General features: G+C 46.6%; 1 protein-coding gene across 6 annotated transcripts; it reads right to left on the bottom strand.

Annotated features, from left to right (window-relative positions):
- Positions 1–38,594: 38,594 nt before the first annotated feature.
- Positions 38,595–70,135, bottom strand: Nf-YB (nuclear factor Y-box B). Of its 6 annotated transcripts, none has more exons than XM_045745628.2 (5): positions 70,031–70,135; positions 65,107–65,343; positions 60,664–60,756; positions 51,875–51,982; positions 38,595–40,254 (listed from the first exon to the last, which is right to left on the bottom strand). In XM_045745628.2, exons 2-5 carry the CDS (start codon positions 65,308–65,310, stop codon positions 40,090–40,092), a joined length of 570 nt encoding a protein of 189 aa, XP_045601584.1. In that variant the 5' UTR covers positions 65,311–65,343; positions 70,031–70,135; the 3' UTR covers positions 38,595–40,089. The 6 variants fall into 6 exon arrangements, with proteins under 6 accessions (XP_045601584.1, XP_069181566.1, XP_045601586.1 ...); XM_069325465.1 differs by having other exon boundaries at positions 60,664–60,753; positions 70,031–70,125; XM_045745630.2 differs by having other exon boundaries at positions 60,664–60,753; positions 69,833–70,064.
- Positions 70,136–72,089: the final 1,954 nt, after the last annotated feature.

Raw genomic sequence — 72,089 nt, 5'->3', positions numbered from 1 at the left:
TTACGTTGTGCTAGGTTAGGTTGTGCTAGGCTAGATTGTGCTAGGTTAGGTTGTGCTAGGCTAGATTGTGCTAGGTTAGGTTGTGCTAGGTTACGTTGTGCTAGGCTAGATTGTGCTAGGCTAGATTGTGCTAGGTTAGGTTGTGCTAGGTTAGGTTGTGCTAGGCTAGATTGTGCTAGGTTAGGTTGTGCTAGGTTAGGTTGTGCTAGGCTAGATTGTGCTAGGCTAGATTGTGCTAGGCTAGATTGTGCTAGGCTAGATTGTGCTAGGTTAGGTTGTGCTAGGTTACGTTGTGCTAGGTTAGGTTGTGCTAGGTTAGGTTGTGCTAGGCTAGATTGTGCTAGGCTAGATTGTGCTAGGCTAGATTGTGCTTGGCTAGATTGTGCTAGGTTAGGTTGTGCTAGGTTAGGTTGTGCTAGGCTAGATTGTGCTAGGTTAGGTTGTGCTAGGTTAGGTTGTGCTAGGCTAGATTGTGCTAGGTTAGGTTGTGCTAGGTTAGGTTGTGCTAGGTTAGGTTGTGCTAGGCTAGATTGTGCTAGGCTAGATTGTGCTAGGCTAGATTGTGCTAGGCTAGATTGTGCTAGGTTAGGTTGTGCTAGGTTACGTTGTGCTAGGTTAGGTTGTGCTAGGTTAGGTTGTGCTAGGCTAGATTGTGCTAGGCTAGATTGTGCTAGGCTAGATTGTGCTAGGCTAGATTGTGCTAGGCTAGATTGTGCTAGGCTAGATTGTGCTAGGTTAGGTTGTGCTAGGTTACGTTGTGCTAGGTTAGGTTGTGCTAGGTTAGGTTGTGCTAGGTTAGGTTGTGCTAGGCTAGATTGTGCTAGGCTAGATTGTGCTTGGCTAGATTGTGCTAGGTTACGTTGTGCTAGGTTAGGTTGTGCTAGGTTAGATTGTGCTAGGTTAGGTTGTGCTAGGTTAGGTTGTGCTAGGCTAGATTGTGCTAGGTTAAGTTATACTAGGCTGGGTTGTGCTAAGCTAGGTTATGCTAGGAACGGTCAGAACAGGTTAGGTTAGGTTAGAATGGATTAAGTTGATTAACACAGCGATGACATAGACGGCTGACACTTCCCTGGGGTCATAGGTGGCTGACACTTCCCTGGGGTCATAGGTGGCTGACACTTCCCTGGGGTCATAGGTGGCTGATACTTCCCTGAGGTCATAGGTGGCTGACACTTCCCTGGGGTCATAGGTGGCTGACACTTCCCTGGGGTCATAGGTGGCTGACACTTCCCTGGGGTCATAGGTGGCTGATACTTCCCTGGGGTCATAGGTGGCTGACACTTCCCTGGGGTCATAGGTGGCTGACACTTCCCTGGGGTCATAGGTGGCTGACACTTCCCTGGGGTCATAGGTGGCTGACACTTCCCTGGGGTCATAGACGGCTGACACTTCCCTGGGGTCATAGACGGCTGACACTTCCCTGGGGTCATAGACGGCTGACACTTCCCTGGGGTCATAGATGGCTGACACTTTCCTGGGGTCATAGACGGCTGACACTTCCTTGGGGTCATAGGTGGCTGACACTTCCCTGGGGTCATAGACGGCTGACACTTCCCTGGGGTCATAGATGGCTGACACTTTCCTGGGGTCATAGACGGCTGACACTTCCTTGGGGTCATAGGTGGCTGACACTTCCCTGAGGTCATAGGTGGCTGACACTTCCCTGGGGTCATAGACGGCTGACACTTCCCTGGGGTCATAGACGGCTGACACTTCCCTGGGGTCATAGACGGCTGACACTTCCCTGGGGTCATAGACGGCTGACACTTCCCTGGGGTCATAGATGGCTGACACTTTCCTGGGGTCATAGACGGCTGACACTTCCTTGGGGTCATAGATGGCTGACACTTCCCTGGGGTCATAGATGGCTGACACTTTCCTGGGGTCATAGATGGCTGACACTTTCCTGGGGTCATAGACCTACTCTATATAACCACGTAACACAAGTCTAGCAACACAGCAACACTAAATACCCACACACGGGGTCTCGACCCGGGGACTAACTTCAGACACTCCCGCCCCGCCAAACTTTCCCCCGCAATGTTTGGTTTGGGGAATAGTTATAAAAATAACTTTCTTCCATATAACAGAACTTTGAGCAAAGTAAAAAGAAAGTAATTTTAGATGCGGCTGTGTTGAGGTGTTGTGCCAGTGGTGTGTGTTGGAGATATTTGGGGCGTGTGTGTGTGTGTGTGTGGGTGTGTGTGTGTGTGTGTGGGTGTGTGTGTGTGTGTGTGTGTGTGTGTGTGTGTGTGTGTGTGTGTGTGTGTGTGTGTGTGTGTGTGTGTGTGTGTGTGTGTGTGTGTGTGTGTGTGGGTGTGTGGGTGTGTGTGTGTGTGTGTGTGTGTATGTGTGTGTGTGTGTGTGTGTGTGTGTGTGTTTACTAGTTGTGTTTTACGGGGGTTGAGCTTTGCTCTTTCGGCCCGCCTCTCAACTGTCAATCAACTGTTTACTAACTACTTTTTTTTTTTCCCCCACACCACACACACACCCTAGGAAGCAGCCCGTGACAGCTGACTAACTCCCAGGTACCTATTTACTGCTAGGTAACAGGGGCACTTAGGGTGAAAGAAACTTTGCCCATTTGTTTCTGCCTCGTGCGGGAATCGAACCCGCGCCACAGAATTACGAGTCCTGCGCGCTATCCACCAGGCTACGAGGCCCCCACGTGTGTGTGTGTGTGTGTGTGTGTGTGTGTGTGTGTGTGTGTGTGTGTGTGTGTGTGTGTGTGTGTGTGTGTGTGTGTGTGTGTGTGTGTGTGTGTGTGTGTGTGTGTGTGTGTGTGTGTGTGTGTGTCTGTGGGTGTGTGTTTACTATTTGTGTCGGCGGAATCGAGCTATTAGCTCTTGGACCCCGCTTTTCTAACCAATCTATTTTTCCTGTATTATATCTACTACATATAGTTCTCCCTACGACACACAGACACCCGCAGGAAGCATCCTATTTACTGCTAGGTGAAATTTTCATGAGTTGAAATTTTTCATGAGTTGGCTGCCAACCGATGATCCCAGGTTCACTCCTCGGGTGGGTTGATTATGTATCCTTTCACCTGATGCTACTATTCACCAGGCAGGTAACAGGGTTTGGGTTGTAGGTGTGTGGCGTTGAGCTGGGGGGGGGGGGGAAGGCAGTGATAGTAAATACACGTTGTCTCTCCTGATGACGGAAAGATAATAAAGATTATATTCACTCTTAGACGTCAGGATCTGATTTTCCCCTCATTGTGTACTGCTTTGTTGACGTTGTCTTTGTCTCTCTCCCCTCACTCTCTCCCCATCATTCTCTCTCCCTCACTCTCTTTCCCTCATTCTCTCTCCCCCTCATTCTCTCTCCTTCACTCTCTCACCCTCATTCTCTCCCCCTCATTCTCTCCCCTCACCCCCCCCCTCCAATATACAAACAGCAGTAGATGACAGTGAGGTCAGGTTCAGGAGACAGGACACACTCCTGTTTACTCCTGAGAAGGTTACTGTCTCAGGAGTAAACAGCAAGACAGTAAGTGTGTTAAAGCATTTCAAGTGTTTCCCAACACCCGCGATGGAGGCCAAGGGTGAGAAGTGCCAGAGGTGACACACTCGTGACACACTTGTCACTCTGGGGCAGGTGGAGACCAACACTCGGAGGGATTACTTGTAAGAAAATCAAAAGAAACAGACTGAATGCCCACCGTTGTTTCAGGAGGCTGTGAGGCACTGTCACCCACCATGGTTTCAGGAGGCTGTAGAGCCACTGTCACCCACCGTGGCTTCAGGAGGCTGTGAGGCACTGTCCCCCACCGTGGCTTCAGGAGGCTGTGAGGCACTGTCACCCACCGTGGCTTCAGGAGGCTGTGAGGCACTGTCACCCACCGTGGCTTCAGGAGGCTGTGAGGCACTGTCCCCCACCGTGGCTTCAGGAGGCTGTGAGGCACTGTCACCCACCGTGGCTTCAGGAGGCTGTGAGCCACTGTCACCCACCGTGGCTTCAGGAGGCTGTGAGCCACTGTCACCCACCATGGCTTCAGGAGGCTGTAGAGCCACTGTCACCCACCGTGGCTTCAGGAGGCTGTGAGCCACTGTCACCCACCGTGGCTTCAGGAGGCTGTGAGCCACTGTCACCCACCATGGCTTCAGGAGGCTGTAGAGCCACTGTCACCCACCGTGGCTTCAGGAGGCTGTGAGGCACTGTCACCCACCGTGGCTTCAGGAGGCTGTGAGCCACTGTCACCCACCATGGCTTCAGGAGGCTGTGAGGCACTGTCACCCATCATGGCTGCAGGAGGCCACTGTCACCCACCATGACTGCAGGAGGCCACTGTCACCCACCATGGCTGCAGGAGGCCACTGTCACCCACCATGGCTGCAGGAGGCCACTGTCACCCACCATGGCTGCAGGAGGCTGTGAGGCACTGTCACCCACCATGGCTGCAGGAGGCCACTGTCACCCACCATGGCTGCAGGAGGCCACTGTCACCCACCATGGCTGCAGGAGGCTGTGAGCCACTGTCACCCACCATGGCTGCAGGAGGCCACTGTCACCCACCATGGCTGCAGGAGGCTGTGAGGCACTGTCACCCACCATGGCTGCAGGAGGCCACTGTCACCCACCATGGCTGCAGGAGGCCACTGTCACCCACCATGGCTGCAGGAGGAGGCTCACACCCACCAACTAAAACTTTAAGTAAAACTTGAAACTGGAAACCTCCAAGGTTGCTGGAAAAGGCGAACGTGGCCTCAATGTTTTAGAAGGCGGAGAGACCGGAGGCACTAAATTACCGAGCAGTGACCGAGAGGATAAACTATGGTAACTAAATGGCAACCTGGATTAAAAGGAGAAAATGTGCCTGACAGACTCCAGTGAGATCTATAAAAAGGTTTCAGAAATAAGACAGGAAAATGAAGGCTGGGAAAGCTGTTTTCCAGGATTGCTACAACACATTTGCTGCTGTTGTTCATGAGAGTGTAGACGACGAAGACGCCAGCTGGGGTAACAGGGATCACACTCATCTGGGTCAGGGTGAGTGTAAGACTGGAAACAGAGAATCAACGTTTAAATACAATGTTTCAAGTTGGAGGATGTTAACAAGTGGAGTTCCCCAAGGGTCGGTCTTGGTACCACTACTCATCCTGAATGATGCACCTGAGGCAGTTAACTCGTAAATATGAATATTTGCAGACGACGCAAAGCTGAGGCAACATGTACACACCAAGGACTGCTGAACCTTACACGATGATGCTGATAAACTCCAGGAGTGATAAACAAATGGTTGCTAGACCTCAATACCAACAAGTGTAAGGTAATAAAAATGGGAGAGTGAGAAAGCAGACCAGCAGGTATCTACATCATCTGGGGAAGGTAACTACAGTAGTTGGATAGACAAAAATATGTTTGCGTGGCTATAGTTCCAACACTGTCACCAGAGGCACACATGAACATGGTAACATCAGCAGCATACGAGATGCCAACAGACACTTCAACGTCGTTTAGCAACCTAAACCAGAAACCCATACCTTGAGAAGATTAAAACCAAACATGAAAATGTACAGATGTTTGCAACAGGAGAACCGTCTAGTGTAAAGATATGTCCTGTCACCGCTAGATAGTAAAGTATTTCTTATCATGTATGCAAATTAGCTGTGAAATAGTGTAATGTCCTCTCTGAACACTTCTCACTTATAAATGGGGTCAAACAAGGTGCTGTTCTTAGTCCACTTTTCTTTACTGTGTTGATCTATTGTTGAAAAAGTTAACAGCCAGTTGAGCCGGCTGACAAACAGACTGTTCTGACAATGTTTCCTGTTATGTTGATAATCTAGTTCTTCTCCCGCCCACCTATGAGGCCATGGGAAGCTTTGACAATTATAGATATAGTGCACAATACAACCTAACGTTCAATACTGCCAAGTGTGCTGTGGTTGCTACTAACTCTCAGGACTCATTTTATATAGGTCCCCAAGCTTAAATTACTAACTACTGATTCCAGTAATATATTTTGAAGAGCGACTGGGATATATTATATTCTCAGAGGGCCCAATTGTTAGGTTTTCACACCTGGCCTCATGTCCACACACACACCTGGCCTCATGTCCACACCCACACCTGGCCTCATGTCCACACCCACACCTGGCCTCATGTCCACACCCACACCTGGCCTCATGTCCACACCCACACCTGGCCTCATGTCCACACCCCACACCTGGCCTCATGTCCACACCCACACCTGGCCTCATGTCCACACACACACCTGGCCCCATGTCCACACACACACACCTGGCCTCATGTCCACACCCCACACCTGGCCTCATGTCCACACCCACACCTGGCCTCATGTCCACACCCCACACACCTGGTCTCATGTCCAAACCCACACCTGGCCTCATGTCCACCCCCACACCTGGCCTCATGTCCACACCCACACCTGGCCTCATGTCCACACACACACCTGGCCCCATGTCCACACACACACCTGGCCTCATGTCCACACCCCACACCTGGCCTCATGTCCACACCCACACCTGGCCCCATGTCCACACACACACACCTGGCCTCATGTCCACACCCCACACCTGGCCTCATGTCCACACCCACACCTGGCCCCATGTCCACACACACACACCTGGCCTCATGTCCACACCCCACACCTGGCCTCATGTCCACACCCACACCTGGCCCCATGTCCACACCCACACCTGGCCTCATGTCCACACACACACCTGGCCCCATGTCCACACACACACACCTGGCCTCATGTCCACACCCCACACCTGGCCTCATGTCCACACCCACACCTGGCCCCATGTCCACACACACACACCTGGCCTCATGTCCACACCCCACACCTGGCCTCATGTCCACACCCACACCTGGCCTCATGTCCACACCCCACACCTGGCCTCATGTCCACACCCCACACCTGGCCTCATGTCCACACCCCACACCTGGCCTCATGTCCACACCCACACCTGGCCTCATGTCCACACCCACACCTGGCCTCATGTCCATACCCAACACCTGGCCTCATGTCCACTCACCCACACCTGGCCTTATGTCCACACCCACACCTGACCTCATGTCCACACCCACACCTGGCCTCATGTCCACACCCCACACCTGGCCTCATGTCCACACCCCACACCTGGCCTCATGTCCACACCCACACATGGCCTCATGTCCACACCCCACACCTGGCCTCATGTCCACACCCCACACCTGGCCTCATGTCCACACCCACACATGGCCTCATGTCCACACCCACACCTGGCCTCATGTCCACACCCCACACACCTGGTCTCATGTCCACACCCACACCTGGCCTCATGTCCACCCCCACACCTGGCCTCATGTCCACTCCCACACCTGGCCTCATGTCCACACCCACACCTGGCCTCATGTCCACCCCCACACCTGGCCTCATGTCCACACCCACACCTGGCCTCTTGTCCACACCCACACCTGGCCTCATGTCCACACCCAAACCTGGCCTCATGTCCACACACCCACACCTGGCCTCATGTCCACACACCCACACCTGGCCTCATGTCCACACACCCACACCTGGCTTCATGTCCACCCCCACACCTGGCCTCATGTCCACACACACACACCTGGCCCCATGTCCACACACACACACACCTGGCCCCATGTCCACACACACACACCTGGCCCCATGTCCACACACACACCTGGCCCCATGTCCACACACACACACCTGGCCCCATGTCCACACACACACACCTGGCCCCATGTCCACACACACACACCTGGCCTCATGTCCACACACCCCACACCTGGCCCCATGTCCACACACCCCACACCTGGCCCCATGTCCACACACACACACCTGGCCTCATGTCCACACACACACACCTGGCCCTATGTCCACACACACACACACATGGCCCTATGTCCACACACACACACACCTGGCCCTATGTCCACACACACACACACCTGGCCCTATGTCCACACACACACACACACCTGGCCTCATGTCCACTTGTCCTGGAGTGAGATGGATGCTATATGAGGTGGGGGGGTGATATTGAGCCGGGATAGTCCAAGAATATGTTGCTGTAGTATGCTGAGGGTGAGCAAATATGTTGTTGTAGTATGCTGAGGGTGGGCAAATATGTTGTTGTAGTATGCTGAGGGTGAGCAAATATGTTGCTGTAGTATGCTGAGGGTGAGCAAATATGTTGCTGTAGTATGCTGAGAGTGAGCAAATATGTTGCTGTAGTATGCTGAGGGTGAGCAAATATGTTGCTGTAGTATGCTGAGAGTGAGCAAATATGCTGCTGTAGTATGCTGAGGATGAGCAAATATGTTGTTGTAGTATGCTGAGGATGAGCAAATATGTTGCTGTAGTATGCTGAGGGTGAGCAAATATGTTGCTGTAGTATGCTGAGGATGAGCAAATATGTTGCTGTAGTATGCTGAGAGTGAGCAAATATGTTGTTGTAGTATGCTGAGGATGAGCAAATATGTTGTTGTAGTATGCTGAGGGTGAGCAAATATGTTGTTGTAGTATGCTGAGGGTGAGCAAATATGCTGTTGTAGTATGCTGAGGGTGAGCAAATATGTTGCTGTAGGAACAAATCCACAAGGGCTGTGACGTGGATTCGAACCTGCGTAATATGCTGAGGGTGAGACAATATACACCATTTATAATGTGATTAGTTTACAGTAGTGCTTCTGCTATTTGTCTCATCATCCTAAATTTTGTGATATATATTCTCTTGATATCATCTTTCTAATTATTCACACTCTTTATACCTAAGATGTCATTTTGATATCGACTGATATACGTCTGTTTAGTCCAGCCAACACTCAAATGATTTAAGTTGATATAAATTAAGTTTGTGATTCTGGTAATGACATTGTCCACAACTTTGGTCATTGTGACTCTTATATAATGAATGTTCTCTACTCTTTATGTAAACTTTCCCAATTATAGATTTATAACTATTTATGCATAAAGTTTTTGATTGATTATAATGAAGTTAGGCTAATGACAGTAGATCTCTCAATCTCAGAGGATAGAAGAAATAGAAGGAATATGATCACATCATACAAGATACTGAGGCGAATAGACAATATGGACATGGACAGCCTCTTTAAATTCAGCTAAAGTAGGACAAGAGGACAAATGGAACTTAGAAACACAAATGAGTTTCATTTCGAGTCTTAATCAATTTAAAAAAAAAAAAAACTTGTACCCTTGTACTGGTGGCCAATAATTGTTATGCAGTGAAAGAAGAAGTTGTAGGAGCCGCCTCCACCCACAACGTTGACGCTAGATACGACAAGGAATTATAACATTTAGATAACTAAATTATAACGCAACAGATACAACGAGAGTTGAAGGCGGGGTCATGGAGCTAGACCTCACTTCCTGGTAGTCACTGATAGGTGAGTACACACACACACACACACACACGAGCTACGAGGAGAGGTTAGAAGCATTAAATATGCCAAAACTAGAAGACAGAAGAAAAAGAGGTGATATGATCACTACGTACAAAATAGTAACAGGAATTGATAAAATCGACAGGGAAGACTTCCTGAGACCTGGAATTTCAAGAACAAGAGGTCATAGATTTAAACTAACTAAACACAGATGCCGAAGAAATATAAGAAAATTCACCTTCGCAAATAGAGTGGTAGACGGTTGGAACAAGTTAAGTGAGAAGGTGGTGGAGGCCAAGACCGTCAGTAGTTTCAAAGCGTTATATGACAAAGAGTGCTGGGAAGACGGGACACCACGAGCGTAGCTCTCATCCTGTAACTACACTTAGGTAATTACACTTAGGTAATTACACACACACACACACACACACACAGTGATGTGGTGTGATGTGGTGGAGGCTGACTCCATTCACAGTTTCAAATGTAGATATGATAGAGCCCAATAGGCTCAGGAATCTGTACACCAGTTGATTGACGGTTGAGAGGCGGGACCAAAGAGCCAGAGCTCAACCCCCGCAAGCACAATTAGGTGAGTACAATTAGGTGAGTACACACACACACACACACACACACACACACACACACACACACACACACACACACACACACACACACACACACACACACACACACACACACACTGATTACCATGATTAGCAGAAACAGTTGATTGACAGTTGAGAGTCGGGCCGAAAGAGCAGAGCTCAACCCCCGCAAACACAACTAGGTGAATACAATTAATAGAGAGAAGTTGTGCAGGATGGAAGAAGATTACCAGGACAAGCGCCAGGGATAGGATGCAGTAAGGCTGCTAGACTTCAACCACAGCAATTGCAAGGTTATGAGCGTCAGTGGCCACACACACGCTAGAAACAACCGCCACACGAGCGGTAAACAAGTGAACCATTGAAGACCACGTTGGTACACCGCTGCCCAACCGCAGCTGCAGATGAAGAAACAGCGAGAGACGCTGACATATATGTAACATGTCTTACATATATAAGGGTAATGTCATACTACCCTTATATCATATGTAACTCGAAAGGCTGGGTCCAGGAGCTGACGCTTGACAATGTTAGCACATGTAAGTGAGTACACGCTCGTGAGTGTAATTTTATTAATGCCTATTAGAGACTATGTAATGGCCTCGTTATCCTAAACCACCCAACACCGCACAGTCTTTCTGGTAATGGTCTCTAAATGACTCTCATCCCTCTCTCTCTCTCTCTCTCTCTCTCTCTCTCTCTCTCTCTCTCTCTCTCTCTCTCTCTCTCTCTCTCTCTCTCTCTCTCTCTCTCTCTCTCTCTCTCTCTCTCTCTCTCTCTCTCTCTCGCTCTCTCTCTCTCTCTCTCTCTCTCTCTCTCTCTCTCTCTCTCTCTCTCTCTCTCTCTCTCTCTCTCTCTCTCTCTCTCTCTCTCTCTCTCTCTCTCATAGGGCTTCGCGGTCGAGTGGGCAGCGCTCAAGGGCCGTAGTCATTAGGGACCCGGGTTCGATTCCCGGTCGGGGCAGAAACACACACATACACTCAAGGTGCAACAACAGGAGAGAGCCAAGGGCTGGGAGCTAGAGCCTCATATCAGTCACACTGATGTGAGGGATCTCTTTACCCTCTGAATAAATGAAAGGAGAGTTAGGAGGCCGTGAGTGCGGCCAGACACCGACGAAGAGGTGGCAGTAGAAGCCAACCCCATCCACACACTTACAACAAGATGTAACATGAATAAGTTCGATCAAAAGTCTTTATAATGGTGGGCGGCGGGAGAGGCGAGGACCAAGAGCTGAAGCTGGAGCCAGCCGGAATATGAGGACGGGTTGACGCGAACACTTACCATGCAGCCTGTGGCCCCAATCGCTTCCATTCCCAGCTTCCAGGAATATTACGAACGAGTAATACACGGCATTCCTCCAGGCGCTCTGAGGCGAGGTAAATTATGATATTCAAATTAGAATTCCTATTTCTGTTTCTAACGAATCTCTTCAAATGAACAAAGAAATCACATTAACATAGTATCATAATATCAAAATCACATAAATCAATATTATGTAACACTGAGGCTCCTGCTTATTTTATCATTGATACGTTACTTTGTGCATTTTAAGAGACGTGGTGTCTGCCGTCCATGTGTGAAGCCTGGCCGTCCTAGAGGAAGCCTCAGGATCCCTAGAGGATTCAGTTAAGTCTCAGGTTGCATTGCAATCCAACTCCACCAAACCCAAAAAAATCATATTCCACCAAAAAACAAAAATCCAATCTGCCTAAGAAAAAATACGTCTGGCAAAAAACAAATTCCAAATCCTACTTCAATAAATTTTCCAAATCGCTCAACACTAAATCTAAATCCACCGACAAATAGAAAGTCTGCCAACAAAAAAACTTCAAGTCTGTCAACATAAAATTCCAAATCCACAAACAAAAAATTCAAGTCTAACTGATTAGTCTTCTAATACATATAGGAAAGCAACTTATGTGCACATACATAGTTACTTGCACACCGAGTGAATGGTGAATTTTCCGTCAACCCTGAATTCTGAAATTCAATATATCACTCCATTACACACTCCATATGTGAAATGGAGTGATATATTGGCCGAAAAAGGGCTTATAATATTTTACTCAAGAAAGGTCTTGCAGCGAAATTTGTATACAAAAATATAGATGAGGCTATATTAGGTGTCAAGCTGGAATAGGCTACAGAAAATTTATATTTAGATCTCATAACATAGTTCAGTCATAAATGTTTTTAGTGAGATTCATTTTTGTGATTTAGAAGTGTCCTATATGATTCGTTATCTAAGTCCCTGGAGGAGGTTCTGGGAGTTGTTCTACTCCCTCAAGCCCGACCCAGAGAGTGGCTTGACTTATAAGAACTTGATCAATCAGGCTGTGTACCGGTCCAAGCAAAGTCAGCGCTCTACGCCGCCTAACTTCCCTAGTGTGGTCATAGGTGGCTAGACTGCCCATTGTGGGCGGCAAGTGTGACCATTGTGGGTTGCAAGTGTGACCATTGTGGGCGGCAAGTGTGACCACTGTGGGCGGCAAGTGTGACCACTGTGGGCGGCAAGTGTGCCCACTGTGGGCGGCAAGTGTGACCATTGTGGGCGGCAAGTGTGACCACTGTGGGCGGCAAGTATGACCACTGTGGGCGGCAAGTGTGACCACTGTGGGCGGCAAGTGTGACCACTGTGGGCGGCAAGTGTGACCACTGTGGGCGGCAAGTATGACCACTGTGGGCGGCAAGTATGACCACTGTGGGCGGCAAGTATGGCCACTGTGGGCGGCAAGTATGACCACTGTGGGCGGCAAGGGAGCCAACAATGCACACATTGCAGGCTTTCACACAACTGCAAATGGAGCCGCATTGTGTAGTGTTAATATTACTCTATAAAAAGCTGCCTCAGATTTATTATTGCGAGTCCGTACATGGCGCGAGGGTCGCCACACAAAGCTATTTCCTCTTTGTTTGGTGAAATGTTAATCATGGAACTACTCTTGTATGGCCACGTATATTTATCTGGCCCTGGTGGTTCTGGCCCTGTATGATGATGTGGCCCTGGTGGTTCTGGCCCTGCATGATGATGTGGCCCTGGTGGTTCTGGCCCTGCATGATGATGTTGTAACAAACTAGGCTGTTGTAAGAATTATCCAGAGTGGTTTATCGACAAAAGAGAATGGGAAGCTGAGCCGCATGGTGACCTGACCCCCAGGGGGATTCGCGGTGGAAATAACCGACGCGTTGTTCATAGCTGCGTATAATGAATCATCCTATAGTATTCAGTAAATTAGAGAAAATTAGCCTTTATTCATTTTGCATTAAAATTGTATTGTATAATAGTACTGGATACAATATCAAGAGTATTCTAATTATTGAGTTTAAGTCACCATCAGTGACGTCACGAATCGGATCTAACTTTTAAGGCGGAGTGACCGGCGGTCATAGGTCAGCAGGGTTGACATGTCTAATATTTCTCAAAGTTTTAATAACCATTTTTGTGATCGGGAACAGCTCTGCCGTTAGATGTTTGTAATTTAATTCAGTAAAATAATTCAACCAGTCTGGATCAATTAAGTACAACAGAGGTTAATTGTTATAACTTAAACCTTGCTAGTAACTGGGTAGGACTTTGACGGACTAGGCGGAAGGATACAATACTCTGTCTGGGGTAGTCCAGACAAGGAAAAAATCAGTGTGAATACGGGAGCAGCTGGGAGAGGTCAAACATCTTACCTCTCCCCAAGACATCTAGCTGGTCGCCCAAGGTATAGTTGCTATGGTTATGTATAGAAATAGTCTTCTCATTTGCCATTCAGGTCAAGTAGGGAGTGTTAAAGTGATAGGGAGTGAACACATTTAGATTTTGTTTTAGTTTTCTTTTAATAAATTAAATTTGTTATTAATTTGCATTTTATTGTTTCCATTTGGTTATGTGTAAACTTGTCCTGGTCACGTGGTCCACACGAGGCAGAGTTGCATTGGGCGCCGATTCTAACATCGAATCGGAATTATCATTACCGTGTAATTTATTCCACACTCAAGGTCATCGTTTATAGTGGGGATCAAGCCCCTAGGTTGATTAATTAGCGTGATCGATCCAGACCTCGATCATTGCTCTTGTATTACTGGTCTGGTGGTGGCAGCAGAGGTGACTCTAGGGTTTTGTTCAGAGCTTAGGTCACGTCATACTGGGTGTAGAATCCTAAGTCGGTCAATCGTCTTAGGACCACGTGGCGTGGAGTTGGCTTTGGTAAAAGTTTTGGAGTCCCTTGGTTTAGAAATAAAAGTAAGAATACGGGTAGAGGGAGTAGAAGGAAGAGAAGTAAAGAGAGAGGAACCGAACCCGAGTTACAATGGTGCACAGCGGTGGTTTCAACAATTTTGTTTGAAATTGTTGAAAGGCTCACGCGTCTAGCCGTTCGAACACGTGCGCGGATGCTAAGGAGACAGCCGCGGGCCAGGATTAGCAGTGCGCCCCACAAGTGCGTTTGAGTGGGGATTGGCGAATCTTGGGTCATGCGGGCTGATATGATTAAGGTTAGTTAGTAAGATTAGGCTATTAAAATTAGATTTATTGAAAAGGAGACCGCTCCGAGTTGATTGGACTGGGTACCATACTCGACCCATTGCAATTAATTCAGAGGTGTTGGGAGCCGCCATACTCTCAACAGCAGTTCCTTGAGGGCTGTCGGGGGCGGATATATCTGTGGGACGCCAGTAGATAGTCCGAGGGCGTTATTAGACGACCCAAAACGCTAGGAAAAACGTAATCCGTGAAGGGCGTTGCGGCCTCCGAGGGACGGACTAGTAACCTACCTAGCAGCGATTCAACAACTAAGTGATCGCACACTTAGTGGAGGTTGAGTCGTCCCTAGTCATAATTGTTGCTGAAAGCTGCGTGTCGCTCTGTTGGAACCTAGATGGTGTGGCCTCTAGGCTAGGTGTGGTACGGCGAGCCGGTAGGAGCAATTATAAGATTAAGTCGAGTGCATTTTTTTTAATTAAGTATACTTAAATTTATAAAGTAATTTCCGTTTATTTGCGTTGTTCTAGATTAATTTTTTTTCCCCTAAATTCAATCCCCGGTTAAAATTTTTCCCAAGTGTAGCGTTTTCTTGCATATTAGGCTAAGTGCGTACGTTAAGTTTTGTTATTCCCTGTTCTATTAGTCTAAGTCAGAGGCGTTGTTAATCCTCTGGACTTAGGGCTATTGGTCGGTCACTATAGTAAGTGAAGGAGTTTAAGGGATAGTAAAGTTGCGTGTAAATGTTATTTGTCTGTGGAATATTTCTAAGTATTTTGGGATAAGTTTTCGGCTAAGTCGATGTCGGAAACTCGTTAACTGTAATTAATTTGTATTCATGGGTCACGTGTACGATCTGGGCGTCATTAGGATTCTCCAGTCGATGCGAGTGATAGCTTATAGTTTTTACCAGTAAGACGGTAGAATTGTGTTTGTAGACTTAGAACTCTGTTTTCAGTAGAAACGTAGGTGGAAAATTTTTCTAAGTCCAGCTTGGGCTAGAATCTGACTTTTTGGCGGAAATTCTAATTTTCATGTTTCGTGTATATTCTGGGGTCAGTATTACTCTCTAGTGCGCGCAAGGGACGTAATTCTGTCCGTAAGCATTAAACAGTGATAATTACATTTTTGCCGAATTTAGTTATTTTTCGAGAAAATCGTGTTGTAATTTTGTCAGAGTCCATTTGAGGTGAAAATCTCGGATTTTGACGAAAATTCGAATTAGTGAGTGTTGAAACCGCCCGAAGTGTCAGTATTGTTCTGTATACAACGTCAGTAGTAAATAATAACGTATTTATATCTGGGAACGAGAAACCCAAATTTTTGTGAATTAAACGAGTTTTGTGATATTTGGGGTGATAGAAATTTTTCCCTCGGAGTCAGGAAAATTGGCAGAGTCCAGCAATTGAGTAAAAACGCAGTTTTTGATAAAAATTCAATTTTTAGTAAGCATTTATAGGTCCTGGGTGTCTATATTAATCGCTAGAGCGGTTTATTAACGTAAGACTAGTTATTTTCCTTCAGAACAAAAAATTTTGATTTTTCAGCGTTTAAGCGAAAAAGCGCGGGACTTAGTTTTTTTCAGCGCAGCTGGTCCCGCTCCATCAGTCATCAGTGGCCACGCTGCTCACTTCAAGCGCGTTTAGTATTCAAGTACAGTAAATATTCTTTATTAATCCATCACGAGTGCTACGCGTTAGTTGCGTTATCATTTAAATTGTTTTATATAAATTAGATTCTTTAATTTTTTTTAACGTAAAGGACTTAGGTTTCTGCAATAGAACTGCGGGATATTTCACGGTCAGACACGAGTGCGGGGCAGACACTCATTCATTGGATTCACTTCAGCGATTCTCTCGATAAATCGTTGTATTTCCTATTTTGGGAATCTAGTAGTTTTCTCTTAGAATAGAGTTGTTTTTTTTTTTTTTGTGTAAGATCACGGTTGTAGTGAGTCCGGGTCGAGGGTGTACTAAAGGGTAGTTTAGAAGAGACGTGGCACACCAGGAATCACAGAAAATGTTTAACCCAGATAATGACCAGTCAGTGGGGACCAGTGGGAGTGGAAGTGGAAGTGTAGAGGACAGCACCTCTTCCGACACCACTGGGGACCACCTAGGTACACCTCATCCGTCACTACAACAACACCAACCCCATCCTCAATTCCCATACCAACCCCATCCTCAGTTCCCATACCAACCCTTCCCCCAACCCCAGGCCACTCCATACCCATTCCAACCCCAGGCCACCCCATACCCATACCAACCCCAGGCCACCCCATACCCATACCAACCCCAGGCCACCCCATACCCATACCCATTCCAACCCCAGGCCACCCCATACCCATACCCATTCCAACCCCAGGCCACCCCATACCCATACCCATACCCATTCCAGCCCCAATCCACACCCCAGCCTGAGGTCACCCACACCATACCTCAACCCCAACCTCCATCCACACCCCAACCCGAGGCCACCCACACCATACCTCAACCCCAACCTCCATCCACACCCCAACCCCAGGCCACCCACACCATACCTCAACCCCAACCCCAGGCCGCCACAGCCTTAGACAGACAGATGCGCACGGAGACATCGGGCACTCAGTTGTCGCCATACGTAGAGGCGTTAAGTAAAGGCGAGGGAGCCAAGCCGAGGAACTGTGGCGCGGGTTCATCAGGCGGGAAGCAGCCCTCGGCTGCAAGTTCGAGCCACCCTGCGCGGGGTACCAACAGAGATCCGCGGAGGTGTTACTCCTGCTGGAAGCGCGGGCATATACAGAGGGATTGCGAAGTCACTCCTACGAAGGCATGAAAGCAGGCTCCTAGTGATGGCAGGCCTACTTTTGAGGTGAAAGTGGAAGGTGTGAGATTGACAGCTTTTGTTGATACAGGAAGCCAGGCAACAGTAATTAAAAAGTCAGCCTTCAGCAATTTCAAGTATACACGTCTTCAACGTTGCGCAAAGACATTAACAGCAGTCAATGGGGAAAAGATTGAGATCGTAGGTCAAGGTACAGTTAACTTTGAGATTGATGGGGAATTGCAGCCTCACACATGTACGATCGTAGAGAACCTTGATTTTCCTGGTCACATCTTAATGGGAACTGATTTTCTGTCGCGATTTGATTATTCCTTGTCTGCTCAAAAAGGGGCTAGGAACTGCAGGTTGCAGTTGGGACAGACTTCCTACCCAGTGGAGATGATCGACCATCCCCCAGTTGTAGCTTCAATTAAGAGGAAGCTGAAATATAATGCGCACTATCCAAAATTGATTTTTAAGTCTCTTCCAGACACAGTTAAGAGGTCATGCGCCTTGCATGCATTGACCAAACAGAGTTGCCCACCACATTCTGTTAAATTTATTAAAGTAGCCGTGGGACGTCACATACAACCAGGTACCACCCTTCAGGTGGCTGGGAGATGTGATAGTTTATTAATTCCTCATCACTTAGTTGTAGTGCTCGATAAAGGTGCACTCATTCCAGTTGTCAATCTTTCACATAAGACTTTTCGCTTCAGGGCAGGTGATAGGGTATCTCAGGGAACCATGGTGGAGGACACAGAAATCTTTCACCATGAGTCAGCTGAGACGCCAGCCGTCACTGCACAATGTAGTGCACTGAATATGTTGAACACTAAAACACCATCCAAAGGACAATACGAGACGAGAAATGTTGCACAGAATGTAGAGGAAGTAGAAAAATTAATATCAGCACTTGATTTGCAACATGTTGCACAGGCGGATAGGAAGGCACTGAGAGGAGTTTTACGAAAATTCCCGAAATTGTTTGCGACAGAGGATGACCAGATTGGTCTCCTTGATAAGATCGAGCACACCATTCCAACTGGTGAGCATTTGCCTGTGTACACAAGACAGTGGAGGTTGCCGGAACAGGCAAAGAACATTATCAGGGAGGAGTGCCAGAAAATGTTGAGACAGGGCGTGATAGAGCCTAGTACGTCACCGTGGCTCTCTCCTGTTGTGCTAGTTCGGAAACCGGACGGTAGTTATCGTTTCTGTGTTGACTACCGGAAGGTGAACGAACTAACTAAGGGTGATGTGTATCCGTTGCCCCGAATACAGGAGATCATAGATCAATTTGGTGCTGCTAAGTATTTCTCAACTCTTGACGCAAAATCGGCGTATTGGGCGATTCCGGTGGCAGAACAGGATAGGGAAAAAACAGCATTCTCGGATGGTAGGCACACTTATCAATTCCGTAGGATGCCGTTTGGTTTGAAGACAGCGCCTTCGTCGTTTCAGAGGGCCATCAACTTCATCCTTAGTCCGGTACTGGGTAGGCATTCTTTAGCGTACCTGGATGATGTTGTGATATATTCCAGGACGTTTGAGGAACACCTACAGGACTTGACTGAGACTTTGAAGTTGTTAGATCAGGCAGGTTTCAGGCTGAATGTTCAGAAGTGCACCCTGGCGGCTCAGAAATTCAAATTTCTGGGGTTCCAGGTGTGCCCAGACGGTATCCGACCTGACCCAGATTCTTGCCGCGCCATTGCTGACATGCCTACTCCAAGGACAGCAAAGGACGTGCGTAGGTTTTTGGGGGCGGCCGGATATTTTCGTCGTCATATTGAAGGTTTCGCTGGCATTTCAGCACCCCTGACTGATCTGACAAAGAAAAATGCGAAGTTTGTGTGGAAATCTGAACATGATGAGGCCTACCGCAAACTGAAAGACCAACTAATCACGACACCGGTATTGGCTATTCCTGATTTTGAGAAAGAGTGGGAAGTGCACACTGACGCCAGCGGTATTGCTATTGGCGGGTGCTTAATTCAGCGAGACGCAGATAACTTACCCCATCCAGTAGCCTATTTCAGTAGGAAGGTCAAAGGACCTGAAGTTCGTTATTCAGCTACGGATCGGGAGGCACTGGCAGTAGTAGAATCAGTTAGGTATTTCGAGCCTTACCTATTTCAGCGGCATTTTGTAATCTACACAGACCATCGAGCGTTAACACACATATTTAAAAAGCGAACGAAATGCCCACGAATGTCACGCTGGTCTCACGAACTTTCGGCCCACTCGTTCCAGATCTTGTACAAGCCTGGTCCAGCACATGTTGTGCCAGATACGCTAAGTAGAAATATAGCGGCAGTACAGATTAATGAAAACATTGAAACCATTCCATCAGATAAAATGAGAGAATACCAGATGAACGAGCCGAGATGGAAAGAGATTATTGAGTATTTAGAGGGAGGAAAATACCCGAAAAAGAAAAAGAATTTACCTATACATGATTTTGAGATGAAACAGGGCGTCCTGTATTATGTTAATAGCCAGAATGATAGGGCAGTATTTCAGCTAGTTATTCCGGACGCGTTGCGGTCATCAGCGTTAAAGCTTGCGCATGCTTCAAAAATTGCAGGGCATCCGGGGATCTTTAAAACGCACTTAAAAGCAAAGTCTCTATTTTATTTTCCAGGATTACTTTCTGAGGTAATCAATTTCGTGAAGTCGTGCCCTCGTTGCCAGAGGAGGAAAGGTACCCTTAAGGTACAAGCCCCACTTCAGGAATTTCCTGAAATTCGTGAACCGTTAGATCGTGTGGGGGCCGATCTGATTGATTTACACCACAGTCATGCGGGTAACAGATACGTGTTGGTGCTAGTTGACCATCTGTCTAGATACACTACACTAGTTGCATTACCTCAGAAGGATTCTCGTACGGTTGCAGATGCGTTCTTGCGTAGGTTCGTTACTGTATTCGGACCTCCTAAAGTTTTAGTCTCTGACCGGGGTCAAGAATTCAATGGGAATATATTTAGAGAAGTTTGTAAGATTTTAGAGACAACTTCGGCTTTTACAACGGCCTACCACCCACAAGCAAACGGAATGACGGAACGGACTAATCGTTCAGTCAAGGATATGCTTGCAATCCTTGCTGAACATGATGCAAACACCTGGGATGAACACCTACCCTATGTTCAGTTCGCCTTGAATACTGCCATCCACCAATCAATTAACACCCAACCACTTCATTTGTTTACTGGTAATTCATGCAATTTCCCCTCAGGTCTGCTTAACAGACATAATGTTGCATACGGGGAGGACTATCCTTCAGAGGTCCTTGGAAAAATGAGAAATGCATGGAATATTGCAGCTGAAGCGTCCAAGAAGGCACGGACTCGGTATGCTCATTTTTATGACAAGAAAGTGCGCCCTCTTGAGTTGAAGGAAGGAAGCCTCGTATTGAGAGTGAATGAGGCTGCGCCCGCCAATCAGAGCAGGAAACTAGCTCCGAGGTGGCGAGGACCATATAGAGTAATTAAAAGGGCGGGGCCGGTTAATCTTGTTATAAAAGGAGTGTTCGAGGACCAGGTGGAAAGGACAATTCACGTAAATAAATTGAAACATTATCATGCTAGAGAGGAATTAGAACTGCCTTCAGCGGGTCTAGTTCCTGACTCAGCAGTGCTGACTCATGGCTTCACCGACGAGTCAGAAGATGAGGATGACCCTCTGTCATCGCTCATCAGTAGTCAGGTGCAGTCTCGCCACCCTATGGTGACGAGATCTCGCGCTATACAGTAAAGTAACTTCCTTGGTTAGTATAATTTAGTGTTCATTAGATTTTCCTGTAAAGGCAATGAGATGTACTATGTCTATACTTGACTCAGGTAGCAACTTTTACCGTGCTCTGGGGTTCCACCTCCACCAAACCCAGAGTATATCTATGCTTCCGCTGTGTTGTGTCTGTCTGTTCCCAGGTCTGATTGGTACACCGACCCAGTTGTTCCAGCCACACGTGAACCCTTGTCTGTAAAGACCGAGGGGGGAGGCACGTTACACAAAGCCCTCCCCCCACTAGACCCAGTAACCCATACATCAGTTACTTTGGGGATGAGTGACTATCCAAGAGTCACCCGGCCGACGCCTCACGTCACTAACGAGGTTGTCAGGGCCAGCGAGCTGTCCACATTATAGCAGTCACCGGAGGTGCCATACAACGCCGGGGTAGCTGTCTCGAGATCACCACTACCCACCTGCTGCGTCATCAAGACTGCAGTCATTCCAGCAGTGTTGGAGGAGAGGTCAAGAAATGGAAAGCACGTAGCAGTACTCAAGAGTTTCGCCGGAAGATTAATGATTACGTCATCTGAAGTAACAAGAAAGCAGAAGTAAGGCGGTCACAGGTGGAAGGCACGGTTTCCCTACAGAGTACCGGGACTCGCCAATAGAAGGTCGCAAAATTGTCTCCTTTGGCCTAAAGTCGGCGGTACGAGGGTATGCACAGTTGGTGTTTACGGCCTAGTAACCTGGTGACATCAAGAAACGCCTGAGATGACGTGAGCAATGATGGAAGACGAGATTCACCTGTTCTGCAAACAAGCAACCCGCCTCTACGACCTTCTAACATCACTCCTGCTAAGAGACACCGTTGGTACATCCAGTTCTGCTCTGCTGTGGTCATCTGCGACAAGTTTAACATCAAGACTACCGTGTGAACTGTGATTGATACGAAGGCGTGTGGACTGTCGAGAGCAAGATTAATGGCCGAAGTAACAGTATTCTACAGCTGTCACTTGGCACTCCGCTCTACTACACTCTGTCGTCATTCAAGAGTACCGGATGGGAGTACAAGAGGACCAGGTATTGATGTCTACACATGAGAAGAAGCAAGATCGACACCGTCATCGTCAGCGACTACATTCAGCATCCAGCAGCATCGATTTTTTTTTTCGATTACTCAATATGAACAATTGATACAAACAACAAAGTGGCTCTGAACATCTGTGTAAAGAACATCTGGACACTTGTTTAAATGTTGAAAAACAGATTTAGAATCAATACTTTATAAATGTTGAAAAACAGATTTAAAATAATAATTCTGGTATAATATATGAATTTTACTCTATAAATTGGTCAGTAATCAAAATCGAAGCCCCTGTGTAATTGTCTCAGCCCAGAACAAACGGTTATGGAAAATTATGTTGTGCTATTTTTTTTTCAGAATGTTTGAACACAGGAGAGGCGGACCAATATAAACATTGACACTTCTAGTGAGTGAGAACACTTGGCTGTACAGTCAGCTGAAACCTGTGATATAGTATAGGATTTTTTTTTATATTTTTAGATACATGTAATAAACGTTAGGTGTGTTCCTTGATGGGGAGTGGTTAGTACACGGATGTGTACCTGATAGTTCCGTAGTACGCTCCCGGATGACTGAAAGTTCAGTCTGATGATATAACTTTAATGTTTGTTTGAGCACGGTGTGGCCGGCTCTAGAGGACACATGGACTTGGCTAGTGAAGAGCCAAGAGAGTTTAATAGCTAGTTTTGATGGTAGAGTAGGGACATGTTATTTAGCTATGTCAGTAAGGATAGGATGTATGTTTCCTGATATTAGAGGATTGCTGTCAGTTGACAGCTGAGAAATTTATGAAATATGAACATGTTCATTATGATGTTGGACTATTATTTGTCAAATTCTATTAGTTAGGTTAGCTTTTGTTTGTGGCATGAGTTGAATTGTGGGTTTGGATACTAAACCTCGTGAATTTTAACAAATTAACAAGGTTTACTAAGTGCTTGTGCGGGGGGGTTGTAACAAACTAGGCTGTTGTAAGAATTATCCAGAGTGGTTTATCGACAAAAGAGAATGGGAAGCTGAGCCGCATGGTGACCTGACCCCCAGGGGGATTCGCGGTGGAAATAACCGACGCGTTGTTCATAGCTGCGTATAATGAATCATCCTATAGTATTCAGTAAATTAGAGAAAATTAGCCTTTATTCATTTTGCATTAAAATTGTATTGTATAATAGTACTGGATACAATATCAAGAGTATTCTAATTATTGAGTTTAAGTCACCATCAGTGACGTCACGAATCGGATCTAACTTTTAAGGCGGAGTGACCGGCGGTCATAGGTCAGCAGGGTTGACATGTCTAATATTTCTCAAAGTTTTAATAACCATTTTTGTGATCGGGAACAGCTCTGCCGTTAGATGTTTGTAATTTAATTCAGTAAAATAATTCAACCAGTCTGGATCAATTAAGTACAACAGAGGTTAATTGTTATAACTTAAACCTTGCTAGTAACTGGGTAGGACTTTGACGGACTAGGCGGAAGGATACAATACTCTGTCTGGGGTAGTCCAGACAAGGAAAAAATCAGTGTGAATACGGGAGCAGCTGGGAGAGGTCAAACATCTTACCTCTCCCCAAGACATCTAGCTGGTCGCCCAAGGTACAGTTGCTATGGTTATGTATAGAAATAGTCTTCTCATTTGCCATTCAGGTCAAGTAGGGAGTGTTAAAGTGATAGGGAGTGAACACATTTAGATTTTGTTTTAGTTTTCTTTTAATAAATTAAATTTGTTATTAATTTGCATTTTATTGTTTCCATTTGGTTATGTGTAAACTTGTCCTGGTCACGTGGTCCACACGAGGCAGAGTTGCATTGGGCGCCGATTCTAACATCGAATCGGAATTATCATTACCGTGTAATTTATTCCACACTCAAGGTCATCGTTTATAGTGGGGATCAAGCCCCTAGGTTGATTAATTAGCGTGATCGATCCAGACCTCGATCATTGCTCTTGTATTACTGGTCTGGTGGTGGCAGCAGAGGTGACTCTAGGGTTTTGTTCAGAGCTTAGGTCACGTCATACTGGGTGTAGAATCCTAAGTCGGTCAATCGTCTTAGGACCACGTGGCGTGGAGTTGGCTTTGGTAAAAGTTTTGGAGTCCCTTGGTTTAGAAATAAAAGTAAGAATACGGGTAGAGGGAGTAGAAGGAAGAGAAGTAAAGAGAGAGGAACCGAACCCGTGTTACAATGTGGCCCTGGTGGTTCTGGTCCTGCATGATGATGTGGCCCTGGTGGTTCTGGTCCTGCATGATGATGTGGCCCTGGTGGTTCTGGCCCTGCATGATGATGTGGCCCTGGTGGTTCTGGCCCTGCATGATGATGTGGCCCTGGTGGTTCTGGCCCTGCATGATGATGTGGCCCTGGTGGTTCTGGCCCTGCATGATGATGTGGTTCTGGCCGTGCATGATGATGTGGCCCTGGTGGTTCTGGCCGTGCATGATGATGTGGCCCTGGTGGTTCTGACCCTGCATGATGATGTGGCCCTGGTGGTTCTGGCCCTGCATGATGATGTGGCCCTGGTGGTTCTGGCCCTGCATGATGATGTGGCCCTGGTGGTTCTGGCCCTGCATGATGATGTGGCCCTGGTGGTTCTGGCCCTGCATGATGATGTGGCCCTGGTGGTTCTGACCCTGCATGATGATGTGGCCCTGGTGGTTCTGGCCCTGCATGATGATGTGGCCCTGGTGGTTCTGGCCGTGCATGATGATGTGGCCCTGGTGGTTCTGGCCCTGTATGATGATGTGGTTCTGGCCGTGCATGATGATGTGGCCCTGGTGGTTCTGGCCCTGCATGATGATGTGGCCCTGGTGGTTCTGGCCCTGCATGATGATGTGGCCCTGGTGGTTCTGGCCCTGCATGATGATGTGGCCCTGGTGGTTCTGGCCCTGCATGATGATGTGGCCCTGGTGGTTCTGGCCCTGCATGATGATGTGGCCCTGGTGGTTCTGGCCCTGCATGATAATGTGGCCCTGGTGGTTCTGGCCCTGCATGATGATGTGGCCCTGGTGGTTCTGGCCCTGCATGATGATGTGGTTCTGGCCCTGCATGATGATGTGGCCCCTGGTGGTTCTGGCCCTGCATGATGATGTGGCCCTGGTGGTTCTGGCCCTGGTGGTTCTGGCCCTACATGATGATGTGGCCCTGGTGGTTCTGGCCCTGTATGATGATGTGGCCCTGGTGGTTCTGGCCCTGCATGATGATGTGGTTCTGGCCCGGCATGATGATGTGGCCCCTGGTGGTTCTGGCCCTGCATGATGATGTGGCCCTGGTGGTTCTGGCCCTGCATGATGATGTGGCCCTGGTGGTTCTGGGCCCTGCATGATGATGTGGCCCTGGTGGTTCTGGCCCTGCATGATGATGTGGCCCCTGGTGGTTCTGGCCCTGCATGATGATGTGGCCCTGGTGGTTCTGGCCCTGCATGATGATGTGGCCCCTGGTGGTTCTGGCCCTGCATGATGATGTGGCCCTGGTGGTTTTGGCCCTGCATGATGATGTGGCCCCTGGTGGTTCTGGCCCTGCATGATGATGTGGCCCTGGTGGTTCTGGCCCTGCATGATGATGTGGCCCTGGTGGTTCTGGCCCTGCATGATGATGTGGCCCTGGTGGTTCTGGCCCTGCATGATGATGTGGCCCTGGTGGTTCTGGCCCTGCATGATGATGTGGCCCTGGTGGTTCTGGCCCTGCATGATGATGTGGCCCCTGGTGGTTCTGGCCCTGCATGATGATGTGGCCCTGGTGGTTCTGGCCCTGCATGATGATGTGGCCCTGGTGGTTCTGGGCCCTGCATGATGATGTGGTCATGGTGGTTCTGGCCGTGCATGATGATGTGGCCCTGGTGGTTCTGGCCCTGCATGATGATGTGGCCCCTGGTGGTTCTGGCCCTGCATGATGATGTGGCCCTGGTGGTTCTGGGCCCTGCATGATGATGTGGTCATGGTGGTTCTGGCCGTGCATGATGATGTGGCCCTGGTGGTTCTGGCCCTGCATGATGATGTGGCCCTGGTGGTTCTGGGCCCTGCATGATGATGTGGTCATGGTGGTTCTGGCCCTGCATGATGATGTGGTCATGGTGGTTCTGGCCCTGCATGATGATGTGGCCCTGGTGGTTCTGGCCCTGCATGATGATGTGGTCATGGTGGTTCTGGCCCTGCATGATGATGTGGCCCTGGTGGTTCTGGCCCTGTATGATGATGTGGCCCTGGTGGTTCTGGCCCTGCATGATGATGTGGTCATGGTGGTTCTGGCCCTGCATGATGATGTGGTCATGGTGGTTCTGGCCCTGCATGATGATGTGGCCCTGGTGGTTCTGGCCCTGCATGATGATGTGGTCATGGTGGTTCTGGCCCTGCATGATGATGTGGCCCTGGTGGTTCTGGCCCTGCATGATGATGTGGTCATGGTTTGTTCATGGTATGTTCATGGTATGTTCCCGTGGCGCAGTGGTAAAACACTAGCGCATCGCAAGCGATTTGGCCTGGGTCCGTATCCTGACCGGGAAGGATGACTGGCCGCCAATCCTGTTGCCTCTGTTCACCCACCAGTCAATGGGTACCTGGTTGTTAAACGATTTGGTGAGTCGTATTCCAGGGAAAAACAGGATTAAGGACTTGCCCGAAATGCTACGCGTGTTGGCGGCTGTACGAGAATGCAAGAACTCTTGTATATATAAATAACAGTCTCCGTGGTGTAGTGGCACCATTTGGTCACCACTTGGTCCGGGAGACATCTCCCGTCACGCAGGGTGCAGTTGCGCCTCCACAGATCTCCAGTATCATCTTTTGATACTGGTAATGGCTCGAAAGGGCCACCACTTACGGGCTATTCATGCCCGTGCCACCTCTTGGGTGGCTTAATCTTCATCAATCATCAATCTGGTGTAGTGGTAAGACACTCGCCTGGCGTTCCGCGAGCGCTATGTCATGGGTTCGTATCCTGGCCGGGGAGGATTTACTGGGCGCAATTCCTTAACTGTAGCCTCTGTTTAACACAACAGTAAAATGTGTACTTGGATGAAAAAACGATTCTTCGCGGCAGGGGATCGTATTCCAGGGACCGTAGGATTAAGGACTTGCCCGAAACGCTACGCGTACTAGTGGCTGTACAAGAATGTAACAACTCTTGTATATATCTCAAACACTTGAAGTCATCCCACTCTCAGGGCCTCGACACTGCCGGCACACTTTCCTAATGTTCACTAGGAATGCAGACGAGGAGTCACAATAACGTGGCTGAAGTATGTTGACCAGACCACACACTAGAAGGTGAAGGGACGACGACGTTCCGGTCCGTCCTGGACCATTCTCAAGTTGATTGTCGACTTGAGAATGGTCCAGGACGGACCGAAACGTCGTCGTCCCTTCACCTTCTAGTGTGTGGTCTGGTCAACATAGTTCAGTAGGAATGCCTGACGGCAGTGTAGACATCAAACAACAGTGTAACCAAGTGGTTTGTGGCAACACTTGGGCCACTTGTCCCTTGGGGTCACAGGGAAGTCAACAGATTGTACATTTTCTGGCTGGTTCTTCGGGTGGGGAGTTGGTGCATCTTAGCTGCCCGAAACGCTTTGCGTAATAGTGGCTTTAGGCATTGTATGTACTAGCTCTTATCTATAAAGCCAACAAACTTTGTAAAATCTCTTTATGTATGTACCTTTGCCTAAATAAAAATTATTATTATTATTATTATTATTATAGTTGGCTCCTGGTGTACCCTCAGGGCTTTTTTTTTTTTTAATTTTGCCCCGAGGGGCGAGTTTATTGGGCAGCGTTACTCATCCTGTGAGTGGACACACCGCCATAGTGACAGTATTGGGCAGCGTTACTCATCCTGTAAGTGGACACACCACCATAGTGACAGTATTGGGCAGCGCCACTCATCCTGTGAGTGGACACACCGCCATAGTGACAGTATTGGGCAGCGTTACTCATCCTGTGAGTGGACACACCGTCATAGTGACAGTATTGGGCAGCGTTACTCATCCTGTGAGTGGACACACCGTCATAGTGACAGTATTGGGCAGCGCCACTCGTCCTGTGAGTGGACACACCGCCATAGTGACAGTATTGGGCAGCGACACTCATCCTGTGAGTGAACACACTGCCATAGTGACAGTATTGGGCAGCGTCACTCATCCTGTGAGTGGACACACCGCCATAGTAACAGTATTGGACAGCGCCACTCATCCTGTGAGTGGACACACCGCCATAGTGACAGTATTGGGCAGCGTCACTCATCCTGTGAGTGGACACACCGCCATAGTGACAGTATTGAACAGCGTCACTCATCCTGTGAGTGGATACACCGCCATAGTGACAGTATTGGGCAGCGTCACTCATCCTGTGAGTGGACAGAATGACTTCTTCCCTGATTGGTTAGTACTCTCATCGCTCTCTTGATCTCAGCGACTATCACAAGATTTTCTGTCCCATATTTAGTAAGTCTTTGTAGCGCTGCTTTAGAGTCAGTGCAGACCACTGCACTGTTAGTGATTCGTTCAAGGATCCTTAACGCCATAACAATGGCAGTTAGCTCCTCTTGTGTTGAAGAGGCATAGTTCTCAATACGGGCTTTTCCTTCATTTCCGCGTTGTGAGGCATTGTTCCTAATTACAGTGTATTATAATAATAATAATAATAATAATAATAATAATATTTTATTTGGGAAAAGTACATATATAGATGTAGTTACAAACATACTGTTGGATTTATAGATAGATCTATCATGCTGCACCAACCCTGCCATTGACAGGGTTAGATGACCCATCAGTGTAGATTTGATCTAACTCATTTCCGGCTGCTTTATAGATTTCCTCGAGATACTTGTGCCTCATTTCTTGAGCTCTCATGTTGGACTTTTTCATTGCCATTTCATTGATGATAATCCTGCATGAGTCATCCTCCCAGGGAGGTAACCTCTCTACAGGCAGGAGCTCACGGGCTTGCTCAGGCAGGTGAAGCTCTTCGAGGTAGCAGACTGATCTGTGATGCCATTTTTTGCTTCTCCTGTTTCCCCCTGAAAGTAGCACAGAACTCGGTTTTTTCTTGGCAATATCATTGTAATGGGGATCTCTGGCTATCTTAATTGCAAGCTTAACATTCAGTTCTTGAATTCGGCTTTTAACACTGGGAAGGGACAACTCCTCTCGTTGATTAGATAGTTTGGCAGTTCTTGGAACTCCAAGAATGATTGTCATGGCTTCATTTTGTATGCTTTCAAGTTTTTTCATATCGCTTTGGGAATAAGTGCACAGATCTGGCATAGTCTATGACGGAGCCCACATACGCTGTGTACGTCATTTTAAGCACAGCAATAGAGGCTCCATGCCCATTCCAGGTCATTGCTTTCAGTGCCCTGAGTCGACTTTTGCATGTTCCTGTGAGTTGGTTGAGCTCCTCTTTCTTCCCCTTGTTATAGCCGACAGTTACGCCAAGGCACCGATAGTGGTCAATCAATTCAAGTGTTTCACCATTAAGTTGTAGTTCTTCATTTTCTCCCCTCTTGTGACGAGAGTTTGCTTTTGTCTTGTTCGTGGAGAGTGAAACCGAGCTCAACACATTGTCATCCAGGGAATTCAATGGACTGTTTAATTTCTCCCACGGTTGGAGCTTATATTAGAACATAGATGTATACCTCACTTGTCTTCCTTCCGGAAATTCAATATTTGCAATGGCGTTCATAAGTATGTCGGGCTTAAGACCCCTCCTTAGGGGGGGGGGTCCCCGAGTTCCACTCACTGTTCTTGAGACTGTTCCGTTGAAGCAGACCTTGGCTTTTCTCCCTGTGAGGTAGTCTTCAATCCATTCCATGAGTCTCCCCATGGCACCCATGCATGCAAGCTCGTCCAGGAGCGCAATCCCCTGTGCTTTGTCGAAGGCTCCTTTAATGTCAACAAATACAAAATACTTAGCTGTGTCATTAGCCAAATAATAAATTATACAATTTGCTGTGCTCCGTCCTTTAACAAATCCATTGACCCCCCTCCCCTAACCTGCCTATTTTGTGCAAAAAGTTGGTTTAGGCTGATCCTTTCAAGCATCTTGCAAGTGCATGACACGAGACTGATAGGTCTGTAATTACCAGGGTCATTGAGCGTCGGTATGGGAACAATTATTGCGTGTTTCCATTGTGTGGGCAACACTCCACTTAGGAATGACTTGTTAAACAGGTGGAGTAGTGGATTCCCAGTCACTTCACACAGTGCATTGAGTATGTCGTAGGTGACGTCATCTTCACCAGGTGCTGTACTTTTACCCTTTTTCATAACGCCTCTTACTTCCTGGGCTGTGATTGGTTGGCCATACTTGTCATCGCTAGGCTCTGCTCTTGTTATCCTAATTCTTCTGTCATTATGTCGCAGGAGCTGTTCCCTACTTACTTCTGCAGGAAGGGCGGAGGATGATGCTGCATCACTCCACTTGTGTATTAGTTCCTCAGCCTTACCCTGGGAGTCTTTGTGAGCCACAGGCCGGGCTCTGCCCCCCTTAGCTAAACTTTTGCCCACACTTGTCTTGCAGATGTTTCTCTTCCAATAGAGCTAGTGAATTCCAGCCATTATCTTTCCCGCTCATTAATCTTCTCTTCCCTGGCTACTTGACACACAGTTTTAAACAGTTCTTGGTTGCTGTCAGTGGGATGTCTCCGGGATGTCTCCGGTACTCTATTGTTACGGCCCTCTTGGGTCGCAACTGGGCTCTTTCTCTGATGTCAATAGAGTTTGGGTATCCGGCCCCAAGTTAGTAGTGGCTTTCAAGGGGTGTGTTCCGTAACGCAAGTAAATTAAAGGGGAAGGGAGACAAAGGCAAAAACTTAAATATATAATTATCACCGTCACCATAAATAATATATATTTTATCACACGGGGGAGGTATAAACACTATTACGTACAATATGGTCTTCCTCTGAAGACGCGGAGTGTTCCACGGTGCTCAACGATGCTTAGCCCTTGGTCCTCTTGTGGCCTCACGATGAATCCTTCGATGCTCTCGAGTCTACCCTGGCCACAGGCCAGCCAAATCACAGCTCCACTGGGGGCACCGTCGTGGAGGCCATCAACCACAAATCCAGCCTGTAGCTGGCAGGTTCCAATCAGTTCCGCTGGTTAGGCCACTCCACGACCGATACTAGGGTTGCGAGCCCTAGGCAGGAGCCTCGTGTGACTTCACAGGTCACTCTCCTCACCACAACACCCCAGTGGTTAGTCTTCTCCACTAGTCAGCCCCGGGTACGACAATCCCTGGATCTGCCACCTCACAGGCAGGCTAACACAACAGTGTTCATCCGGGGGTGGAATGACTCACAGTTTCAGCGGCAAATGCGTGGAGGTTCTACGGCTACCTTGGGTAGACTGATCCAACTTCCATTACAGCAGTCCCAGGTCGACTCTGTAATCGGACACGTCATCAGTAATAGGGACACTCTAGGGCACCTCACTTACAGGCTTAGACACAAACGCCCACCTATCCACTCCATAGATGGCGTTGCTGTCTAAGCTCCACCTCACCAGAGGTCAGCAGCGGCTGTGTTATGAGCTGATCAGGACGGGAAACTAGCCCTTGTGGCCAGTATATCTCGTCCTCACTAGATGGCACCGTCCATTTGGAGGGGGTTTCGGGAGCTGACCCACAGATGGCGCGTTCGTCACTGCTCCGTGCTTGGACGCTGGGCTCGGGTCCGTAACATCTACTCATGCTCCTTACATTTGCATTGAGCATCTTTATGTAATCGTTCTCATACCATTTTATTTTATTTTTCTGAAGGTTCAAGTTTCTACCAGGTTACTGCGCCCAGTCGTACGGTGCGGAACTCTGAGGCAGCTCTCAATTTGGTGATTAAGGTCATCAACAAACGTATCAATGACTTCTGGGATTTGGTATTCCGTAAATCAGTCATTCATCTTGTTTATGAAGTGCGGCCTTATATCCACTCCGAGTGATAACCTTTTTTCTTTTATTTGTAGCTTTCCTTCTCTTGCTCACGTCGACGATGGTAATCAGTGCCCAGTGGCCACTACATAAACTGTGTACAATGTGTGTACTGGCGTCCGTGTCCTGTGCATTCAGCAGGAGAGCATAGTCCAATCTTCCTCCTCTGAGGTGAGTTGGCTGTTCATCACCCAGGACTCTAAGGTTTTCATTTTCCCTGACATAGGACAGGGAAATTAAATAAATTTTCATTCCCTGAAAATTGAATGAATGAAAAATCCCATTGTCATAGGGCTGATGACAGTGGGCATCAAAGTGTGGGTGTCTGGCATTAAGATCACCGACCAGCAGGGTAGGTTCTTCGTTAGTAAATTCATGTAGTATGTCAAGGTCAAGTTTACTCTTTGACACATATAGTTGATTATATGTAGGACATTATTGTTTAAGTGAAGGGTTACCCCCTCCCCCCCCCAGTGATTCATACTCATCTCCCATGTGGAGATCATCAATCATCTGTGCAGGTATGTTGTTGCTGACATAGGTAATAAGACCCCGTTTTCTGTCCCCAGAGGGCAGGGAGAACTTGTGATAAACACCTGGTTCTCTGTTATCTCTCTCTGCTTTCTGGTGTTCTGTTATTTCGGAAGTTCCTCCACGCCCTTTTGTTCAGTTCTTTTGCTTCCATACATGCCCTATTATACCATGGATTCTTCTTTTGCTTCTCGGATTTTTCCCTTTGGGCCGGGATGAACCTGTTTACTGCCTCCTGACACTTTTGGGTGACAGTCCATCATGTCTTGTACAGACTTAGCTCTGAGGTCTGTGTCCCATGGTATTTCCCTTATGAAACTTTTCATCTCATAATTCCCCTTTCGGTATGCCAGCCTTTTGTTTCCTAGTTCTTTTTTTGGGAGATAAATCCTAGCTCTACTAGGTACTCGAAGATCAATACACTGTGGTCACTCATTCCCAAGGGTGCTTCCAAATTAACTTCCCTTATGTCCCACTCATTTAGGGTAAATATCAGATCAAGCATGGCTGGTTTATCTTCCCCTCTCATTCTTGTCGGTCCCTTGATGTGTTGGCTTAGAAAGTTTCTTGTTGCCACGTCCAGCAGCTTTGCTCTCCATGTATCTGGTCCTCCATGCGGGTCTCTGTTTTCCCAGTCTATCTTTCCCTGGTTGAAGTCTGCCATGATTAGTAGTCCAGATCCATTCCTGCTAGCAACAGAAGCTGCTCTGTTATTTTAACTCCTGCTGGTGTTACTGTGTGTATTGGTGCCAGTGGTCAGTGGTGTTGTATTTATTAGTGTTGTGTTCATTAGTGATGTTGTGTTCACTGGTGGTGTTGCATTCACTGGTGTTGTGTGCACTGGTGGTGTTGTGTGCACTGGTGGTGGTATGTTCTCTGGTGTTGATGTGTTCACTGGGGCAACGGTGGCACTGAGTCTGCTGTTATGTGCTGTGGCTCGTGTTGCATCCTCATGCACCAAGTTGCAACCTGCTAGACTCTCCTGGGACACACTCTGGCTCTGCAGAAAGCAGAGTATGGCCTCCTGGTTCCTCCGAATTGCAAATAGGGCATTTATTTATTTATTTATATACAAGAAGGTACATTTGGGGTTAAGAGTACATAGTAATGATGATGGTATTACATTCTTATAAAGCCAATAGCATTCTCAAGTTTATTTTGCTCGATCATTAATTCTTGAATGAGTGGGTGATTTTTTTATCACGCGGGTAATCATTGCTCCCATATCGGGCAGCATTGTGTTGTCTTGACCCAGTGAAGAGTTGGTTGGGAAGGAAGGGGGAGTCGCCTGGGAGGCAGGAGGGGGGGGGGTCCGCCCCTCAGGGCATGGTGGGCATCAGGATTCCTGCTCTTCCGGAGGGCACTGGAACACTTTGCATTTTTGGCCATTTGAGTAAGAGTTTTGGAGAAGACATGTTTTTGCTTCGACTTAATTTGAGTGGCCAGTGTCCACTGTGTGGGGTGGGGACTCCTGCTTGCTTCCCTGGGGTACTTCCCAGTGTCCACTGTGTGGGGTGGGGACTCCTGCTTGCTTCCCTGGGGTACTTCCCAGTGTCCACTGTGTGGGGTGGGGACTCCTGCTTGCTTCCCTGGGGTACTTCCCAGTGTCCACTGTGTGGGGTGGGGACTCCTGCTTGCTTCCCTGGGGTACTTCCCAGTGTCCACTGTGTGGGGTGGGGACTCCTGCTTGCTTCCCTGGGGTACTTCCCAGTGTCCACTGTGTGGGGTGGGGACTCCTGCTTGCTTCCCTGGGGTACTTCCCAGTGTCCACTGTGTGGGGTGGGGACTCCTGCTTGCTTCCCTGGGGTACTTCCCAGTGTCCACTGTGTGGGGTGGGGACTCCTGCTTGCTTCCCTGGGGTACTTCCCAGTGTCCACTGTGTGGGGTGGGGACTCCTGCTTGCTTCCCTGGGGTACTTCCCAGTGTCCACTGTGTGGGGTGGGGACTCCTGCTTGCTTCCCTGGGGTACTTCCCAGTGTCCACTGTGTGGGGTGGGGACTCCTGCTTGCTTCCCTGGGGTACTTCCCAGTGTCCACTGTGTGGGGTGGGGACTCCTGCTTGCTTCCCTGGGGTACTTCCCAGTGTCCACTGTGTGGGGTGGGGACTCCTGCTTGCTTCCCTGGGGTACTTCCCAGTGTCCACTGTGTGGGGTGGGGACTCCTGCTTGCTTCCCTGGGGTACTTCCCAGTGTCCACTGTGTGGGGTGGGGACTCCTGCTTGCTTCCCTGGGGTACTTCCCAGTGTCCACTGTGTGGGGTGGGGACTCCTGCTTGCTTCCCTGGGGTACTTCCCAGTGTCCACTGTGTGGGGTGGGGACTCCTGCTTGCTTCCCTGGGGTACTTCCCAGTGTCCACTGTGTGGGGTGGGGACTCCTGCTTGCTTCCCTGGGGTACTTCCCAGTGTCCACTGTGTGGGGTGGGGACTCCTGCTTGCTTCCCTGGGGTACTTCCCAGTGTCCACTGTGTGGGGTGGGGACTCCTGCTTGCTTCCCTGGGGTACTTCCCAGTGTCCACTGTGTGGGGTGGGGACTCCTGCTTGCTTCCCTGGGGTACTTCCCAGTGTCCACTGTGTGGGGTGGGGACTCCTGCTTGCTTCCCTGGGGTACTTCCCAGTGTCCACTGTGTGGGGTGGGGACTCCTGCTTGCTTCCCTGGGGTACTTCCCAGTGTCCACTGTGTGGGGTGGGGACTCCTGCTTGCTTCCCTGGGGTACTTCCCAGTGTCCACTGTGTGGGGTGGGGACTCCTGCTTGCTTCCCTGGGGTACTTCCCAGTGTCCACTGTGTGGGGTGGGGACTCCTGCTTGCTTCCCTGGGGTACTTCCCAGTGTCCACTGTGTGGGGTGGGGACTCCTGCTTGCTTCCCTGGGGTACTTCCCAGTGTCCACTGTGTGGGGTGGGGACTCCTGCTTGCTTCCCTGGGGTACTTCCCAGTGTCCACTGTGTGGGGTGGGGACTCCTGCTTGCTTCCCTGGGGTACTTCCCAGTGTCCACTGTGTGGGGTGGGGACTCCTGCTTGCTTCCCTGGGGTACTTCCCAGTGTCCACTGTGTGGGGTGGGGACTCCTGCTTGCTTCCCTGGGGTACTTCCCAGTGTCCACTGTGTGGGGTGGGGACTCCTGCTTGCTTCCCTGGGGTACTTCCCAGTGTCCACTGTGTGGGGTGGGGACTCCTGCTTGCTTCCCTGGGGTACTTCCCAGTGTCCACTGTGTGGGGTGGGGACTCCTGCTTGCTTCCCTGGGGTACTTCCCAGTGTCCACTGTGTGGGGTGGGGACTCCTGCTTGCTTCCCTGGGGTACTTCCCAGTGTCCACTGTGTGGGGTGGGGACTCCTGCTTGCTTCCCTGGGGTACTTCCCAGTGTCCACTGTGTGGGGTGGGGACTCCTGCTTGCTTCCCTGGGGTACTTCCCAGTGTCCACTGTGTGGGGTGGGGACTCCTGCTTGCTTCCCTGGGGTACTTCCCAGTGTCCACTGTGTGGGGTGGGGACTCCTGCTTGCTTCCCTGGGGTACTTCCCAGTGTCCACTGTGTGGGGTGGGGACTCCTGCTTGCTTCCCTGGGGTACTTCCCAGTGTCCACTGTGTGGGGTGGGGACTCCTGCTTGCTTCCCTGGGGTACTTCCCAGTGTCCACTGTGTGGGGTGGGGACTCCTGCTTGCTTCCCTGGGGTACTTCCCAGTGTCCACTGTGTGGGGTGGGGACTCCTGCTTGCTTCCCTGGGGTACTTCCCAGTGTCCACTGTGTGGGGTGGGGACTCCTGCTTGCTTCCCTGGGGTACTTCCCAGTGTCCACTGTGTGGGGTGGGGACTCCTGCTTGCTTCCCTGGGGTACTTCCCAGTGTCCACTGTGTGGGGTGGGGACTCCTGCTTGCTTCCCTGGGGTACTTCCCAGTGTCCACTGTGTGGGGTGGGGACTCCTGCTTGCTTCCCTGGGGTACTTCCCAGGCTCCCAAACATTTGTTTATTGGGTGTTGTTATTTGCCCAATTTGCCACAAGGAGCACTCGTCTTCACTGACAGGTGACATTGATATAACAGTAAAGTTTTGCGATTTAGCCTTCAGCGGAACGCCGTAGTACAAGACAATGACATCGTCCCCTAAATCAACAATAACCAAAGTAAAATTTGTAATACAAGTTATTGCCTTAGTTTATAGCTAATTAGAGATACCCGGTAGTTCCCATGTTAGTCTGTCACTTCCCCTCACCCTCCAACCTCAAATAGACAAACAATTCCATTCTTACAGCTCAACCACTTGGGCTGGACGGTAGAGCGGCGGTCTCGCTTTATGCAGGTCGCCGTTCAATTCCCTCCGTCCAAGTGGTTGGGCACCATTCCTTCCCCCCCCCCCCCCGTCTCATCCCAAAATCCTTATCCAGACCCCTTCTGTGCTATATAGTCGTAATGGTTTGGTGCTTTCCCCTGATAGTTCCCTTCCCCTTGGGGCTTTCCCCCTGATAGTTCCCTTCCCCTTGGGGCTTTCCCCCTGATAGTTCCCTTCCCTTCCATTCTTGCAGGAAAGTTACAGCCCCACTCATGTGCCAGGTAAGTCCACTACGGGCTCACCGTAGCCCGTGCTACTTGCCCCGCTCATGTGCCAGGTAAGTCCACTACGGGCTCACCATAGCCCATGCTAATTGGAACTTTTTTTTTTCAGAGTAGCCGAATCTAAGACAAACCACCATTCTTGTATTTATTTAAATACCCGGCAGCACCTGGGTCTCTTCACATCTCCCCCTTCTCATAAATTTTATTATTAACACTTTGGTGGTCTGGACACTCCATGCATTATCGTCTGTAATGATTCTGGACTCAGACCTCCAGGCAAAAAAAAAAAAAAAAAAAATTTAAGTCATTTTACATTTACGTAATTTGTTGAGGCATAACTATAAATTTGGTGTCAAAACGTTTACAAATGAATTCTCTAGTCTAGACAATAGATGCAAAAACAAGGTGTATTTATTTATAATAGTTTATTTTTTATTTATATATACAAGAGTTCTTACATTCTTGTAAAGCCACACGTTCACCAGTTGATCAACAGTTGAGAGGCAGGACCAAAGAGCCAGAGCTCAACCCCCACAAGCACAAGTAAGTGGGTACAACTAGGTGAGTACACGCATGCATAGTGTTTCGGGCAAGTCCTTAATCCAAAGTTCCCCGGAATACAACCCGCCAAATCATTTAACAACCAGGTACCCATTCACTGCTGGGTGAACAGAGGCTACAGTTAAGGATTAGCGCCCAGCAAATCCTCCCTGGCCAGGATACAAACTCAGGCAAAAGTGCTCGCAAAGCACCGGGGGAGTGTTTTACCACTTCCCCATGGGGAATGCGACATAACAGAGTATGCACAATAGCTTGAGGGGGGAGGGAAGGAAACTATCAAGGGAAACTGCCAAGCCATTAAACTATATAGCACTTGGAAGGGGTCAGGAAAAAGATTTGGGATGGGACGGGGAAGGAGGATAGTACCCAACCACTTGGACAGTCGAGTATTGAACGCTGACCTGCATAGAGCAAGATCATCACTACCGTCCAACCAAAGTGGCTAGGAATTGCACCACATATTTCACATGCCTTACTCCATGAAAATCCCATGGGATGGCTGAGGGACAATCTCTATAATTGCTATATTTCTTAAGCATTTAACTTATACCTACCCTGACCAGCCTCTGTCAGTTCTGTACCGCCAGATCATTCCCCCTTGCAAAGTTGGACAAGGCTGGCCCCAAACACCTGGACCTGGATTCATAAAGCAATTGCACAAGTACACACTTACGAACCTGTACATCTTTTCTCAATCTTTGGCAGCTTTGTTTGCATTTATTAAACAGTTAACGAGCAGCGAATGATCCCAGTCAAATAATATTATAAACAGCCTCCTTGTGCTTCTGAGCTCATAAAACGTTTAGTAAATGTAAACAAAGCCGCCAAAGATTGAGAAAGATGTACAGGTTCATAAGTACTTGCATGGCTGCTTCATAAATCCAGATCCTGGCCTCTTAACTTTGGAGAGACACATTCTCTTTTTCTTATCACATAGATGAGGACAAATGCATAATTTCTCAAGTTCAAAGGATCGTAATCTTTTTATTTGGCAATAACTTATAGCTCGCCCCCATCTTGATACAATCAACATGCACAATTACAAGTGGTGATGAGAGGATGCAGCATCAGAAGCAGTTTTTTTTATTTCATTTATAATGAACAATAATTATTAATAAAAAGAAATATCCAAAACATACAACATAAGTAACCAGTAAGCTGCCATGATCTTAGCCATATTAAACTAATTTAATTTTTCTCAAACAATGGACTTAGGACTTCATTCATGAACATAAATCAGTAAAATTGTAAATAAAAAATTTAGGGCTTGATTTACAAATTTTTAACTGCTAGTTTAGCATTTTGTTCCACATTTCTGAAATCGAATTTCAAGATCATTAACGAGTCACATGCAACCTCCCACACGTTCACCGAGCCAATGTTTAATGGATCACTGTAAACAGATCGGCCTCAAAAATTCAGAAAGATTACTGTATTTCTATAAAGATACAGTCTATAGAAAAAGGGATGGTCGATGAATGTGTGAAAAGCCCAAGAGAAAGTAGAAGTAACAGAAACAAAAATAATGTCAGCTTTCGGGTTAATTATAAAACACGTGGCGATGACTTCTCAAGCCGCCGTCCACTACTATACAAAATACAATCAAAATACAATCCCACAACAGTGCACAGCCCTACCATTACATCCTTGACAACTCTGTTAATACAATAAATAAAATCTTTAAACCCTGCAAGATCAAGTCATAAAAGCTTGTTTGATGGTTGCAAATGCACAGCATTAGCTTTCTATCACAATATATACAAAAAAAGAAAAATAATTTGCATGCATAAATTTTTTATTTTTATAACACAACCTTAATTTATGATACAATCAAAATGAATTGATAATACAATCAAAGATGATAAATACGACTCGCCACCACTTCACCAAAATACCAACATACACTTGAACATTGCCGAACCTTCATATTAATATCCGATTCAACTCCCAGTACAGTACAATATTCAACAAATATCACCCAGCAGATGCATACTCATCTTACAAAATTTGGAAAGGGTTTTTGGCTATGTTCAAAAGCCAAAGTAAGTACAGAAAAGTCCCTGAGATTTTAATTAAAAATTTTAAGGAACAATCATGTACAGGTTTTCAAAACTAGCACACCATAAAAAAATGAGCACTCAACTTTTCTCTACAAATATGTAATCCATATTCATGTTTCAAGTGTGTTCCATAACAAGGCTTTAAAAGCCTTTTCATATTCACAAGATACAAGCTTTAACAAAATAATGCCATTTTATCAGAATCTACATCAAGGATAGATTTTATCCTTCCAAATATTATTCTTGTCTATTCACGTGAATACTTTCCATAGCATTTCCAAACACGTTCACTCACTCACAGGCATACATTCACATGTGCGTACACACACACATGCGCGCGCGCACACACACACACTCTCTCTCTCTCTCTCTCTCTCTCTCTCTCTAAAAAAATATATTTTAGCCTAAGGTAAACTGCTGAGTAACTTGACCCGCAGGACCATACGTGCAAACAATCTCCGACTGATTGACATGATCTGTTGTGAAAGTCGCCATGTTGTTTGTAAAATCTACTTCATATGCTCCATCCAATGTTCCTTCCATGGGTTTGTCTCCTTTAGTTGACTGTAGGAAAAGAAAATTAACCATCAGTGTTAAGCAATATTTCAAGGGTAAAAAATCAGCGTTGAATGTAATAAAATGCCAATATCTGATCGAGCCCCAGTGGCTCTCTAAAGCTACTATCGCTACTTAAAGCTACAGTACTTATAGTGTACCATCTATAAGGTTGCATCAATTGCAGAGGAATTCAATGGCCTCCCCACCCCCATAAACACACACACTAATACAGCAGTGATGCTAATGTATATATTTAGGCCACCACTGAGGGATGGCACCCAGGAAGCCAGAGCAAGACGAAACAAAACACTGCTGGTTTCATATTAGACCGCAGCCTCGAGACCCACCGAAAGAACTCTTCCAACTATGTAAACAAATGGTCGAAATCTCTCGAAACTAGCACAATGCTCGTTTACCCCACCTCCCTCACTCGTATGGATAAAGAGGGGAGGCAGCTCCTGTTCAGCTCACTCCTCCACCCTCAGTTCCATGATAGGTGTAACCAACCCGCCCAACAACCTGGAGGGAGGGTTTCAGGGAGCCACCGGGGCTCACACAGAAATTGAAGTTTCCTTATACCTTCATTAGACATTGAAGTTTGAAGACCTTCGACACTGGCTTTCTGGGTGAAGTCCCTTGGACTCCATGAAGCTAACCACCCACAGAGAAGGAAAACAAACTGGAATATACCAGGGGAGGAGGGAGCACAACAGGAGCTATGATAAACCTTGGAACTAGGGGACCAAGGCGAGAGAATCGATCCACAAGGCATCCGTTGACATAGACTTGGAGCTTCACGGACAACTCCTGGGTTCACAAGAACAAAATCATCAAAACTTCCAAAGTCCCCAAACGATTCAAACTAAAAAAAATTTTTTACTTTAAACCCATTAAAATTGATCGCCACCACAAGGGGGCCTAGAGTTCAATCCTCCACAAATTCACTGGTCAATTCTGGAGCAGATAATCATCTCTATGAACTAACAAGCCTGGAAGGGAGGGAGGGAGACAGAGAGCCACTGGAAATCCAACAGAAAGAGGCCTTTCATTACATTCAACACTGGGTTTCTGGGAAATCCTCCATGGTGGCTCCCTGTAGCTAAATAACAACAGAGAAAGACGAGGAACTTGCCAGTAAGAAGTGGTGACAGGCACTAATTCTAAAGAGTCCATCAGCTGGGAAACATGGCCATGGGCAACACAGGACCAACAAGGACCAGGAACACTAAATACATTGCTGCCGTGACCTTATTAGACTGCCAAACCCCTCCCCCTTCCCCCCCCAAGCTCCAATATTCACCCAAGACATTATAACAGACCATCATGAGAGCAGTGTATTTGCAAACATCATGGGCCTGAGAGTAGACCATATGCTGGCTAACTTCATAACACTGCAGACAAGCTGTAAAATACAAGCCTTGGAACTGGGGACTAAGGAGACAGGATCTAACCACAAAGCATCCCTCGAAGCACAGCCAGTGGCATGCAGGTAGTGCAGAACAAACTCAACAACAACAGACACAACAAATGGCACACCCTGACCCCAGCCAAATCAACCAGTCAATAACTATCAGACCCTTCTGGAGGCTCACTGACTCGTTCTTCACCAGAAAAAGAAAGAGATAGCTGCAAACAAATAAAATATCCATCAGGGCCAAAGAAGGAGAACCCTGGCATCTGGAGAAGAGCCTGAATCTCCCCAATCAAATTACTGAAGACAAGAGCCAACAAAAAGTCTTAAAAAAAAGGTATCCCAAGCTGAAGGAATAGACATGAACCTAAGGGAGGAGAGAAAGTCTAGCACTCTGTCAAGATATTGATAAAGAAACAACCAAGAAAAAAAGACAATACCACACAAACTGAAACCAAAGAATAACAAGAGCCAGAAATAGGCAAAACGGGGGTTGTCAATTCATACTGTTGTCTAGAAGACAAAATGCCAGTGGGACACCAATAACTCGGCTACCTGTACTCAATCAAATCCATAATAGACCTGCATCAGACATGAAGGACAAGGAGAAGGCCAAATCAGTGAGGTAAATTTACGGACTGATCTGCTGAAAAAGGTGGAATCACAAGAAAATGTCTAGCTTTGGACACCCGGGCCAAGAGCCAAAAAACCCAGACTGAGCTTGCCGTCAAGGAGCCGAAAGAATTACCTTCCCCGAGAACAAATCCAGTCTGGAAAAAAAGAGCCCAGAGCAACATCTGAACCAGGAAAAAAAAAGAGGTAAATGTACTCCAACCAGTCGGCGAGAAAGGCCAAAATGTTTTCCCCTAAAGAAGTAGTCAGCTACATAGACAAGCTAACTTGGTGAAAATACAGGATCCAGATGCAAGCAAGAGTAAAACCTGGAAGCAGTAAGCATGATGCCCTACCACAAACCTTTCCATTAACTTAACCCTGGATGTATTGGGATGTGCCAGTATGCATCCTTGAGGTCCAGGGACATGATCCAAGCCACCAACTGGAGAACCAGATGAATTTGGGCTAAAGTGGTTATGCAGAAGGTTGGCCAGGGAATGTAGCTGTTCAAACCTGAACAGATCCAGGATGATCCAAATTGTTCCTGGTCCCAAAGAGGGACTGGACGGACTGTCCGGTATCTCTTTGGGACTATGAACAATCAGGACATCCAACAAAGGGATGAGGTCAGCTCGACCATGCTCAAGTTCTACCACATCATTCTACCCAATGCAGCATCAGTGATGAAACGTGACCTGCCAGTCCCGACCCCAAAAGAGGGGGCAAAAAAAACCAACTCCACCACAGACAGAGATATAACTTGAAATACCCATGAATCAAGTGACCAGGAGTCAGCAATGTGAGCAAGATGACACTCTACTGCATCATCAAAGGAACAAACTGTGAAAGGGCCACTAGAGGAACTGTACCATCTTTCTGCAAAGTAAAAAAAAAAAAACAGCATTGAATGTAATGAAATGCCATTTTCTGGTTGAGTCCCGGACGCTCCCCAGAACGTACCAGACTGATACGTATGCATTAGGCCCTGGCATCTGTCAATTAGATTGGAGTTCTATGCCTACCGGGGACCACACCCAGAACCTGGCCCCCCCCCCTCAGAGAGGCACGACGAACAATGACCAATTACCCTAGACGATTGTAGTTGGCAAGGCCACATTTTATATCATTTTTACAACTGCAACACGCAGAGGAACCATACCCAGAGGTCAGGGGTCATAACAAAAGTCTCCAACCGAGCCATAGCCCGAAGCAACAGCGGAACCGGAGGGAAAGAGGTAAAGGTATCCCCACCTCGACTAGTCCTGCCGAAAGACATCAACCCCAACAGCCTCACAGTCGGAAATGGGCACCACATATATCGGGAGATGCCTCTACCACGCCAAAGCAATGAGGTCCACCTTCGAGCGCCCGTACGTCCAGCAGAGCCAACTGAACGAGTCGGTGTCGACCGTTCATTCCATGGAAAGGGGAATGAACCGGGACAGGCCATCCCCCAGGATGTTGGACACCCCCTGAATGTGAACCGCCAGGAGAGCCAAACCCTGAGAACTCAGCAGACGAGTCACCCCAAGCGACCAGCCCCAAAGAGCCAAGGACCACTTCGAACCTGCGCAGGAGAGGCCTGCCCTGCGAACCCCGAAGGAGGAGGAGCTACCCAACGCCACCGCAGACTAAAGGAAACGACCCGAAACGCCCACAAATCGTGGGACCAGGTGTGAGCAAACAGTGCAAGCCTCCCCCTCACCACCCCGTCAATGGGGCAACCTGCGAAAAGGCCAACGCCCCTTATGAGAAGCCGACCCATGCGCACAGTGATCGCCGTGCCGACTAGACGCCGCCAGCTACGAAGGAAACGTCTGTTCCAAAACTGGCAACACTGGCTTACCATGACCAAAGGAACCCCGAACCCGGGAACAACCCTTCCAGGAAAGACCCCCATGGCCACCCTGGAGAACCACAAGTCAGACATAGGGCGACAGCTAAACGAAGCAGCTGCAGATACGGCACAACCGCAGAATCTGCAGACAGCAACAGACAAAACGGCGACAAAAACCTAAGAACCAGGGCCCACATGGATTCCAAAGAGAGCGAGCACAACCTGCCAGCATGCGAGGCGAGAAACAAAGAACAGACACACCGCCTTCTTCAGAATCAGCGCAAACAACTTCAACAAGGCAGCCGACGCCCGAGCCGCCAAGGCAAGAGCACCAGACACCGGTCAGGCAACCAGCGCCTCCACATCCTCCTGAAGCCAGTCCGAAGACAGCTCGAGCAGGGAAAAAGAAACGCAAAACCGAAGCAAAGTGCCCACGGGCACGCAAATCCTCGGCTACCAGGGAAGCCGAAAGGACGGCATCCTGCACGTGAAGCAGCACTTGGCAAAAATCCCTAGGAAGAACAGGGGCGAATAACCACTGCACTGCGCAATGCACCTGTAGGCGCTCGACGGGTGGTGCGCAACGCGCCTCAGGGATCTTACAGGTATAGCGTATGATTCAAAATTCCCACAGCTACATGGGGGTTCACATCAGCTTCCTCAGGGCTCTTGTAAATAGAGGCCAATTAAAAAAAAAAATCGTGGGCAACATTCCCGGGTGTGAGAGCCTCAGTACTGAGTGAGCAACCAAGGCTGGCACACACAGCATGAGCTCACAGCACTGCTGTTCAGCTTGTGACCGCAACATTGTCTAATAATGTCAAAATATATGTAACTGGTATTATTACAGAAGAGCCCAAATGTGATAATGACTGTGTATAATGTTCAAATATCAGTGAATTAATGGTGTTCAAGATATTCACAGTGCTAGCCACAGCACCACAGCATTATTTTGTCCATCTAGGAATCTTCAAATGACTTATGTTCCTTTACAAAATAAATTTGTGGTCAATTATTCATTTACGGGATTTAGTGTCCAGGATTGTGATAATAGCAGAATTGTGGTGATAATTACCACTGTGTGTAGTATTGTGGGAGGAGGAATTTTGGCAAGGAGGGAGGGAATCGAGGTAGCGCCACTGTGCATGGCAGCCACTCTTGTTTGGTCTCACCATACTTGCTTAGTGGTTCGTTATGGTGAACACATACGTATATGGGTATATACAATGTGTGTGTATACAGTGTAATAACAGCAAAAACAATTGATTGATTGTAGAATATAATATACATGTCACATACATGAGCCCCATAATTTTGAGCATAGCCAGGTTCCACACTTTGAACTATATAAATTTCACAAATTACACACTTTTGAATAACATTACAGCAAAAAACAAGAGAAGAAACGAATGAGAAATATAAAAATAATTGTGAAACATTATATTCGCGGTAACTGCCACCCCACGGGGTCGCAGGGCCGCCTGACCCCCCAGCGCTCCAGCGCTCAGCGCCCATAATTTTCTCAACCTCCCAGCTCCATCATGGCTAAAGTATTTCACATCTAATATTTTTTTTTTAGTTTCCCATGATCAGAAACTGCATTTTAACAATATAAGAGAAAGTAATTTTTTGGAAAGAATTTATTTCCTGTGCACCAGGGGGTTGCCATATTTGGAGGCAGAGAAGTTCAGTGGATAAGCATGCATTGAGATGCTCCAACTCGCCCCCCAGGTAAACCTGAACTAATGTAGAAGTTTCCCGCCATTCAAGCTTGTGGGTCCGACAGAATGAATGCCACGCCCCAAAAAGAAAAGAAAGGGCAGTCTGCTAACCAGGATGACTCCGGAATCTTGTAACTCGCCCAATAAGGAAAAGTAAAACCGCACTCAAACGAGGAAAGGTTCATTATCGAGGCACAATCTGGGTCATGCAGGAGGTACGCCGCAATGGCCTCCCAAACCGCCTTAGGTGGGATGCGGGAAGCCGAAAACCTTTGGAAGGAAGAGACCGAAGAACCCAAAGGAACCTGGAACCGAATTTGCGAAGGAGCAGAACCCATATCAAATTCATACAGAGGAGGGGAAATAAGAAAACCCCTCCCCTTGCAAAAATAAGCCCCATATAGAGGCTTGTTGGGATTCACATTAGTGGACTGCACGATTTAAAATTGTAAATCTGGTAATCTGTAAGTTCCGAAAGGTTGGCAACAGCTGCTCTACAATAAGGGCTGAAAAAAGCATAGGCAGCTGAATATGAAGTTGCCACTTGCCCACATCCTTGGCAAGAGCAGGAGTAAACAAGCAGTCCTCAAGCGGAGAATAAGGAGGGTCGAACAAAAACATCTGAATGACATTCAACCTTTCATGCCACTCAAGCATACAGGAACAACAGCCAGCCAGGATTAGTCTTGGACCCCATAACATAGTCAAAATGGCAACACCAACCCAAACTCAAAGGAAGAGAGGTCCATCATGGATTCAAGGCCCAAATTACGTAGATGAAAAATAAATCCTCATAAGCAACAGAATGGGAAGAAGAGGGGGGAATCTCCACTTTGCAGGACCAAATAACAAAGAAATGGACCCTGGGGAAAGCTGCAGAGATATCACAGCTATCACAAAGATAACAAAATCTCTGTAAACATATAACCCTTTCTTTGACAGAAGAAAATACTGTACCAAGAGAAATCAAAGGGCCCAATTTGGGCTTCCCCCAGTCCTGGCAGCTTGCTATGAAGGTTCTGGGATAAAGCCAAAGTTCTTGCCCAATGCCTGAGAAAGAAAGCTGTCCTCCCAAAGAGAAAGCATGGAAGAAGCATACAGTTATGAAGAGGAAAGCTCCATAACCTTGGCAAAACTAGGGACTCAAATGCCTCGTGTACTCAGGAATACACAGGCAAATGGACCCCACACGACAAGTCCTAGGATGGCCGGAACTTAGCTTAAGCTATCACTGTACTGCACCACTATGAAATATGACAACCCGCCCCAGTGAGCAGAAAAATCTTCTTATATTGTTAGAATGCACTCTCTGGTCACGGGAAACCTAAAAAAAAACAGCATTGAATGTAATGAAACCCCATTTTCTGGGCGAGACCCGGAGGCTTCCCAGAGCTATCCAGGCTGAATGGATATGTATAACTTTCTGGCATCAATCAACGTGCATGGAGTTCTTGCCTACCAGGACACACGAGCCAGAACCTGGCCCCCTCAGAGAGGTGCGAGGATCAATGGCCTATAGAAACTCCCATGTGGTTGGGAGCATTATGTCTGCCATCGACCGGATCTGACACCCAGAAAGGTAGGCATCCCCAAACAAACTCCTATTCTGGTGAAACTATAGCTACTGAAAGCCGAACGAGTGGACAGAACTCTCCAAATGAAAACTAGCAAATTAGCATGACGTCATCACGTCACCATGCCGGTATCTGGGAAAAGGGGGAGCCCAAGACCCCCCCCATGCCGGTGATCCAACCGGCAGTTCTTAGGCGGGATGTCAAAATTATGCGAAAACACTGCCGACTGGAGGGAGGGAGGGATGCCAGGGAGCCTCCGGGTCTCACCAAGAAAATGGCATTTCATTACATTCAACACTGGTTATCTGGGGGAGGGGAGGTTTGCCCTAACAGCTACCCGGAGACACCTTACCAAAGATAAGGAAAAAGAGGGAAGAACCTGGTAGGTGGATGCTACACACCCTAATTAAAAAACATGACAACTGGCAAACCCAAGGATCCTACAGACAACCTGGGAGACCCGAACTCCGAAATAGGAAGGAATTTTGGGAGATCTGAGAACATCGTTATAGTACTCATGTCTAGTGACACGTATATTATATTCATAGTTCAATAAAACTTGTTTTTCTGATTATTATACTATACACACACATTATATACATCTTATATTTTTATAAACCATAACTAACCACTAAGTAGTTCTGGTGTGTGTGGTGATAAAATTTTAGCAGAGTATAGAGGTACATGATACAAACTCTATACTGTCGCTGCTCAAGCAGCTAACTTCACCTGAGGGAGCAAAATACCCAGAAATATACCACACACATTGCTATAATCACTTCAAACATGGCTATTATCAGATTCCTGTCACTAAATCATGAATATGAATAATTTTCCACAAGATTATTTTTTAAAGGAATAAGAAGTCACTATGTATAATGCATAGATTCAAAAAACCTCAGCTTCTGCTGTGAATGTCTGCCTCCTGTTTTGTACATCATAACTAGCATCCGAACCTTGTACAGTGGTACCTCGGTTTAAGAGTTTAATCCGTTCCTGGAAACAGCTCGTACAGTATTCCGAAAACTCGTAATCCGAAGCTAATTTCCCCATAAAAAATAATGGGAAATGGATTAATCCGTTCCCGACTCTCCAAAAACCTCACTTCAAACTAAATTTTATACCTAATTCATCTAAATAAACCTACAAAACTATGTTCAAGTTATTACTTACCCTTGCTGATGAATGCTGTTGGCATATGGAAGATGGTGAGGAGGGGGGAGGATGAGGAGGTGTTACTGTTTGGAAGGGAAGTCCCCTTCCATTATAACATCAGGCAGTGAGAACCTCTCTGATGTGCATTCTCTGGCACGTTTTGCCTGCATACCACTAGGTCCTGGTTGTGGCTCACTGCTCGACAATTTTCTCGCAACAAATCTGTCCATGGAAGATCGTTTTTCCCTTCTTCGCAAGATGTCTCTGTAGTGAGGCATCACATTGTCATTGAAAAGATTAATGCAATGCCCTACTACAGCTCTCTCTGTGTGAGACTTTTCGGTGAAAGTTTGCATTTCTTCCCACATCTAACACCACTTCTTAATCTTCAACTTCTTAATCTCCACTTCAAGTATTTGTGGTCTTTGTTTCGTGATTGTTCTTACGCCTTTTGCCACTTTAGCACTCATAATGCCATTTTTCTTGCCAAATATAGTGCATATCATTGATGTGGATTTGTTGTAATGCCTACAAAGTTTAACAACACATGTACCATTTTCATGCATCTGAATGATCTTTTGTTTTTCCTCTATTGTCATCCTCACATGCGCTTTCTTGCCTTGATCCTTACCACTGACTTTCTTGGGACCCATGGTGAGATATATAACAACTACTTTTATTGTCAAATGACCAAAAATCCAACAAAACACTGAAAATCCTGGTGAAGAATTAAGGCGGGATAGTCACTGGGCGCGAGGCACTGGTAAACCGAGGGGTGAGGGGCGATCGGCATACCACCACACACTAGATCGGCCTGTACGCGTATCAACACCCTCGCCTTCCGAGGCAAATTTTCCAAGCAAATCCTGCTCGTATTCCGGAAAACTCGTATACAGGGACACTCGTATTCTGAGGTACCACTGTACATAGTTTTTATTACAATCAAGATCATTTAGACACTATCAATGCAAAATAATTGCAGTTGCTTACATTATTCATCATTATTAAGTGGTGCTGTGGCCCCCGACTTGTTCAGCCGTGCTGAACAAGTCGGGGGCCACAGCAGCTTGGTGAATGCAGCAGCATTCAACTTGGTGAATTCACCAAGTTCAACTTGGTGAATGCAGCAGCATTCACCAAGTTGGTGAATGCTGCTGCATTCACCAGCCTTGGTTGCTCTGCCAATACTGAGGCTCTCACTGCCAGAAGGAATGCCGACAATTTTTTTCCAAGATGGCATCTGTTTACTGGAGTCCTGACGAACAGGATGCGAGCCCCGTGTACCCGCAGGACTTCTGAATCTTACGGTATACTAACAAACATGATATGTAGTTTGGCACACTCCACTTTTCCCAGGATATCACGGGTGGCACAGTACAGTGCTTAAAAACACAGAGTTCTGCCGTGAACGATGGTGACTACAGAGTGCAACTGTGATGCAATAGGCAACTTCTGTGATGCGAATTGGCAGAGACTTGAGCTCCAGGATGCCAGGTTCCTCGAGCTCAGGAATTGTTAAGCAGTTTCAAGGCTTCAGTTCTTGTGAGCCTAGAAATTGTTGCAAAACTTCACTGCCTTCAGTGGGGGCCAGGCCAAACAGAACTCCTGTAGCCAATTCGACTTTTTAGTATGGTAACAATCTCAGCGAGAGCCCATTAACGGTTCTCTCAGAAAACACAAGCTATTAGACAAGAGGACACGTTGAGAAAGGACATTTATGGGTAACAAATAAGTTAACCTAATATCCCTACCAGGAGCACCCAAGTGCTGGGATCCAGCCACCTAAACAAAGTACAGCACCTATAAATACAGTAATTAAAAACTCCACTAATGCATGCCGACACACAATGCTACCTTGTATATTAATATCAGACCTTGTTGCACAGTGGTCACCAGTACCATGCTATTAAACATTAGTGTGATCGATACCAGTAACCGACCAACATACCACACCCACAAGAAGAACCTGTGGGCACCATATACGGTATATTATAAGAACTGTGACTACTATTTTGAAGGGCTAGCAAGTATAATATAGATCATAACAAATCATATTGGTCAAATTTATTTATAAATTGGCGATGCAACTTCCCAATTAACCAGGTGGTTGGATACCTACCCATACCATCATTTCACCTAAACATTTGCACATATCCACCACAGCTTGGACCAACCAGGCTGGGGTGGATATGTGGGCCTGCGGGCCGCTCCAAGCAACAGCCTGTTGGACCAAGTTCTCAAGTCAAGCCTGGCCTCGGGCCGGGCTTGGGGAGTAGAACTCCATCAAGCAGGTCTCAAGCAGGTATTTAAGGTAGCAGTCCAATGTTCCAACCAGTTGGAACATTCCCAACCATGAAAGATCCAGGCATGTCAAGATTCCAGTGACAGAAAATGTTTACACTCTTCACATTTTCTCAGTCAGGTTTTGGATTACACAGCTTATAGCTCTAAATTTGGTGTCAAAATGTTTGGAAATAAATTTGCTATAGTATAGATGCAAAGGAAAATTTGCTTTTATAAACGATTATGCGTGGCGGTGCCAACTGTACAAATCATTATAAACTTTACAACATTCCACATACATTTCTCAATATCCCCCATATATTTTTAAACTAAAAAAAATATATGGAAATGTATTCACATGTTTGGTCTATAACGTTAAAAAAAAAAAAGTAACTTCCAAACTTTTCTGGTAGGTAATTAGCAAAGCATAATGATAACATCCAAAAGCACAATGATTATTGTCCCGAGTGATGATGGGTGATTAGCCGAGGTCACCCCTGCACTGTGCCTCTAATACTTTGGTTGGTCCCTTGATTAGCTATGTGCACACTGTGATTGATACATGTTTTTTTTATAAAAAACGTAAGTTTCATTAATTACAAGATGAACAACACATTTTAGTAGCATCACCACAATTACTATCAAAGTACGGACTTTGTAAGTAATGCATTTACAATTTAGATATAAATGTCTCCACTAACTATAAATAACACAAATGTTTCCATGATACATTATTTTTGTTTAATAACAGATATAAAAAACACAAGGTTTTTTATGTTAGTGGTCAAATACTGCCAACAACGTTTGAAGGTATACTAAGAAGCTTGTACACAATCGGTACAGAGAAGACAGTTCTAATATTTTGCTTTACAATGGCTGCCATTGCTAAATAAACTCCCAAACATGTATGCTGGTATCCAATCTTTCCGATTGATTTAAGTAATAGCATAAACTTCAAGGGACATTTCTTTACCTGAAAATGCAGCCAGGTTTATCATCCCAGGTCAAGCTTAATAAAATAAATACCTACCTCACGGAATTTTTGAAGATAAATTTTTAAAGGCTCCACGTAGTTCTCAAACCCTAGCGCATTCATGGCCCACAGTATGTCCTCTCCATTAATGGTCTTCCTTTTCTCCTGTCAAAATTAAGAAATATTAAATTACCTCTTGGAAATCACTACAATTCTACCTGTACTCATGGGTCATATCTAACACATTTTGTACCTAGAAGTGAATCATTTCTTTCACCTTCCCTCTTCCATAAATAATTTTAACATTTAAACACAGAAAACTATACTAAGTTTGCAAGTACAGTAGATTTTTAAACAGTAGAATACAGGTGTTGCAATTTGGAAACAAGATAAATGCAGGACATACTAAAGTCAACAGGTAACATTGCATTTTACTTTAAACAGGAAACGGGAAAATCCGGTGTAAATGCCAAGCCTTAAATGTACGTAAGGAGGATTTACAGTGTATTTAAGCCTTGACACATCTTGTGGACATTACAGTGCTCAACTGTTACAACCTGTATTTGGTGAAAACAGGTAAGAAACCACCAATCCATAATTGTAATCTTGCTCTTTTTGATCACAATTACTTGCAAAGTTTAGCCAGGAAGGTAGTGATGTGATGAAGGTTCGTGTGCCAACACTCCATCACGCTACTCCCAACAGACTGACATGCAAAGACACCCTTGCTCTATACAAGATTGTTTACATACCAAAGCAAGGCACTCTGGCAAAAGGTGTACGCGAGTGCATTGTTTGCAAGCACACAGAATGAAGCAATAGGAAGCAGAAATCTATGTAGTTACTTCCTTTGGGTGTGAACCCACTCTTTGACTTCAGGTGTGAACCCTTTTTGGACTCCGGGACTTTCTGGCCCACTTGATGCGGTGCCCTTGCGGCTCTAGTTTCTTTGCCTTGCGGCATGTGTCTTGTGTAGCCTTTCGGCCATTTTCCTCGTGCGGTGCCTTGCGGTGTTTGGGGAAAATTGGAGTATACCAGAGATTTATGCAGTATTTAACTATTCCCCAGGATGCCACCCACAACAGTTGGACTAACATCCAGGTTCCTAATCACTGCCAGGTGAACAGGCAATGGGTGTAAGGAGACTTGCCCATACGTCCCGCCCTGCCTGGGATGTGTATACCTAGTGTGTTGAGTGCAAAGTTGCCGTGTACTATATGGCCTGCTTCATCGATTATCACACACACTCGTGAAGTACTGAGTGTGTATATAGTTTTATAAATTGAATATTGAACAAGTAATATTATGACAAACATTTTTAGTAGACATTAGCGACACGTGTATCCCAGTCCCGTGGAACATTAAGAATGTTCTACTCAGTAAGTATTATCAATTACATCCATGTGCATAAGATAAGCAAAGAAAAACAATAACAATAAAAATGCATTGAAAAAACGACACAAATACATTTGTGAAAATTTACGTGTGTTGAATCACCCGTAGCTCATCATAGCTCAACTTTTCCATTTCACTGCAGCCAAAGTTTAGCACTTGTTTTTATTGTTTCTTGCAGTTATGGGTTCAGGGAAATGATTTCAATAAAATAAGAATAACAAAAATTCTGGGAATTTTTTGACTTGTCATATTAATTTAAACAGCTACACAGTACAGTGGTTAAAGTGAAAGTGTAAGAGCACCAGAAGAGGCATGATGGAAAAAACCTGCATTAAACGTAATGAAATGCCATTTTCTGGGCGAGCCCCGCAGGCTCCCTGGAGCTATCAGGCTGATGTGTGTAAGTCTGGGACATCAGTCGACTGGAGTTCAGCCTACCGGGGACCACGAGTCAGAACCTGGACCCCTCAGAGAGGCAAGGGGATCAATGTCATATCTACCATCGAATGAGGTTAGCACCCAGAAAGATAGGCACAACAAAACAGACCCCACATGGTAAGAAAATTGCAACTGTAGACCAAACAGAGAGGCAGAACTCCCCCTACTTAAAGAAACAGGCAAACAAGCAAACGTCACATTCCGCCACCACGCCACTTGTCTGCACAGCCCTCCCGTCCTTGAGAGGGGGAGGGGGAGGGGGAAGCCCTGAACCCCCGTGCTGGCTACAACAACTCCAGTTCAGAGGCTGAGCATCAAAACCCACGCAAAAAAAAAAAAAAAAATGCCAACTGGAGGGAGGAAGGGTGCCAGGGAGCCTCTGGGGCTCACCCAGAAAATGGCATTTCATTTCATTACATTCAACGCTGGTTTTCTGTGGAAAAGCCCCTCCAGCTCCCTGGAGCTACGTAATCAGAGACAAGTGAATGGGGAACTTGCCCTTTTTTGCCCTACCTCAATTCGAAGGCGTGACAACTGGTTGCAACCTGCAACCCAAAGCCACACACGAACGGCCAGGACTAGGAACGTCGACTAGACAACGAGCAGCCAGGACCCTGTTCGGTCTCCAAAATCCCCGTGCCCAAATATCAGCCCAAGACATGTTGCCGAAGACGGCAGTCAAAGCAGCAAACTTACGAACATATGGGCATGAAAATAGACCGCAGGCTGGCTACACTTAATAACCCTGCAGAAGACCTGGGAGACCCAAGCCATGGAACAGGGAACTAGGGAAACCGGATCAACCCAAAGCACGTCCCCTGCCACCAAGGCCGAGGCGTGCAAATACCGTAACGGTAAAGAGCCGCAACCAGACAACACATAATGCACCGCCCGGCCTGACCAACCAAGCATCAATGACTCTGGAAAGCTGCCGTCATTCTTCAGCAGGAAAGAAGGAGACGGCTGCAACCAAACAAACTGACCACCAAGACCAAAAGAGCACAAACCCCTGCGCCGGAGTAGAGCATGAAGCTCACCCACCCGACCCCCAAAGAAAAGTGTCAACAGTAAAAAGAGCCTTGGAAAAAATATCTTGAACCGAAGGGGTCACCATAAACTGAGGAGAACAGAGAAAAGAGAGCACCCTGTCCATGGACAAGGACGGCTCAGGCGGCACATGTGCAGGCCAGAGAAACAAAACATGAAAAAGCTTACAGAACGGGGCAGAAGTGACATCCACCCCAAACGCAAGCTGAAGCGACTCCACCAGCGCCACATGATACGAGGCAACAGTATTTGGCTCAAATGAGTCCTGAAAAAGCCAAGAAAGGACAAAACAACCTACGAAGAGAAAGGAAATGGTGAAAAGAATGCCAGAAAACTTCATACTGTCACTGAGATGAAGCTCGCAGGTGGGACACCAGCGAAGCCACCTGATCACCTGATCACCATAGAAATGGTGATTAACCCATGTCAAAAAGATCAGGGGCCAGATTCACGAAGCAGTTACGCAAGTACTTACGAACGTGTGCATCTTTCCTCAATCTTTGACGGCTTTGGTTATTTATTAAACAGTTTACAAGCATGAAAAGTTCCCAATCAACTGTTGTTATTGTTATAAACAGCCTCCTGGTGCTTTGGAGCTCATTAACTGTTTAATAATTGTAAACAAAGCCCTGGAAACACAAACTGTAACTGTCTCTATTTTCCGCTTGTTACAACTTGTAATAAAGTTGTTACATCATGGCTTAACGTGTTTATGACATATTAGAACATTGTTACAACTTGTTATATTGGTTGTTATAACTGGTTAGGTGTTAAAACTTGTTCAAACATTGTACCAACGTCGTAGTTTCAGTGTGTGTTTGGCGGGAGTCACCAAAGACTGAGAAAAGATGTACAGGTTCGTAAGTGCGTGCGTAACTGCTTCGTGAATCTGGACCCAGATGCAAAGAGCAGAGTAGACGACCAAACCAGTCACGTACCGGACTGGACCGGTACTACAGTATCTGCTGAAAACATCTCGGGTTTGGACACCGAACAAACAGCACCTGAAATCATGGCTGGGCCGGCCACCAAGGGGCCAACAGGACTACTTTTCCCTGGCAAGTCTCCAAACAAGCCAGGACCCAAAGCAAAAGCTGGACCGGGGGAAAGAGGTACAGGTAACCCAACCTCGACCAGTCCTGCCACAAGGTTTCCACCACGAAGGCGCCACAATCGGGGAAGGGCGCCACATATATCAGGAGACACAGAGAACACGCCGCTGCAAAGAGGTCCACCTCTGCGAGCCAGTACGTCCGGTAGAGCCAACATGAAGGTATCGGCATCGCTGTCCATTCCATGGATAGGGGGAATGAGCGCAGACAGGCCGTCTACCAGGACATTGGACACTCCCTGGATATGAACTGCACGGAGAGCCAAACCACGAGAATCCAGCAGACAAGTCACTTGCAGCGACCAGCCACAAAGAGCCAAAGTCCGAAGAGAACTCCTGCGGTTCAGACAATGAACCACTGGAGAGCAGTCCGAATGGAACCGTATTGTGGAATTCCGAGTGATAAAACCCTCCAAAGCGAAAGCCAAACTGCCGCCAACTCCTGCACTATGCTGTGAGCCTGATGGAAGGACGGACCCCACTGCCCCTGGCCGACCTGGTGAGCGCTGGTCACAACGCCCCAGCCGAGAGATGAGGCATCGGTGAACACATTAAGCGAGGGCTTGGGGAGAGCACTGAACTCCGAAAAACCTAAAGAGGAAGCCGATGACGCAGCAACCAACGCAAGGCCCCCGGAGGCTGAACCCAGTGATCGAGAAAGAGGCGGAAGGGAGGACCCCGAAGAAACCAGAACAGACGCGACCCGGTGGGTAAACCAGCATGGCGAAGTTCGGACTTTCGCACAACTTCTCGAGCAACCATCAAGTGACCCAAGACACCCCCCCCCCCAATCAGTGAAGGCAGGACTGCAACCTCAGCAATGACTCCAGAGGGAGAGACAAGGAAGCGGTCCAAAAGTCCCACACGAGACCCGGCAAGGTCCTAACTTGGGACGGAACCAGATGGGACTTCCTCCAGTTCATCAGGAACCTGAACCCGGCGAGCTGGGAAAGAACCACACCCCTGTCGAGCAGATATGCAGACTGGCTGGGAGCCCACACCACCAGTCGTTAAGGTAGGCCAGAACCCAAACCCCTAGTAGACGCAGATGGATCACCATGACCCAAGTAAGACGCGTGAAAATGCAAGTGGCCAGATTCAGGCCAAATTGAAAGCAATGAAAACGGTAAGCATGCCACCCTACCACAAAACCTACCCAGTCCTTGAACCCCGGATTAAGTCCAGAGACACCATCCAACAATCCGGCTCCAAAAGAAGCCGGACCTGGGACAGAATGGTCATCCGAAAGGAGGGGCAAGGAATCCAAAGGTTCAGAGGGAACAAGTCCAGAACGAACCAAAGATCCACACAGTCCCCTTTCGGTACTGGAAACAAGTGGGGAAACCCACTTGAGGTCGTTTCGACCATGCCCAAGCGCACCCACTCCAAGATGACCTGACGGAGTGAAGCCTGCCCCGCAAGCCCCGAACTCCCAAAAGCAGGACGATCCGCCCACGAATCGTGGGACCTAGCGTAGGGACATAGGGCCAGCCACCCCCCCCCCCCCCCAGCACCACATTAACGGGGCGACCTGTGACAGGGCCGGCACCCCTTACGAGAAGCCGGCCGTCACGTAGAGCAAGTAGTGCACTGATCAGACGACAATGACTACGAAGGAGGCACCAGCTTAGAAGTTGGCACCAAGGGCCAACCTTAAGCAGAAGAAATTCGAGCCCTAGCATAACCCTTTTGAGAAGCCCGAGAATGGCCACCCCGGAGGACCGACAAATCCGAAAGAGAACGGCAACTTGCCGAAGCCGTTTGCAAAAACTGAGTAACGCCCCCATCCGCAAACATCAACGGACAGAAGGGCAACAAAAATCTAAGAGCCAGTACCCAAGCGGATTCAAAGGAGAGAGCGAGGATGGCCAGGCAACACGCGAGGCGAGAGGCAAAAACAGAGACACCACCTCCTGGAGTATCGGCGCAAACAGCTTCAACAGCGCAGCCGACTCCCTGGCCGACGAGGTCAGTGCTGCAGATGATGGCCAGGCACTCTACTCCTCCACATCTTCCTTAAGTCAGTCCAAGGACAAGGAAGCACAGGGGTGAAAAGGCACACATTCAGGCGCTCAAAATCGCCACCCCCCCCCCCCATCCCCAAGTAAACTTGCAGAATGGGAGTTGCCTCTCGCCATTCAAGCGTGTGGGTTCGACAAAATCCATGCCACGTTCCCTGAGAAAATATAGGGCAGTCTGCCAACCAGGAAGACTGGAACCTCATAATGCATCCATACGGGGAAGAAGAACTGAACTCAAACGAAGTCGGATCCATCACAGGGGCAAAAGCCGGGTCACCCAGGAGGTAAGCAGTAAGTCTACTGAACCTCCTTAGGCGAGATGCAGGAGGCAGAAAACCTTCAGAAAGAGGGAGCCGGGAACCCAAGGGAACCTGGAACCGAACCCGGGGAAGAGCCGACCCCAAATCAAATTCGTACAGGGAAGGAGGATACGAAAATCCAACTCCCTGCAACAACAAACCCCAAGACAAGGGCACCAACACCCAAGCAGGATCAAAGGGGGTCAAAGAACCCTAGGATGACTTTCCCCAGCCCCGGGAGCCTCCGAATCAAGCCCCAGGGCAGAGCCGGCCTCCAAGCCTTCCTCCCCTGAAGAAAAGGCAGAGTCCAGGGAAAAGGCAGCAAAGAATGGGGCTTTGCTAGGAAGGCTCAGAAGCCTCGGCAGGAAGAACAAGCTCGAATGGGGCAGCTGCCGGAGCTGCCCGAGTCTCAACACCATCTAAACCCTGCCCAGACTCCGAAACCCTCACACAATGTTTGGGAGTTGGCAGCAGGGTGTAGGGGCAGCAGGCCGAACCACGCCCACCGGAGAAGGACCTGAAGGCGCGGACTGAAGCAAGGTCAAAGCGACTAACACCCCCAGGTCCCTAAAACCAAAATGAGGCAGCCCTGGAGCATCCTAGCAGGCAACCAACCTACCGTATTGCAAAACCTACACCTACTATGCAATGCGTATGCCGCCTGATGCCCAAGAACTGGGTAAACTGGAGCATTAGCTCCAGTTTACATTGGGCTTTACATTGGGTAAACTGGAGCATTAGCGGGGAACATGTCTCGCAAGACTCGAGGTCAAAGGTATCACCGACCCAACAGGCAGCATAACGGAGGCAAAACAGGCGAGCATCACCTCGATACAAGGGCAATGAACAGCCATCAAACTCACAAAACAAGATGGGACTCTGAGGACACATCCATTGGTTAACCAACCCTCGACAGTGTTTTCCAGGACCCGTAGGGGGCACTCCCAACTGGAAGCCCAGGCATCGGTGCTGCAAAGCCAGTCGAGCTCGAATGATAATGTCAAGATGTCAACAAAGAATGAACTGGGCAAACTGAACCCCTCTGAGGTATAAAAGAACAATGGCCTAGAGGAGGGCCACCAAAAATACCCTAGGCAGATGAATAGTCAAGCCAGGCAAACCACCACCATGCAGAAAAACAAAGAAAAGAAAAAACCCTGCAAAAGCATAACAACAGAGGAACAGAGAACACGGCTGCTGTTAGGTAGGTGAGCAGCGCAGCACCTTGCACTCCAACCAGCAACAACACTCCCTACCCAGAGCCAAAGGCTGCAAAACCCCAGCTGTCCCCAAGGGCGGGGTTAATGCTGAGCAGCAGGAACCCCTTCGGGAGTGTGATCCCGAAGGCCCTAGGGAAGGTAACTCAACAACCCAAGGGGTAGTACTTAAAGGGTGCTTAGGGAAAGTAGCCCTAAGCACATGCAGCCCCAGTACACTAAGTTTCTCCTGGCCACTGCACTACAAACAACAGGCAACACCACAAGGGCACAAATCCTGGCAGGAAACCGAGGCCAGAGTTGACAACTGCCCCAGACAGCTTTAGTTTATGAACTGGGGAGTGGGCTGCCAGTGCGGGGGTTAGGGGATTTCCCCTCCCCCTCCCGGGGGAGGAAGAGTTGCGTGGACAAGCAGCGCGGCGGTTTGATGACATTTGCTTGTTTCTTTTGGGGGAGTTCTGGTTCTCTGTTCGGTCTTGGGTTTGCAATTTCCTCAATTTCCGACCAAAAGTGGGGTTTGTTTTGGGACGCCTATCTTTCTGGGTGCCTAGCCTCGGTCCATGGCAGACAGGGAATACTCCCAAAAACAGTGCGGTTTTCTTAGGCCATTGCTCCCTGCACTACTCTGAGGGGGCCAGGTTCTGGCTCATGGTCCCCATTAGGCTGAACTTCATTAACTGAAGCCCCAGACTAATATAGCTAATATCAGTCCAATAACTCCAGGGAGCTGAAAGGGCTCCCCACAGAAAATAAGTGCCACAATCAATAATCGTGGAGAAGGCAATGGATTCTCATATAAAAATGACATTTTAGATCAGTGTTTGTATAGTGAAGTGTAGCCAAGATACTTACGAGTCACCATGGTATTAAGCATGCAACAGTGGGGAGTCGGCCAATAGAACTTCAGTATACACAGAAATCACCATAGCATGATGCATCAAATGCACAAATCCACAGGGGTCGTGATGAGGGCCACGCGCCACCATGTCATGGCGCAGTCGACTATGGCACGTCTGGGATCATCCCGGATGTAGGTTCAAACCCTCATCACGGCCCTTGTGGATTTGTTCAACTTCCGTATCTCGGCCCAACTCCCTTATAGAAGCCTAAAAATTCATCTAAAACCAAAATAACTAATAACTCTTAGAAATAATTACGAGATCACAAGTAGAGCATTAACTCGACCCTTGGTGAAGTACCCAACTACACTGATGCCAATCAAAAGAATCCTCGGGAAAAGCAGTTAAGTCAAACTCACCAAAATGTGCTGACACAACACACAAAAATATAGTAGGTACAGTACTTGGCATCAACAAACCTGGTGACATCGGTCAGAGGCTTCACTCGTTACAAAGCTGATGAACTCGCTCACACATTCTTGCACACATTCACGAGCATCCTTGGCAATCTGCTGGGCAAGAAATATTTTCTTTAAAAGCCAAGTTATATTTTTTAAAGTTGGCATCACATGCTATAAATTCTTAAAATCTAACCCAAACAATGTGCTGTAGAACATAAAAAAATCAGGTCTACTTTTTTCCAGACCCTTTCAGTTTATTATTATCTTTGTCAAGTTTGGTGTAGTTTAACTTACTGAAAATAATATAAAATATATTTTTGCATGGTTACACACACAAATAATACATAAAATATGGATTTATCTAGTGAAAAATACTATACAGAGTATCATATATATACAGTAGTAATAATTGTCCCTTTCTATGCATCACCTCTGTGTCCTCTGCACTAGCCGTTAACAGTCTTACAGGTGCAGGACCTACGAGACTCTTTGCTTACCAATAAAATGGGGCCCCTTGCTCACAAACAAGACAAGTTTAAAACACTAAAATCTACAAAACAAATTACCCCAATGCTAACCCCTCTGCCGATACCAGAGTCACCAAGGCAACAAGTCTACCCCACTTTCAAGGAAAGGTGCAACTACCACAAGAAAGAAGCAAGAGATATGATGGAGATGTACCAAGGTGATGCCATTACACTCCACTATATTTCTGGGAAGTCCCTTCAGTAGTTCCCCTCACACCACTTCATACAGGGATAATCTGAAAATACATAAGACAATAAAATAATGTACTGTAGAAACAAAATAATAATAAAGGCAGGACAGGACTTATCTGGAGGTAAGCCGAGATGTAATCCCAACCCAGAACACTGCCTAGTACCAAACACTGTTGATAAGACCAAGTGAATGTACAGGACATATTGGTCGGCAAATTCAATTAGAGCGCCACAAACACCCAGTCCTGATATTGGCTGTGAAAATGTTGAGACAAAAGCTGCGGGTGCAGCATAGTTCAGGATGCACAATGAAATCACAAAAGGGGGATAACATATATATCAATGAGGAAATCTTTAGGAGCAATGTGATTGACTAGAGCTTGCATACCGAGTCACCCAAGAAGATACTGTAGTTGGGGAACTAATCATTACCTGCAACAGTGTTGGCGGTACCATATAAAATTTTTATTTAGGTATCAATTTGATGCCTTCCAAGCTCCTTGTAAATTCAGCAGAACTTCAGGTTGTGTTGCTTTTAAGCTCATCATAGTCTAGTGGGTAATGCATGCATTTGGAGTGACCCAGGATGATGACAGTGGGTGGACGATATTTTCTTGAGCAAGAAAGAGGGGTGTCTTAAGACAAAGAAAATTATTAAGTAGCAATTAAGACGAACAATGAAGCATTCCGACATCATAGACCATGTAACTCTCCAACCAGTCTTTAGACCAAGTCCATTCTAACCAGCGGTTAACCCCAAAGAAACATTCATCAAATTTTAACATGCTGTGTATTTAAAATGTAAATTTTCTCAAAAATAAATTAATATTCTATATTAGCATATTGTGCATATTTAGGCATTGGTTTGATTAGGTTAGATGTTTAGGTTCCATTGGCGATTATTTGTATTTGTAGTACGGGTTACAAATACAGTGTGGGTTAAGCATTTACAACGTTGTGATTCAAACAAAAGTCGTCGAAGCACTCGTTCAAGAAGTGTTCAGACATCGTCACTTGCGAGGTGTGTGTAAAATGTTTTTCATTCATAAATAGAGGGTTTGGCAGGTGCATGGAATGACTTGGGGTCTTTGTTTAGAGGACGGGCTGAACTCTCACACACAATCATCCCAACAAGAATACTGCTTTGAACAAAGTCTTCCGGGAAGGGAGCCATTTAAAAAAATAAAAAAAACTTTATCAAGGAACCATTTCGGCTCCTAAGGAATACAAGATGCCGCAAGTGAAAGAAAGCTCAAGAGACCTTCACAAATGTTGAAGAGGCAAGATCAAATAAAAAGCTAACAGGTGAGGCTCCACCAAAGTCAAATGAAAAGAGTGGCATGAAAAGTTTTTCCACAAACAGTCACATCACAAACATCACAAACAGCCATCACAAACAGCCACTGACACAAAAGAACAGCTTAAAATGGTCCTAAAAACCCATAAGCTTAAATTGCCAAATTGCCAAGGCACTGGATGAGGGCAGCAAGAGAACAAGGTCTGGAAAAAAAAGGCTGAAGTGTCTATAAAGGAGCCAAAAAAAAAAAATGATGTGGCCCCAAAGCTCTCCAACTTAACTCACATTTAAATAACTTTCTGAACTGTAGGGAATAGATAAATACACCCTACAGTTCCAATTAAGGCAAACATTTTCTGCCATGATTACCTCATGATCTAGAAATGCAGCTAAATACACTAGCAGTTGCCAATTTCAAGTCAAGGCAAAATTATCCACAACAAGAAACTCGAAGGTCTTACACATCATACTAAACGAACTTGTTCACCTCCCACTAATTCAAAATCATCTAGAAGTGGCAAACACCACTTAAAAGAACATTCAAGTTGCCACATGAGAAACTCAAAATTGTCAGAAGCAAGTCCAAGCCCACGAGAGAGAGATGAAGTGGAACCTTCATTGTCGAGTCAGTGAACCAAAGAGGCAATTCAAATGAAGACAAAATGCGAGGCTCCACTGGAGAGAGATGCACTGGTGCACCATTCAAACTCCCTTTAACTCCCTCACTATACTGTGAACTTATTACAAGACTGGTAATCACAATTCTTGCAGTATGGGGCAATGGCTCAAGACAAATCTCCAAGTGAGACGTGATGCTACTGTACCACGTACAACTCTAGCAATGTAGCCAAGGGATACCATGCTACTGAACTCTGAAAACCATCTTCCACAGGCCTCACGGGGCACACATATTCTGTGATCAAAGGACCTGCAAAGCATAAACCGTCACAGGAAATGACACACAGCCCATAGCCATACCCATCCTGCTTCAAGTTGAAGCATCCCAGTAGTTGCTCAAGCTCTGGATGGAAGACAGTATCTGCTCATCACCAAGCATAGACAGTTGTCTAGATACAGCAAAGAAGCCTCTGGGTCATGCAGGTAATATAGACCAGCCCCAATTACTGGCACAATTAGGTAAGCACGAGCTAAAACCTCAAAATTTATGAGAAATCAAAAACAAGTAAGTATTCAGGAAATACAAGCCTTAGCTAGTAGCCAAGCATACCAACTGGGGCCAAAACTGAATGGCCATCTAAGCAGCCAGAACCCAAGACTACCTAAACCAATGCTATTGTATGACTATACAAGTCATTCTGAAAATCCTGGATGCCAAATTAAGCCATCCTCAAACTGAAGATGGATTCAAATGCAACAATAAACTCCCCCGAGTACTGAGAATGTCTCGTGCTTACTACTAAATTCAGCACGCTGTAAGTGCACTAATGACTAAGTTTACCTAAAGCCATTGGGGATATATAGATATAGACTTGTATATCTAAAGCCATTGGGGATATATAGATATAGACTTGTATATCTAAAGCCATTGGGGATATATAGATATAGACTTGTATATCTAAAGCCATTGGGGATATATAGATATAGACTTGTATATCTAAAGCCATTGGGGAAGGGAGAAGAGTGAAAATGAATATTTTAATTTGGGAAATGACTTAAGAAGTGCAAAGCATGGAGTCACTGTTACCCCATCAGCCTGTAAGGAGCTAGAGGCATTCATGGATTATTGTCCTGGTGAACTGCAGTACCGTAATGTATATCCTGCAGATATTCAGTTAGTGCCCCTTCTTCAGGACGTGCACTTTAATTGCCCTATTGTGATATTCTATATTCTTCAGAGGTAGACATTTTTCAATTATTTAATGTCCTTTTGAAAACAAACATCTGTGATTTTAAATATCTTCTCTACTTTATTCCATCTCCAATAATTCATCTGCTATTATATATTACCTGGCTATAGCAACTAAAACGATCCCCTTCTTTCAATGTTATAATTTAGTTATTCATAAAGGTTGTTAAAGAGGCAAGAAGAAGACAGATACGAAGTACTCAGATACGAACATCCAATAACTGGTTATAATTAATGAGTGGATTACCTAAGCAAGGAAATGAATTTAAGTGAAGCAAGTATTAAGCAAGTACAATGAGCTACAGTGGTGCAGCACACTAACACCAAGCAGGCCCAAGCACTGCTTGAGAGGATCTATTTTGGGCGAGGCTTCATGAACCTTCCTGAGGTAATTCTAAGCTGCACCGAGAATTCTCCAGTGTTGGGCTTCCACTAATGTCCAGGTGGGGTGGACTGAAAAAGACTGTGTCGGAAAGTAAAGATAAAGCTGACCTGGAGGTACTTCACCACATTCATGAAAGCAGGACAATGCTCGTGGGAGCTCTTTATCTACACAGCTTTTTTTTCATACGTCTTACCTTTCCAGTTTTTGGTATTCCTTTCTTCATTATCCTGGCTACGTTTGCAATTGGAAGGAAACGATCTTGTTCACGCAAAAGGTGAGGAACATCATCTTTATCTTCATCATCGTGCTGATGGCTATGAACACTGTGACCCTCTACCATGTACTGCTCTGAAGACAAGAATGACGCTCCAATATCATCTCCATCTGTACCTTCCATCTTTTCTCACAGGTAGTGATGGCAAATTGTATTCTGTTGAAATAAAATATGTGATATTGCTGTCCTGATTGGCAATAGGAAACATTTATATAAATAAAACTAATTCACACTAACATACTGACTGTATATTTTAATTTGGTATGCAGTTCCAAAAAAACCAGTGTTGAATGTAACGAAACACCATTTTCTGGGCGAGACCCGGAGGCTCCCCAGAGCTATACCAAGCTGATGTGTATATACTGTATTAGACTGCGGGAACAGTAAATCTATGGAGTTCTAGGCCTACCGGGTATTACGTTCCAGAACCTGGCCCACTCAGAGGAGCAATGGTCTATAAACACCCCCATGAAGTTGGAAGCAGTCTATGACTGCCATCTACCAGGTCAGCTACTCAGAAAGGTAAGAGTCCCAAAACAAACTACAGTTGGTTAAAAATTGCAAACCGAAAACTAGCAGGCAGAATTCCTCAATCAGAAAACAAGCATAATGTTACTACAGCTGCCATGCAGCGTGTATGCGCCGCCCCCCCTCCCCGGGAGGGGGAAGGGGTAGCCTCAGACCTCCCGTGCCGTCTATCCAACCCCAGTTCAGAGGTTGAATATCAAAAACGCGAAAGACCGCCAACCGCAGAGGGAGGGAGGGATGCTGGGGAGCCTCCAGGTCTCATCCAGTTCATTGATGTTCATTATATTCAATGCTGATTTTCTGTGGAGAGCCCCTTCGGCTCCGCTGAACAGAACTGGCTGCTATGCATATTATAAGACGGCTGCATAGTACCTTGTGCTCCTGCCAGTGACAATACTACCACCTACCCAAGGCCAAACGGTAGTAGGAAAAACCCCAGCTGACCCCAAGGGCGGGCAATCACCGAGCCACAAAAGAACCCTGTGGAGGCAGTCCCCCCAACAGTTTGTGGAAGGTAACCTCAAACTGCAAGGGCAGTACTTACAGGGCACTTTGGGAAGGTAACCCTAGGCGCATGCAGCTCCAGTACTTCTTAAATTACACCTGGCTCCCACACCATCACGCCATAGTACAACACCACAATCCACAGCACTGCTCAAGGACTGGAGCCAGAATCGATCGACCGCCACACAACACAACAGCCTCAGAACTGGGGTTGGATAGCCAGTGCGGGAGGTCTGGGGCTCCCCCCCTCCCTGGGAGGGGGAGCCGAGCAGACCACAGCGCTGCAGCTGTGGTAACGTCATGCTTGCGTGCTTGTTTTCCGATTGGGGAGTTCTGTCTGCTCATTCAGCTTTCGGTTTGCAAATTTTAACCATCTGTAGTTTTTAGGATTCCTACCTTTCTGGATGAATGACCTGGTAGATGGCAGACAGACTGCTTTCAACATACTTGGGGGTGTCTATAGACCTCTGCTCCTCAGCCCAAAAAAATTAAGCCAAAATATAATTATTCTCTCAAAACTAAATATTTTTCACTTGTCCTATTACTTTTCTGTCAAGAAAATACAATAATCTTTCACATTGGTTAGTGTTGTGGCTTACAACCTGCCTCTATCATTTGATCATGTTTTTGAGGACTTTCTGGAAGGCAAGTTAATCATCAGAAGGAAGCATCAAGCCACCATGAATATATTGACTAAAAAAACAGATCTTTCTGGAAATGAAAACTTACATAAAGTTTGATTATTAGTTTTTTGAATATCAACACAACCACAATTGTGTGGATATTAAGACATTCCTCAAGTTATTCTCCAAAAGATCACAAGTAATTTTCAATCATGGCCAACTTTTCAAAAATGATAGAACATTCAACATATAACAAGAATAATCACAAAAACTGAAAAAATGGAATGTTTATTTAATTTTCCTAGTGCATATCTACGCACAACACAGTATATCAACCTAACATTTTAGGGATCATAGTACCTATGAAGGTACTCAAAACTATATATGGAAGGGAAGGGAACTACAGTGGCACCTCTCAAGGGGGGTAGAAATAGCCTAAGCTACTCTATCCCTTTGAGATGTATTTATTGCTTATCTCAATAAACATACTTGAACTTGAAGTGGCACCTCGATTTAGGATTGCCCCGACTTACGGTAATTTCGAGTTACGATGTAAATCTGATCGAAAAATGCGACTCGACATACAATTTTGTCGTCTACTAATGATATTTGTTGGTACACGTTTGGATCGACCGAGCACGTGGTTCCCGGTCACGCGGGCCAACCTGCCTCAGTTTACTACAGCTGCCCGCTTAGTGACGATCACGCCTATAAGAAATTCCGTTTTTGTGGCGATTTTTTGCTTTTTGAACATAAGAGTAATTATTATATATCATGCCATGAGTCCCAGGAAAGTCAGTGGTAAGGCTCAACATATGAGATCCCATGCAAGAAAGACCATAGAGCAGAAACAATAGATCATTCGTAAATATGAAGATGGTAATGCGGGTTGTTGAACTAGCTAGGCAGTACAACAAATCTCAGTCAACGATATCCACCATGCTGGCTAAGAAAAAAGACATTACAAGTGCTAAAAAGGCAAAAGGTGTAGCAATAATCACGAAACATAGAACACAAACACTTGAGGATGTTGAACAGTAATTATTAATTTGGATACACAGCAAGGAGTTAGCGGGTGATAGTCTTTCAGAGGCCATCATTTGTGAAAAAGCAAGAAAATTGCATGAAGACCTTTTAAAGAAAACCCCTGGAACGAGTGATGCAAATGCGAAAGAGTTTAAGGGGAACAGGGGAGGTTTGAGAAATTTAGAAAAAGAAGTGGCATTCATAGTGTTCCGAGTGTTGTGTGTTGCGAACTGGTGGAGGAACACAGCAAAGAACTGACCAAAATTCACAAGGAGCAGCAACAAGAGACAGCTGAGGAAATTTCTTCAGGGGAGGAGGAGACAGTACAGAATGTCCCTTCCTCATTAATTAAGAAAATGTGTGCATGGGAAGAATTACAAACTTTTGCTGAAACGACTCGCCCAAATCACGGTGCAGTAGGCCGTTGCCTTAACCTTTTTAATGACACTGTGATGCCTCACTACAGATAAAAATTAAAACACACGGAAAAACAAAAATATCTGGAAAGGTTTTTAGCGAGACAAACAAGCAGTGAATCACAACCAGGTCCTAGTGGTATGCAGGCAAAACGTAAGAGTGTACCCCAGAGAAGTCATCACTGCCGGATGTTATAATGGCAAAGGACTCCCCTTCCAAACAGTAACACCTCTCCTCCTCCCCCCCTCACCATCTTCCATACGCATCACGAGTCCTCCATAAACGTAAAATAAACATATATACTGTATTGTAGTTAGAAAATCATTGTATTCAGTATAAAATGTATTTGTAAGTTAATATTTTGGTGGGGAACAATTTAATTCAATTTCCTTTATTTCTTATGGGAAGAATCGCTTCGAATTACAATATTTTGACTTATGATCCGTCTCTGGGAATGGACTACCATCGTAAGTCGAGACCCCACTGTATCGGGAGAAAGCACCAAGCCATTTCGACTATATAACACACAGAAGGGGTCAGGATAAGGATTTGGGATGGGACAGGGGAAGAAAGAATATATATATACACATATATAATATATATATAATTTTTAATTCCTATTTAAGAGCATACTTATTCCCATTTTCAAACTAATTAATCTACTGTAATCTCTAAATTATCTGCATATATCAAAATACAAAATCTTTCTAGTAAGCATCAGAGAGAATCTTATGGATAAGAATATAGAAGACAACAAGGGCAACAGTGAAGGCACTGCGGCTGTGTACAATGGTCAGCCTTCACACTCTCAAGGTAATCACAAGAAATGGTGGCTTCACCTTGGACTGGTGACGGTGATCGAGCCCAGTGCCATCACCAGGCTGCCAGGGCCCCATTACCAGGTCATCAGGGCCCATCACCAGGCTGCCAGGGCCCATCACCAGGCTGCCAGGGCCCATCACCAGGCTGCCAGGGCCCATCACCAGGTCATTAGGGCCCATCACCAGGTCATTTGGGCCCATCACCAGGTCATTTGGGCCCATCACCAGGCTGCCAGGGCCCATCACCAGGCTGCCAGGGCCCATCACCAGGTCATCTGGGCCCATCACCAGGTCATCTGGGCCAATCGCAACGGCCCATCAACAAGTCATCAGGGCCCGTCACCAGGTCCCATCACCAAGTCATCATGGCCAATCACCAGATCGCCAGGGCCCATCATCAGGTCGCCAGGAGCCCATCATCAGGTCACCAGGGCCCATCATCAGGTCACCAGGGCCCATCACCAGGTCATCAGAGCCAATCACCAGGGCCCATCACCAGGCCGCCAGTGGCCATGGCTTCATCGCCCTCCTCCTCTCACCACCAATTTTAGGCCCTCATGCAAAATACTTTCAGTCCGCCATTTCATCTCGCTTTTCAGGCGCGGTGCGGCGTGTCGGGGGCCGCCCACAGCACGCCCGCGGCACACCGCACGCCGCCCATCCTCCTCTAATGGGCACTGAGTGAAGATTGGCAGATAATTATTGGCGCCAAACATGAAAAGTTACCTGAGATTGGACGAAATAACGGCGACTACAGATTGGTCAGAAGCGGCCACTCACAGCGCGCCGGGCCGTAAACAAACCATCATTGGCTGTTACCTCTGCCTCCCCGCCCTCCAGGGCTCTCCATTGGTTATTTTCACACTCAAACCGTATTCCGCCGTTAAACGGTAATTTCCCACCGTTAACCAGTAACGAACTTACCACACGCGCGGGAAATTAAAGGTCGTCATTTATAGTTTTATATCTGCGGAGTTGAGTCACCAGAACAGCAGTGTTACCGAGAGCTTGATAATTATCGTACTGCGGCCGACGGAGAACTGCGTAAGATGATAACTCAACGTTCTGCACATAACAAAAAGTGCTTCTTCTTCCATTTTTTTTTAATATTTTTGCCTCGAGGGGCGAATTTATTAGACAGCGTCACTCATCCTGTGTGTGAACATACGTCCAATAGCATGTACAATACCCCACAATAGGAAGAAAACCCGCTTATCTAATAAATTTATATTCGAAATATATATTATGAAGATTTTTTTGTTTGTATTAATATATTTGTTACATCTGTATTTGTGCAGCTACCCTAGACTATATGAAGGGGTACTTCATATAGTCTAGGGTAGTAAGAAGTGTGTCAAAAAGCTAGCTACGTGATGCTAAAAATTCCGCATCACACAGGATGGTTAGTCATACAGAGGCACGTGATAAGTAGTCTGCACTGACTGACTCTGGGTTCGTTATGAGGATATCATCAACACAAGAGTGAATAAGGTAGCAGTGATACTAAAAGTCCCCATCTCGCAGGATGGTTAGTCATACAGGGCCATATGTTTAGTAGCCTGCACTGGCAAATTTTGGGTGCACTATGAGGATATCTTGAAGAACACGAGAGTGAATAAAGCAATTGCAAAGCTCCAGGTACCTCATGCCAACGGGTCTGAAAGTTCTAATAACCGGACATTCGGTGGCGTAGTGTGGGAGATCATGCCATTGTTCCTGCTCACAGAGTTTGCACCTGGAGTGCTCAGGATTGGAAGATCCGTCACCTGTAACCACCTGCCACAGGTAACGGTAACCCAACCTGATCCTGGCAACCACTATGTCGCACAGTCTGGTGGACGTTTTGTGCTGCCCATAGATAGTTTCAGATCTGAACAAATCATAGCTTTTAATGATGGCAATTATTATGAAATATTAATTAAAGTTTAAGGTGAATCGGCTCATAAATGCTCTTTTTATATTAGCACGACAAAAATAGTCATAATATTTAATCTCATTTATGTGATAAGCCTGAAATTGAGTTTGACAGTCCCTCGATCATCGCCCCTCAATCAACAACAAATTGAGTGGGATGTGGGCATTACATAAGAACATAAGAACAAAGGTAACTGCAGAAGGCCTATTGGCCCATACGAGGCAGCTCCTATTCTATAACCACCCAATCCCACTCATATACTTGTCCAACCCGTGCTTGAAACAATCGAGGGACCCCACCTCCACAATGTTACGCGGCAATTGGTTCCACAAATCAACAACCCTGTTACTGAACCAGTATTTACCCAAGTCTTTCCTAAATCTAAACTTATCCAATTTATATCCATTGTTTCGTGTTCTGTCCTGTGTTGATACTTTTAATACCCTATTAATATCCCCCCGGTTATGTCCATTCATCCACTTGTAAACCTCTATCATGTCACCCCTAACTCTTCGCCTTTCCAGTGAATGCAACTTAAGCTTTGTTAATCTTTCTTCATATGAAAGATTTCTAATTTGGGGAATTAACTTAGTCATCCTACGCTGGACACGTTCAAGTGAATTTATATCCATTCTATAATATGGCGACCAAAACTGAACTGCATAATCTAAATGGGGCCTAACTAGAGCAAGATATAGCTTGAGAACCACACCAGGTGTCTTGTTACTAACGCTGCGATTAATAAATCCAAGTGTCCGATTTGCCTTATAGAGAAATAAATGTACAAAATTTATGTACATTCAAATCTCTGTTGTAAAAGCCGCAATATTTCAAGAATTTGGAGATGGCAGAAGAACAGCAATGACACTCAAAAGTCAGAAAGCGCGAGTATAAAAAGCTGTGATATGTTTAGAATCGAGAATTATATGAACGGGCAGCACAAAACATCCACCAGACAGTGTGACATTGTGATTGCCTGACTAAGGCTGGGGTATCGATACATATGGCAGGTGGCTGCAGGTAATGAATCCCACAATGGTGAACATTCCAATTGTAAACTATGTGAAC

The sequence above is a fragment of the Procambarus clarkii genome, chromosome 16 (genome assembly GCF_040958095.1).
Source record: "Procambarus clarkii isolate CNS0578487 chromosome 16, FALCON_Pclarkii_2.0, whole genome shotgun sequence".
In the NCBI taxonomy this organism is placed as follows: Eukaryota; Metazoa; Arthropoda; class Malacostraca; order Decapoda; family Cambaridae; genus Procambarus; species Procambarus clarkii.
Note: the sequence above shows the minus strand (reverse complement) of the source record. Positions and strands in the feature narration are given on the sequence as shown.

Coding starts and splice junctions, on each gene's coding strand:
- Nf-YB (XM_045745628.2), bottom strand. CDS start 65,310: ATGGAAGGTACAGATGGAGATGATATTGGAGCGTCATTCTTGTCTTCA. Junction 51,983..60,663: donor CCTCTGACCGATGTCACCAG/GTTTGTTGATGC, acceptor TAATTTTGACAG/GAGAAAAGGAAGACCATTAA. Junction 40,255..51,874: donor ATCTTCAAAAATTCCGTGAG/GTAGGTATTTAT, acceptor CTTTTCCTACAG/TCAACTAAAGGAGACAAACC.